The 72,089-nt window shown below is 38.1% G+C and overlaps 2 protein-coding genes across 3 annotated transcripts in view; one reads left to right on the forward strand and one right to left on the reverse strand.

Moving 5' to 3' along the window:
- The first annotated feature begins 15,404 nt into the window (after nt 1-15,404).
- Nucleotides 15,405-49,738, forward strand: LOC107705411 (jagged canonical Notch ligand 1). Of its 2 annotated transcripts, XM_016508688.1 has the most exons (27): nt 15,405-15,741; nt 16,032-16,334; nt 23,725-23,782; nt 28,003-28,254; nt 30,323-30,383; nt 33,583-33,713; nt 33,784-33,903; nt 35,715-35,828; nt 35,906-36,019; nt 36,103-36,216; nt 36,324-36,370; nt 37,753-37,926; nt 38,859-39,009; nt 39,664-39,828; nt 40,312-40,425; nt 40,520-40,633; nt 40,735-40,848; nt 41,939-41,980; nt 42,321-42,395; nt 42,971-42,998; nt 44,148-44,233; nt 44,947-45,060; nt 45,398-45,507; nt 45,609-45,842; nt 46,577-46,708; nt 48,303-48,450; nt 49,027-49,738. In XM_016508688.1, the coding sequence occupies exons 1-27, from the start codon at nt 15,670-15,672 to the stop codon at nt 49,479-49,481; spliced, it is 3,642 nt and encodes a 1,213-aa protein (XP_016364174.1). In that variant the 5' UTR covers nt 15,405-15,669; the 3' UTR covers nt 49,482-49,738. The 2 variants fall into 2 exon arrangements, with proteins under 2 accessions (XP_016364174.1, XP_016364173.1); XM_016508687.1 differs by lacking the exon at nt 42,321-42,395 and having other exon boundaries at nt 41,939-42,055.
- Nucleotides 49,739-52,359: 2,621 nt separating this feature from the next.
- The window catches only part of LOC107705359 (protein SLX4IP-like), a 33,864-nt gene continuing 14,134 nt past the window's right edge, over nt 52,360-72,089 (reverse strand). The window contains exons 3-6 of the mRNA XM_016508617.1: nt 64,700-64,777; nt 63,517-63,605; nt 53,941-54,038; nt 52,360-53,869 (exon numbers count right to left, since the gene is read on the reverse strand). Coding sequence (XP_016364103.1) covers nt 53,341-53,869; nt 53,941-54,038; nt 63,517-63,605; nt 64,700-64,777 — 794 coding nt within the window. The 3' untranslated portion in view covers nt 52,360-53,340. The remainder of the gene's footprint in view (nt 53,870-53,940; nt 54,039-63,516; nt 63,606-64,699; nt 64,778-72,089) is intronic.

Genomic DNA, 72,089 nt, shown 5'->3' on the forward strand with positions numbered 1-72,089 from the left:
TGAGCTAAAGAGCATAATTTGTAACTATTAAATTTCAATCCTGATATAAATTATTTAAACCAAACACTGAGAAACAGTTTTAGAAATGTCACTCTTTCCCTTTTCAAGTAGATAAGAGCTGTCAAAAAGATTAGTAGATGACTAGGGGCAGTGTTGGGCAAGTTACTTCCAAAATGTAATACATTGTATATTACTAGTTACTGTCTTTTGAAAGTAATTAGTTACATTACAATATTACTGTCTCTGAATTGTAATGCGTTACACTACTTTTGAGTTACTTTCACCAAAATATCCACATTAGTATTATAAAATGGCTACGTTTGGTTGATTATTTTATTCTGATAATGAACAGGCTGTAACGTTTGCAATGCTCTATGTGTGCGCGTGAGGCGCCGTTTTGTTAATCTGTTAATTAAGCTAAGCTATTTAAGTCAAATAGCTATTTCGCATATTCATTCATTTTATATATACACTATGATTTAATAAAAACAGATTTTATTTTTAAACTGAATTTTTGTTGCTTGTCTGCGCTCGTCCGCCGCCTTTTTCACTTCTCCGACCCCGCAGCTCTCTCCGATAGCTTTAGTGTTAGTGGCACCAGTCCAGGTGTTTCCAGGTTTTACTCGTGCTATTTCTCCATGTTGGGAGTTTGGTTTCGCACATATTGCACCATGCATTCTTATCCTTTTCTCCGATGAACTGAAAATAACAGGAGTGTGTCCATCTCACAAATGTAGAATCCGTCTCTGCAGTCATCTCAACCATCTAATTCCAGCAACAGGAAATAGACGAACTATTTTACCCGCGGAATTTTTTCTCTGGTGCTGTTTTGCTGTGTTGGTAAATTCACCACTTAATTTTGAGTTAAAATATGTTGTTGTAACTTGGTTACTGTGATTGTAACGAGTAATAATATTACTCAAATTTGATTAGTAATGCGTTATATTACTGCGTTACAGCAAAAAGTAATATACTACTGTAATATTATTACTTTTGTAATGCGTTACTCCCAACACTGACTAGGGGGCAGTACAAAGATTGCCACTGAGTGAACTGACTTGGCTTAATGTCTTAAAAATAAAACAAAGAAAGAAGACTGAGAACTTTCCCATGTCACTACGTTAACTACGATCTGCCAACTTTTATGCATAATTAACAATGTTTATCGCTTGACAAAGTGTGTAGTGTTTTATGTTGAAATTAAATCATGGATGGAGAGTTGACAAAGCTTTTTTTTTAACAAAATGTATTCTAGCTTTTTATCTGTTGCCGTACATTACAGCATAATTAAGACCTCATGTCTCTTGTCATCTCATCTTTGACAAACATCACAGAGCTATTTAAGATCTGGGCTGTTTGGAATTTTTATCTGCATGCCACACTTTTCTACTTCAGTCTAGCACTTTACTCCTAATTTAGTCTGAGAACAAGCTTTTTAGATGACGTAGATCTCAAAACAGATGTTTTCACATCAACATTCCAACGGCTTCATTTGCACACATTTCACCTTCTGTCCTTTTCACATCATTCTGTTGTTTCTTTTTGCTCTTATCTCTCCCACTAACGCACACACAGCACTTTAATAGAGTCTACTACACGGCATCAAGTTTCAGCTGTTCTTTGACTGCAAAGCTATTGTTTTTTTTAACCAGCATCCCAGTTCAGCTTTGTTTTAAGCCAAATCGTAGGAAGAAAACAAAATGGCCAAAATTCATCAAAAAGTTTTGATCACAATCTCAAATATCCAACACACCTTCAAAGCATATTTCACCAGGACAGGTCTCTGCTTTCTCTTTGGAGAGTAATAGGCATTACTAATACCTGTATTTGGGAAGTGTATCATTTTTTGTTAAATAAAACAGCTGAGAGTCAACTGCATAAGCCATAAACTACTATGTCCCAGAAAAAAGAACCGACAAAGTATTAAGAGTATATATATCAATACATTTAAAATAATAATAATATGGTCATTCCGTGATTTTGATCATTTTTTTCTAGTGAAAGAAATATATAAATAAAGAAGAAAGCCAAAATATAAAATGTCATGGATGAACATATACAGAGTAATCCAATATTTTGTAGATTTTTTTTTAACCTGAAATTTTAAGCCAAATTGATGATGGCAGAAAGATGGCAGCATCATTATTTTATTTTTACACAGAGATTGGTAGATCTAGTCAGTTAACTTTAGAAATACTTATTGCATTAATGATGTCTGTTAAAAAATGGGGAAAATGCATTTTTCACATTTTTCCACCAAGTTTGCATCCCATAGATATGGGAATCTCAATGCAGCCCCATTTGCAAATAGTTTAATTTCGTTCCCTTTCAATGATTGAAAACCAAATGTGGTCACTTTGCATGCACCAAATACTTATTGTATGTAGAGAAATGTCAGAATAAATATAAGATTTCATTACTTTTTATGTTTGTCTTTCTTGAGAAAACATATTAACAAAGTCAAACATTTTAGCTTGGGAATTTTCTCAGATTTGGTTGATTTGATACAGAATTAATTATTAACATTAATAATAATATATAAAATGCAGAAAAAAGCCACCAAATGAAGATTTGAGCATTACAAGTTTTTTTCACTGGACATGTGCAGAGGTGCATATCCAGTGATAGGCTCGTGTAATTTACACCTAACAAAACACCTTTTTAACCATCAATCCATCATGAAGGCAGGAAGAACAGGCTCATCGGTTCAGCATTAAACATTCATTGATACACTTCATTGAAGTGTGCACTTCCTGAAACCCAGAGAGATACCACCAAGATTCAGTAGTCATTCTCTACTGGATTTTCTATTGGTGGGGTTAACAATAAAAATATGAACTCTAAATTCTCCATCTTTGGGGACAATAAGATAAACACCTGGCTGTAAGTTGTAAATCGTTATTATTTTAGTATTAGGCCAGGCTGCTAGATGTTTCTACAGCTGACTTTACTGGTACACTTGGTTACAGTGGGATTTTGCAATTTGTAAAGTTAAGAAAACAGTATCAATCTGATTTTGCCCTCCTCCAGTGCTTCATACATTCCACAAAAGGGAGAACGCATGAAAAAAAGAAAAGGAGGAAAGAACCCTTCACACATAAAAACATACATCATCTTACAATGCTGCCTGAACCACTTGAAGTTATTGCTTTATGTGTTCATATGAGCCGTGTGGATTGTAAAGGATTTTGTTTACTTTGAAACTAAATGGAATGTCTATGTTAGATTTATTAATACTGACAGGACCATTTGGCAACAATCATCACGTGTCATGGAAAAACCGCTACGTCATGAGCTGCTAGAGGCTCCTTCACTCCGCCAGCATCAATATTTTCACCCAGCTTCAACATGTCTGTCGACTGACAATGTTACAGTTTCAGAGTGAGATACAAGCTGTAAAATAAAAAAATTAAAAATCCAAGTTGTTAGATAAACTCTATTATAATGGTTGATTAAGCTATCTAATGCAGAAAGGTTAAGATGACAAAAAAATGTCAACCTATTCATGAGCAATTTAACTTTTCTAACAGAGTAAACAAGGAGAAATTCATAATTTAACCACATGTGGTGCACCTAAACCCACACAGTAAAATATTTCAGGTTGACTCAATGCAGTATTTTAGTAACTAGGGTGTTGATGTAAAGTAAGACCAGATTGTGGGTTTTTCTTTTCCGTAATATTCCGCAATAAAACAAAATGTACTTTTTTGGTCACAGGCGAGAAATTCTTTTAACTAAGCAGGATCCAAATTCACCAAAAGAAGCACTAATCACCTTAACAATGACTCAGAATAAACCACAACTTTTTACAACAAAACTCTCTCCAAAATTCAAAAGCAGTAAACACAGCTACAACATCTGTTAATTCTAAATAGCAATTATTTGCACACTCTAAAATTATTCACTCACAAGGGCTTATTGGTATTTCCCCAGCCACAAAGCTTACTAGCAGATGCAGCAAAATGAAGTTCATAGCACTTAAGCCTTAATAGCTTCACAACAGCGAACTTAGAGTTTCCAGATCACAGACGTTTCCACAGAAAATAAAGAGACAATCCTGTGTCATTTGCAAAAATACTCGGTCAACAATTAAAGAACAAAAGTAAATGTTAATTTTCATCAATATTTTCCATTTTAATTAGAAAATCTTACTTTAAGTAGCAAACCATAATGATTTGTATGATTTGAGGAGTCGGCCACAGGTGTTATTTAGGGAAGAAAATTTGGATATGCCTGTGAAGCTAAGATTAGTCATCAATATTCTCATTACCGATAAAGAGTGCAGAAACAGATGATGTTTGCAAGAAAATATAAAATAAATACATTTATGCACTTTTTGGAGTATACTGGTGTAAAGATGACCTCAAAACTAATAATTATATTGCCTAGTGATAGTGATGTTTGGATTTTGGGGTTGGTGGTAATAAATTAATTGTTTGTGTGTTTTTATTTTATTATATAACTTTTTATATAAAAGAATATATCTTAATTTATATATTTATTATATAAATTATATATTTATATATTTATTATAATAAGTACATGGTTGAACTAAAGTCGATCTAACAAGAAACTATAGTGAAGTACAGGGGAAAAAATATTTAATAAATAACTAAATAAACAAATAAAACCATTTTCAAAATGCATAGTGTGCATTAGAACTATAAAAAAACAAAAATATATAAAGTACAAATATTTTTTTTTTTATTATATTTACAATAAAATAATTTATGTATTTAAAATTAAATAATTCTAATAAGTATATGGTTGAGTAACTATAAAGTCAATCTGACAAGCAGCAATAGTGAAGTACAGGGAAACAAACAAATAAATAAATAAGTGAATGAATGAATGAATGAATGAATGAATGATGTGTGTATAGTGTGCGCTACAACAATATTTGTGTGGTTGAGTAACCAAAGTCCATCAGACAGGCAATAATGGTAAATTACAGGAAAATGTTAAAAAGTACAAAAATAAATAAATAAATGCCATTTTTAAATGCATTCTGTGCACTAGAACAATCTTTGTATGAACAAGTAACCAAAGTCAATCCCCTTTTCATTCTTGTTATACACAAACACAATATAAACTACATTACTAATAAGAACCACAGGCATTGCTAGACGCCTAAACAATGTAATCTTTATGAAATTAAAGGTTTTGGAAGGGGATGAAAGGATTAGGACAACCAAAAGGGAAATAGCAGCGGAAGTGCTTGATAAAGTCAATCAAAACCCCCTTTTCCTGTGGATGGGAAATGTGAATAATTAGCCTCACGAGGCCCAGCAAGTAATTTCCTGTCCAAGGAGGACACAGTTCCACCTCATTGAGAATCTGTCACATGGCACCCTGAGCTAGTGAAGTGGAACCCTCCCAAAGTCCCGCAGAATTCTGGTCTCGGGGGCCGGTGTGGGAGAGCTCATGTTGTTTCAGTGCGTGCAGAGAGATACAAGCGAGCGCTCCTCACTTCCTCCGATCCGTTCCCTCGTCACATCAATCATCCCCATTCCTAACATTGCGATCACGATGCCAGCAGTTCCTTCCTCTTTCCCTCTCACTTTTTTTTCATCTGTGGATGGTCTCTCTCTCACGCTAATGTTAGCCCGGACACAGAGGACGCTGGGCACGAGGGGTTTTAGCGGCGACATGGGTTTCCCACACAGCTGTGCTAATGCGACCCTTCACGCACAGCTCAAGCATGTACAGAGGAGGCACTTATGTGCATAAAGTGAGAGCATTCATCAGGACTTGAGATGGCCCACTTGTCGCTGAGGAAACAATGTGTCATTTGACTTGTTCATCTCCCCCTGCCAACATCCACTAATCAGTTTAACATTTTTGTTTCTCCGTCCTCTGCTGACTAACGCTAAGAGGGGAATTTATGGTCTGTGCGGACACTCTGGCTAGATTCACACACATGCAGAATACAGTTGTCAGTCTGTTTTAAAGTGCTAAATACTGTTACGTTTACACACAATCCAGTTTAGATAACTGAAGTGACTCTGGACTAACAATCTTGAAATTTTGAAAGCAAGAACTGTTGTTATGTAATAGGAGTAACAACTGCATTCTATAACCAAAGTGACTCCAGATTAACAACCACGTTTTGAGAGTGGGTTTGAATAACCTATGCTGTGTGAACAGAATTATTGTTACATTGTGTTCATATATTACTTGAACGTAAGTGACAACTGCAACTAGCTATGAACGTAAGTGACAACTGCATTCTATAACTGAAGTGACTCCAGATTAACAACCAAATTTTGAGAGTGAGTTTAACCTGTGTTTTGTGAACAATACTGTTGTTATGCTATGTTCATACATAATTTAGTTATGAATATAAGTGAAAACTGCATTCTTTAGCCAAAGTGTCTCCAGTCCAGATTAACAAATTCATAACATAAATTGTGTGTGAACATAACATAACAATGGTTCTGTTCTCACAGCCCAGGTCAACCAAACTATACTCTCAAAATTTGTTTGGAACCACGCAGTTGTCAGTTTTATTCATAACTAAATTATGTGTGAATACAACGTAACAACGCTTCTGTTCACATTGCACAAGTTAACCAAACTCCCTCCCAAAATTTGTTTGTTAATCTAAAGTAACTACAGTTATAGAACGCAGCTGACACTCTTATTCATAACCAAAGCGACTCTGGATTTACAACCAAATTTTGAAAGAGTTTGGTTAATTCTTGCTGTGTAAACAAAACAACAGTGAACAACCCGTTGTCATCATACAATGCCATTATCATTCTCTTCTGTACATGTGACCATCCATTTGGATAAAAATACAATTTTATAACAAAAAATAATAAAAAAATTTGTAGCTTGGTAGGTTTACACCGGTAATTGTGACATTTCAGATGAGAGATGGAAAATGCATGTGACATTATGACTGCCATCATATGCTGCCACTGACTAAGAGGATATTAGGATAATATTTATTATAACAAACCTTAAATTTTTTTTATCAGAATTCAGCAATAACCTTTTTTTAGCTCACTGCAGCTACTGTTTTCAGCAAATGTGTAACAATCACAGATTTGTTAGGCTGCTTATAAGACAGGGATGAAGAAGACCACCTACGGTTACAGCTACTGTCATTTGGTTACATTTCCTCATTTTTCATTCTTCTTCATCTGTATGTGACAGAGTTCATGCTAATCACTGAGAGGGAAAGTGACGACAGCATCTCGTATTAGCATTAGCCAGGGATGATCGGCTCAGACTCACTGAGTGCACAGGCAACACAAGTCATCTCTGCCCCCACCTATGACCGGATCAAAACGCTGGATTAATGAGCATGTTCTCAACTGACACACGAAATTTTGACTGACACACACAGGCCTACTGTCATCATGACACACAGACCAACAAACACACTCACTCTCATCCTTAATCCACTTGGATCCCTATGCGTTACAAAACTGACGTACTGTACAGCTAAGAAAGAAGGCTTTAGCAACGTCACAGTTTCTTTATGGCGTCACTGAGAGTGAAGTTATACACTTGTGAAAGACAAGAAGCAACAAAGTAGACTGTGATACAACATAACACCTTCTAAGCAGATTTAGGCTCAATCTGCCTGTCTATTTCTTCCCTCTTGGCTGCTTCTCTGGAGGGATGGAGAAAGAACAAAATACAGATAACCTGATGAAAATATAAGTAGTCCCTACATGCTTACATGCTACGTGAACACCTGTTGTCCCAGACGTTTCAATCTTCTTTAAATATATTAAATATATTATAAAACAGTTAAGTATGTGCTGATAACAATGATATCAGCGTCATTCAAACAAGTTATGAACATGTTTGCTATTTAAGTATTTTGATTACTTACTTGTTGCTCCGTCAGTCAAATACCCCAGTCATGTCATCTCTGATGATAATATTTATGCAAGTTCTTGACTAATTTCGAGTCGGATTTGATGAAAAAAGTTAACGCCATAAACCCGCACAAGCCGTATTTGTTTACTTGAAAATCAGCCCGAATCGTTCAGTTCGTTTTACGAACCGATTCCAGTGATTCATTAAAAATAATCACTTCAAAAGAACGATTAATTTAGATCACTATTTATTTCTTAACTTCGAACTAACAAGGAACAGCATGGTTTTGTGAAATATAGTGCAAGTTAATGTAGGCTATTATGCGTTAGAAGTAGAACGGTACAAAATAAGCCTTTTAAACACTAGAGTTGATTCCGTGTTCTTATCGGGCGTTTCCGATTGCAAGATAGATAGATAGATAGATAGATAGATTCTAATTTCTGAAAATCTCACAATGAGAATGAGGCTGAGTAAAGAGTCCAATGTTTTATCATACCCTTATGATAATCCAATAATCAAAGCTGTATTTGTTTTACTTTATTGTATCAAAGTAGAGCATTATTTTACTACTGCCTGAAGCTTATAATTTCAATTTACATCAAGATCTATGATATTGTGTCATCCAGGTAAAAGTTTATACTTGGCAAGCCTAGTTCATATACTTCACCCTATGCAGTAATAAAAGCATAAAAAATGAAATGCCAAACTTGTAACTTGACCTAGAGCTTGATTTCTTTCCATCTGCCACCCGATGCAGTCACCAATGGAATCTCCATTATTTAATTTACAAGGGCCAGTTTAAGATAAATGTTGAAAATAACAATGGAGGTCCCACATATCAGGGGAGAATAATATTTATATCAGGACCCACCGTCTCTGCCGTCCTGGTCCTGGTAAGTAAAAGCTGGTCACGTAAACAGAAAGTGTAAATATTCTAAAAGTGTGAGTGAGAAGTTCTAAGCAGAAAGATGTTCCAAAGCACTCTATCTCTCACTTCCTCAAATACCACTGCCTTTACAGTGTCATCTTTACAGTGTCATCTGGCCAGGATCAGTTCTCTCCATCCTCACACTCAGACTGTCAATGTCAATGAACAGCTTAAGAGAGCACATAGATGAAGACCTACATAAACACACACGAAAGTACATATACACAAACACTGGAATGAAAATGTCCATTATTTATAAAGTTTGCCTGACTTGTAAATCAGAATATGGGTGTTCTTTCAATTAGGGCAATTCTTTGAAATCCAGAAAAAAAATGAAACTTTTCTAAACTATAGGGCTGTTCAAAAGGGGTCTGTATGATTTTTTTTTTAAAGAAATCAAAATTATTATTCAGTAATGGTGCATTAAATTGATCATAGGAAAAAGTTGACATTGAAAATGTCACTAAAGATTTCTATTACAAATAAATGCTGTTATTTAGAATTAAATTAGAATTAATCTTATAAAACTATAAGGATTGTAGTTTAAAACAAAAAAAAATCCAATACATTCTATGACCCCCATATATGCAAAAATATCTCCTTGCACCTTTACTATCTTTCTTTCATGTTCTACACTCCCTCTCTCTACACAGACGGTTCCTACATCTATTATTCATTTTCTCTCTTTTTCCCTGTCCAGTCACATGTTGACAACATGTTGCACAACAGTATTATTTTTGGATCAACATTAGTACATCATTATTTCCGGGAGACATTTGATTTCTGTAAAAATCATCTGCCAGCAACGTTCTGTTTCCCCATCGTCCAGCTGTGCGCACTTTGAAGATTCACAGCATTGATCTTTCATAAATCCCTAGACAGACCTCTGGTCACTCCAATACACTACAACCACCATATTAAACATTCTGATATTAATTATCGTTCGATAATACATACAGATAAATATATATATAATATATGGCCCAATGGCAAACAGACAAAAATCGAATTCATATGAATTAAACAGCTTTTCAAAAGTCAGAGGTTGTCACGATCCAAGAACCTGCAGTGAAAGCACATGGGCTTTCTTATTAAGGACATAATCTGTTCCACCACATTCTTGTCAGGCTGGACTTGCATTGGTGAACTGTAATATGAGAGGTGGCAACAAGCTTAAAGTAATTGGATTGGTATATAGCACTGAGTGTCAGACAATAGATAGTCATCTCTGCAACAGCCATCTGACTCTTTGTTCCTGGTTTCAGGCGTGATTTAGAAGCCCATAACTGCTTGGTTTGATCCCAGTCAAGGATGAAAAGGGGGGCGAGCAGAGCAGAGTGGGACCGGAAAAGTCTAGTTCAATCTGATGACCCGTACACATCTCGGGTCCCCAGTCGAATTTGGGCTCCCCAAAGGTTTGCGGCTTACTTGTGCGGTCATTACTCAAATCACATTAGCCCTGGGGCAGCTTTACAAACACAGATTCTGGCCTGTGGATAAGCTGACATGGAAAAAAATAATAAAAACACACACACAAATTGGTGTACAATTTGCTGTAAAACAATGTTCACTCAGAAATTGCAAAGGAAATGTCAAAAATTAAGAAGAAACAGCCAGTTAAATGTGAAATTTTGAAGTAGAAAGACTACAATAGTATTTTCTTTTAGCAATAATCTTTTTTATTCACAACTTTGACAATCGTTTTATGATGAATAGGTATATTTATGCAAAATATCTAACATTTAAATATAGTCACTAATATATATTTATATAATTATCAGCAACAATCATGACCATTTCTTAAGACTGCGAAACTAAATCTTCAAATTACATTGTCAGAGTAGATCTCCAGCTTCAACAACTTTTGATGTTACAATAGCATACCGAACATGATATACTCTATAATTTATGACTGATAGTTGCTTTTAAACCAGCACCATCCTAAAGTGGCAGGCCAGGAGTCTCTAACAAAAGCAGTGGTTTAAATCCCACAAGCCTGTCTGACTTTCAAAAGAAGGGCTTTGGCATCCCGGATGAAATGTGAATGCGGATATCAAAATGGGCGAAACCCTTTGAGGGGAAAGCGCTCAAGTTTTGAGGTCTAAATAGTCTAATTAATCCTTATTACACAGAGTGGCTATTTAAATGCAGTGAGTAACCTGAGACCTCTCTTGGGGTCAGAATCTTTTAAAGGCACAGTGGACGGTACAAAAGGTCCAGCACACCTTTAATCTTGAACCTCACCGACAGGAAATATCAGCCTGGCATCTTGCCCTCAACTTGCTATGGATCTCCTTTATGTGGTCACACACATTATTGAGGGCTGTGATTCTGCTGTCAGTACAATATAAAGGTGAACGGTTAAACGGTAAAAAAAAAAAGTGAATCTACAGTTTATTTTAAGATAGATAGATAGATAGATAGATAGATTCTAATTTCTGAAAATCTCACAATGAGAATGAGGCTGAGTAAAGAGTCCAATGTTTTATCATACCCTTATGATAATCCAATAATCAAAGCTGTATTTGTTTTACTTTATTGTATCAAAGTAGAGCATTATTTTACTACTGCCTGAAGCTTATAATTTCAATTTACATCAAGATCTATGATATTGTGTCATCCAGGTAAAAGTTTATACTTGGCAAGCCTAGTTCATATACTTCACCCTATGCAGTAATAAAAGCATAAAAAATGAAATGCCAAACTTGTAACTTGACCTAGAGCTTGATTTCTTTCCATCTGCCACCCGATGCAGTCACCAATGGAATCTCCATTATTTAATTTACAAGGGCCAGTTTAAGATAAATGTTGAAAATAACAATGGAGGTCCCACATATCAGGGGAGAATAATATTTATATCAGGACCCACCGTCTCTGCCGTCCTGGTCCTGGTAAGTAAAAGCTGGTCACGTAAACAGAAAGTGTAAATATTCTAAAAGTGTGAGTGAGAAGTTCTAAGCAGAAAGATGTTCCAAAGCACTCTATCTCTCACTTCCTCAAATACCACTGCCTTTACAGTGTCATCTTTACAGTGTCATCTGGCCAGGATCAGTTCTCTCCATCCTCACACTCAGACTGTCAATGTCAATGAACAGCTTAAGAGAGCACATAGATGAAGACCTACATAAACACACACGAAAGTACATATACACAAACACTGGAATGAAAATGTCCATTATTTATAAAGTTTGCCTGACTTGTAAATCAGAATATGGGTGTTCTTTCAATTAGGGCAATTCTTTGAAATCCAGAAAAAAAATGAAACTTTTCTAAACTATAGGGCTGTTCAAAAGGGGTCTGTATGATTTTTTTTTTAAAGAAATCAAAATTATTATTCAGTAATGGTGCATTAAATTGATCATAGGAAAAAGTTGACATTGAAAATGTCACTAAAGATTTCTATTACAAATAAATGCTGTTATTTAGAATTAAATTAGAATTAATCTTATAAAACTATAAGGATTGTAGTTTAAAACAAAAAAAAATCCAATACATTCTATGACCCCCATATATGCAAAAATATCTCCTTGCACCTTTACTATCTTTCTTTCATGTTCTACACTCCCTCTCTCTACACAGACGGTTCCTACATCTATTATTCATTTTCTCTCTTTTTCCCTGTCCAGTCACATGTTGACAACATGTTGCACAACAGTATTATTTTTGGATCAACATTAGTACATCATTATTTCCGGGAGACATTTGATTTCTGTAAAAATCATCTGCCAGCAACGTTCTGTTTCCCCATCGTCCAGCTGTGCGCACTTTGAAGATTCACAGCATTGATCTTTCATAAATCCCTAGACAGACCTCTGGTCACTCCAATACACTACAACCACCATATTAAACATTCTGATATTAATTATCGTTCGATAATACATACAGATAAATATATATATAATATATGGCCCAATGGCAAACAGACAAAAATCGAATTCATATGAATTAAACAGCTTTTCAAAAGTCAGAGGTTGTCACGATCCAAGAACCTGCAGTGAAAGCACATGGGCTTTCTTATTAAGGACATAATCTGTTCCACCACATTCTTGTCAGGCTGGACTTGCATTGGTGAACTGTAATATGAGAGGTGGCAACAAGCTTAAAGTAATTGGATTGGTATATAGCACTGAGTGTCAGACAATAGATAGTCATCTCTGCAACAGCCATCTGACTCTTTGTTCCTGGTTTCAGGCGTGATTTAGAAGCCCATAACTGCTTGGTTTGATCCCAGTCAAGGATGAAAAGGGGGGCGAGCAGAGCAGAGTGGGACCGGAAAAGTCTAGTTCAATCTGATGACCCGTACACATCTCGGGTCCCCAGTCGAATTTGGGCTCCCCAAAGGTTTGCGGCTTACTTGTGCGGTCATTACTCAAATCACATTAGCCCTGGGGCAGCTTTACAAACACAGATTCTGGCCTGTGGATAAGCTGACATGGAAAAAAATAATAAAAACACACACACAAATTGGTGTACAATTTGCTGTAAAACAATGTTCACTCAGAAATTGCAAAGGAAATGTCAAAAATTAAGAAGAAACAGCCAGTTAAATGTGAAATTTTGAAGTAGAAAGACTACAATAGTATTTTCTTTTAGCAATAATCTTTTTTATTCACAACTTTGACAATCGTTTTATGATGAATAGGTATATTTATGCAAAATATCTAACATTTAAATATAGTCACTAATATATATTTATATAATTATCAGCAACAATCATGACCATTTCTTAAGACTGCGAAACTAAATCTTCAAATTACATTGTCAGAGTAGATCTCCAGCTTCAACAACTTTTGATGTTACAATAGCATACCGAACATGATATACTCTATAATTTATGACTGATAGTTGCTTTTAAACCAGCACCATCCTAAAGTGGCAGGCCAGGAGTCTCTAACAAAAGCAGTGGTTTAAATCCCACAAGCCTGTCTGACTTTCAAAAGAAGGGCTTTGGCATCCCGGATGAAATGTGAATGCGGATATCAAAATGGGCGAAACCCTTTGAGGGGAAAGCGCTCAAGTTTTGAGGTCTAAATAGTCTAATTAATCCTTATTACACAGAGTGGCTATTTAAATGCAGTGAGTAACCTGAGACCTCTCTTGGGGTCAGAATCTTTTAAAGGCACAGTGGACGGTACAAAAGGTCCAGCACACCTTTAATCTTGAACCTCACCGACAGGAAATATCAGCCTGGCATCTTGCCCTCAACTTGCTATGGATCTCCTTTATGTGGTCACACACATTATTGAGGGCTGTGATTCTGCTGTCAGTACAATATAAAGGTGAACGGTTAAACGGTAAAAAAAAAAAGTGAATCTACAGTTTATTTTAAATTGTATTGCATATAGTATGTGCATGTCATGTAAATATTCTTTCTATAAAACAACTTTAAGTGAACCAAATGAAGGTCAAAATAAATGTAAATACTGAACTTTTAAAACAGCATTATTGGCTGAGCCAATGGTGTGAGTTTAGGGCAGGGCTATGTGTTTGACTGACCAATGGCAGACAGAGAGTCTGTTTGCACTGTTAGTGATACTAAATTCTATACATTTCAAATTTAAGAATTCTAATAAAGAGTAATATACTAACATGACATAAAAATGCTTGTAATTCCTTTTTTATTGTTTTCTTTCTGTGGTATCGCTTCCTTACTCAGATCCAACACAGAGATAAACAGAGACCCTCACTCATCTTTCAACATCAAGATTAATAGACTCCCAACACCGTGACTAAAAAGCTATTTGATTGACATGTAGAAATGCACTTTTCCTTATAGGGTTTGCTTATCAGAAGATTTCATACCACAATCCAGCAGTTGTAAAATGATGTGGCGAAATAACCCACAAGTTACTGATTAGCCACTGTCTCATGCTGTGGGACTGTTTGCACTAAGGTCTGTGGTATGACCTGTAGCGTGACCTGTATGCATGACGTCAGAGAAAGAGTAAAAGATATCTGGCAGGTACTCGAGTCATAATTTGCTTTACATAACCTGTCTGTGGGATTCTGTATTCGGATAGCTTTTCAGATTTGCCCCGTGCCCACAAGAGGGCAGCAAGAGCTATGGGGGCAATTAACTCAAGATTACTGTATGTGGATCTGTGCACACAGAATGCCTGAGGGATTTTATCACACATGGGTATCAAAATACAAGGCCAATCACTGAATGTTGACATCATAAAGTGAATGTCCCTTTTTGTGTCAATATTTCTACACTGAAAAATCGTATGACTTTGAAGGTTTCTAAATGTGCATTCCACAATTCTAAATAACAGTGTCTGTGACCTCTCATATCTGTCTGGCTGCAAGCCATCCGTTTTAAATGCTGATGCGTTTATTGTTATAGACAGACAAATTGTATTTTATTTAAAATATTTAACATACAGTGAACTAATTAGCCTAATATAGTAGGCTATGTTGCATTCCTTTTCCTTTAAAACTATATATCTATAAAAAATTTTGCAGTGAGACGAGACGAGAGAGTGGAAGAACATGCGGTTAAGTCTCCCAGATAAACCCGTCATCTTGTGGGACTGGGGGACACGGGCGGGGCTTCTCTACACACCACACCCTTTAACTTTTGAATATTAAAATTACGCATGCGTGTCCCACCCCCATTAACTGAACTTGGTGTGTTGAATGCGCAGTCAGTCAGTCGCGGACAAACGCTCACATGGCTTCTGTGTAATGTATACCCGCCGCTGAGAGAGAGAAGCAGAATACGAAAGATAAGAATTTCAGATAGGCTACGCTGGGATAATAGGAGGCAGTTTCCTACACATTGGAAAATAGTCTTCTGAAAGAAATAAAGTTGTTCTCCACCCGTGCATGTTAAATCGGGGAGTACATTAGAGCCGTGAGGCGGCTAGAACTTCTGAGTCTCAAAGCAACACCAACAAGAAGGCATGACTGTGCGACGGAGTTCAGTATTTTCTGCTTTCTACCTTCATGCCTTTTTGTTATTCTTGCCGACGAAGGTGAGTCTGTTTTAAATAGCTGACATGTTTTTTCTGTCTTTGTGTTATTTATTTTCAAAATATAATGTAACACAAAACTGTGTATTATAAAATAGCATTGACAAATGCAACCAAAAACAACCTTGTTTGGACCTCTCAAAAGCAGCGCAAACGTTCTGCATGGTTCAATCTGACACTTGACAGACTGGCAGACAAAGTTTAGCAGCCTATTCCGTAAAACGAGACAAATGTGATTTTGCTGCACTTTTTATACACGGATTTAAAGGTTGTTTTCTGCTTCTGCTCAACAGGTGTCTGACGCATCGGGGCACTTCGAGCTGGAAATCGTATCGATGCAGAATGCGAAAGGCGAGCTGCAGATCGGCTCGTGCTGCGACGGCGAGAGGAACCCGGCGGATCGCAAATGCACGCGGGACGAATGTGATACATATTTTAAAGTTTGTCTGAAGGAATATCAATCGCGAGTTTCCGCGGCTGGGGCTTGCAGTTTCGGAACTGGATCTACGCCCGTTCTCGGTGGGAATAAATTTTCGACCAAGGGTACGCGGAGTGAAAAGTCAAGGATTGTTTTACCCTTCAGTTTTGCGTGGCCGGTGAGTAGATGTCATATTTCTTGTTTTAGAGCATAATTAATGAGGTCATAGCGGGTTATGATGACGCAACGTTGGTGATACATCGTAGCAATGTTTCGATCCACGTTTGTCCTGGAGTTTATGCCTGCTCACTTTAGTTGTGTGTGCATGACACCGTAAACAAAAACAACAACTCAGAGTTCTTCATTACACTACTCAACCAACACTACTCAAAATGTTGTTTACTGACGAATAAAGTCGAGTTGAAAGTGATAACATTTAAATGTTAAACGGATGTAAGCAAAGATGTTTCCTTGGCAAAACATTTATAAATGTCTTGATTAGAATGTCGTGCCATGTTGACAGTGGCCTGCAGTAAATTCACTCCTCGTGAAGCTCCTTTCAGTGTCTCCTTTTTGGCAGTCAGCTAACTCTGTAAATAAATACATCAAATAAACCTCTTAATTTGTGTCACTGCAGTAGAATGCAAATAAAAGAAGATTTGTTTGGTGTGAAGCACATGAGCCGAAGCTCCACAGAAGAGAGATTTACCAATGTTTGTCTCGCAGCACTAAATAATTTATTAGTTGACCATGATCTCTTGAAATGGTAGTCATCTGTCTAAGGGGCTTTTATAACCTGTGTGATCAAGTCAGTCTAAACTGCAGGTGATTTGCAGTAAACCTGTGTGTTACGATATGCAGCCGTGTAATAGAATTCCTACTGTAGTATATAGTGTGATGTCTGCCAACATTTAAGCTGTATTAACTAAATAAATTGTGGGCCTGTGGACCCCTGAAGGTCCCTGAAGGTACTCCAGAGGGTCAATGGAGAATGTAAGCTAGATAGAACATACTTTTTTAGGAGATTTCTGACTATGTTTAATGATATGTTATGTAGTGACGTTAGTTAATATTCTTAATGAAAGTGTTACTCTGAGAAAATCTAGCTTTATTTATACTCGGAGTCACGGGGTTGGCTGACAGTCTGGTTGGGGGTCGTAAACCTTGGTGTAGTGTAACCTAAAATTGGTAGCAATACCTTTGTTGGAGCTATTTTAGTAGTATTGATCTACTTGATACAGTTTTCTGGGATTCCCTATTCAGAAATAGATATTCACAGGATTCCCACAGTCCTGGAAAACATGAAAATGTCAGGGAACGTGATTTTGAGACCTGTAAAAGTATAATCAATTAATCAAATTTTAAAAGTCGTGTAACAGTTGTAAAAATTAATTGGTCAGAAAGTGTGGGAACCCTGTGTTCGTGTTAATTTCTCAGGAGCTCTTGACTGTGGGGACATTGAACTGTCCTTTCGTACGATCTGTTGGCGTGAGCGCTTGTGCACCTGCTCGCTTGATGATGTCATTGTGGATACATTCTCAGCAGGGTCAAAATGAAAAAAACAAAGGACGAACTGTCGGTCTGACAAAGAAAACGTGTCCCTGTTTGAACTGTTTGCCCCAGTGAGCTGCCCACTTGTCCAGTATGTGAACTAGATGGCCAGTGGGCATGTGTTGATCATGTAACACTTCAGCTATTTTTGTGATGTGCACTTCCAAAGCATACTGCAAATGGTTTCTTTTAATCATCAAAATTATGATAAAATCTAAAATTACGATATAGCACACTTCAGTCAGTCGCTAATCATTTTTTCAGTTGGCAGCTGGGGAGAGTTGAAGTTTAGGCTTTGTGTCAGTCACGGCTGACTGGAGACTAGGTATGGCACCTTTTAACTTTGCAACCCTCGGTAATTACTCTCAGCAAGTTCCCAGACACAACAGCCAAATCTCGTCGCCAAACTATAACCGTTTCATTTACAGGAATACCACCCATTTATTTTGCACCTTTTACTGCATTTGATTGCCCCGTGCTTTTAGTTTTAGAGAGTGGTGTAGAGAGTAAAAGAGAGAGAGAGAGAGAGAGAGAGGGTTTTAGTCATAGCCCACCCAGACAGAGCCAGCTTCAGTGAACATGAAACAGGGGGTGACAATAGCCGGGCCAAACTGGCTACAGGGAGGATTACTGTGCATAATGGAGCCAGTCCAGGAATAATGCCGGCCCAGTGCAAGCAACAGGAAGCTGCGTTCGACTCAGCAGTGATGAGATCGGCTCCTAGACAAACCCGCCCCAGCCCTGACCTTACTTCTCATACTGGCCGTTTCAGCAAATTACAGCGCTGCTCTCTGGCCCCGTGGCCCTGAATGCACCTGGGGCCTGTCTGCTCAGCATGAGCCAAAAAGCTGGTTCACCAGCAAATTGGATAATTCCTTTTTTCCTGTCCCGTCTTCCATTCTGTTTAATAGTCTGTGAACCCGTTCCCTTTCCTAAAAGCTAAAATAGTATTTATGTGTGTATTTAATTCATGTCCCTTTCAAAGTAAACGGAAGTAATCCAAACCATATTTTAAAGTCTTTCTTTTGCTTTTCTGAGCACATTCTATCAATTTATTTTATGCTGTTGGGAAAGACAGCAGGTTGAGGGTTGAGGTCGGTGTGGGAATAAAATGCAGGTAAACCGTCCACAAGCCCGAGGGAAAGAGCTACGGGCAGCTAAGGGGATAATGACATGTTTGCTTTATACGGTCTCCTCTGATGTGGCACTTAAGTGCCAATTACTCAAGTCGTAGAACGGGGAAATGCATCGTTTGTCTTTTTTCTCGCCCTTGTTAAGGTCTTGAATGAGGTATTGTTAGGCCATTGTAAAGTAGTGTAGTACTGATGTTTTGTTTAGCTAACTTTTCTTAATCACCTCACACATGACTCAATTCCGATTTATGATGTTACCAGGAAACATTTTGTTGTATTGAGATGTTTAATCTTGAATACCCTCCCTTTGACTGGATACCTGACAGCTGATGTACTGTTTGATCCGATTCTCTCCTCAGTCCCTGCCCGCGATCACCTTCCTGAGTGACAGGAGATTAGATGGCTGCCAGTAACTCTTGTGTGCGCACAGGTGACTGACAGGCATGTTATCAGGGAAGCCCGTCTCATTTTCCACGCCAGAGAGAGCAGTGAAAGACTGTCAAAAGCTTTCCCTGCGAGACCCCCTTATCTGCGGCCACCACTCCTGATAGGAATCTCTCACAAAAAAGCCTTCCTTCTGTGATTGCACCTCCTGAAAGGCAAAAAAGGGAGGTTACCTTCTTGGTAATAGTCAGGTTTTCCAAGCTGCTAATGTAAACCCTGTTGACTTTGATTGATTGGAATCTGGCGGAGTATATCCGGAGCCAATGTTGAACGTTTGTCACTCTACATGTCAGTCTCTCCTTATTAGCAATCACACTTTTACCAGTGGAGACATCACTCGGCAGATTCCCACAGCAAGTAAGTGTGATAAAAGCAAAAAAACAAGGAGCCTCAGCCATTTGTAGAAGCTGAATACGTCCCATATCAGAGCTCAGGGGGTTTGGGAGCAAGTGTAGACCTTTATCAGATGTCTGTGAAGGCCTAGAGCGATAAGGCAAATGCAGTATAAAGTTTGGGAGTCTGCTGATGGGGATAGTGAGAGTTCAATGATGACACTGAGGTCAGTGTCAAGCATGGGAAAAATGAACCTGGCAGCAGCAGGCATTTAGAGCTGATAACCAGATTGTGAGTTATGGAGTGAGATCCAAAGCGGACCTTGTCTTTAAAACCTCCCCTGCTTCTCACCGAAAAACCATGATTGTTTCTCATTCATTTAGCCTGTTTAAACCCTTTTAAGGCACAAAACGTTCCTGTAGCTCAAAGAGTAGAGTGTGTCGCTAGCAACGCCAAGGTCATGGGATTGGTTCCCAGAGAATGCATGAACTGATAAAAAAAATATGCCTTCAATGCAATGCAAGTCACTTTGGATCAAAGCATCTACCAAATGCATAAATGTAAATATAAAACTATAATGTCAGGTAAAACAATTGCTTAGGTTACTAAGTCCATCACCTTTTTTAGTCACTGTCCTGATCTGATGGGAGGTTGTGCTAGCTCATATCCGGACATGTCCGTAATATACGGCAGCAGGCACTTTCAAACACTGTGTGGAAGTGCAGGGCAGCTGAAATTAATGAGCTGTGTGCTTGATATACATAAACTGGCAAGATTTGTTAATTCAATGGGGGCTGTGAATCAACAGCATGTTTGTGTTAACAATGCGTTCAAGTGTGGACAAGGAGAGAAAGGACAAGGTGTATCCCAGTGGAGGTGACACAGCTTGCATCAAATAAACTGATATTTGATAACCATAAACACGGTGACTGTGAAATGGCTGAGTAGCTGGTTAGTGAGTTTGAGTAGTGTCATTTTTTTAAGTTATATTAATGGGATTTTTATGCCTTTATTGGGACAGGACAGTAGCGTTGAGTGGAGAGAAGTGAGCGGGATCGGCAAAGGACCTCGAGACGGAAATCAAGCTCGGGTCGCCGCAAGCACAGTTGCGCTGTATGTATGCACTAACCACAAGGATATTCAGCGCCGACTTTATTTTTTATTTATTTTAGGTATTTTAGCACCTGTGCTTTAATTAGCACTTGGAGATTTTGCACAGTAAAACTTTGTCCTTAAAACTTGTATCTTTAAATGAATGCACCTGAAGCACCTCCTCTACATGCAGATGGATGTCTTTAGCTGTTGTATCTTGGCCATACATGATGTTTTTTTGGGAAATTAGTTTAAAATACTTTCAAAAATGTCTTGAATGTCTAATCAGAACCCAAAACTTGGATATTAAAAATATACAGTTTAGCACATCCTATTTGTGTACCTTTTAGGAATGCACAATATATCAGCACCTTAACAGGTATCTTCCTATTTATTTTTTTTAATTATTATTTATCCGATTGATACTGGATATATACATATATACCAAAATTCAATTGTGCATGCTAACTTCAGACTTTTTATAGTTTTACATTTAGATGCCTAAATTCATTTGTAGCATTTAAAATGGCAGGTTTTAGCTTTCAGTGTTTAATTTTTCATTTATTTAGACAAAATAATATAGAATCTTAAAGAGAAAGTTGTATTGTATTGACTAGAATCTTTAGTACCACTTGATTGACATTTCCCACTTGAGGTGATGCTTTGTTTTGGCGACTTTATTATCTTGATATTCTTCAGGTCATCGAGATCCGAATGACCCAGACTAATTTGAGCTCTTTGTACAGTGAGAGGTGTTGCACATTGGTTTGTTTGAATGGTCTGGCATAGGGGATTCAGGATCCATTGTTGCTGCAAACGGACAGTGAGAACCTTGGAGATGTTGGAAATTCCGTGGTCCCTCGTCAAGAGTGCGAGTGTGTGAATCTGACAAGTAGGTGCCGAAAAGAGACGCTTCAATTCTGGCACAGGCGCATTCACACGCACGCTCGTTTTCTCTCATATGCTTTTGCTTTTTTCGATCAACTTCTAACACTAAATCCTAGATATGGACGCTCATTTTATTCTCTCAGGCGGAGTATTCTCTCTCTCTCTCTCTCTCTCCGTGACTCTTGTTACCTGATACCGGTGAGAGCCATGATGACCTTAAGTCAGACAAAGCGTTTCAGAAGTGCTGAAATGTAGCCAACCCCTCCAGAGATCTCGGCCTGCATTGGAGTCAAGCAGCCCACCCCCCGCAACTCCCTCAGATCCTCACTCCACATTCCTCTCCGTGGAGAAAAAGAGGAACAAAACACAGCACACAAAAGACCTGAAAGCGAGAAGTGAAAGGGGATTTTTGTGGGTTTTTCAAAGAAACAAGTTCACTTTCAACCTGCAATTTTCTTCTCCTTCTCGTAACTCTTTCTGTCATGTGAGGTAATTATGCAGAATGGGCATTAGTGGGAATTTATTAGTATGTATGTACTGTAAGGCATTCTGTGGAAGAAATGACAAAAATATATTTTTTTTAAATATGAACCTTGGTAGAACCAAGGAGGTCTATAATACTTGGACAGCACTGGACTGTTAGCATTCCCATTGCTCAACTGGTACAGAAAAGAAGTCCACAATTTGATTTCCACCAACATTGCTTAAGAGCACTCAGATCTGCATACATTAGCCAATAACCACAAATATCATTTGACTAATCACATGATGACATCAGCCAACCAGCAACTGACATCATCAAGACATTTACAATCCCAAACTTTTCAAAGGGGAAAAGTTGTTTTTTGCCCTCTAATGGCGTAGTTATGGCATCTACCAGTGTGTTTCACCTGCCAGCCAAACCTTTATCTCTTGAGTCAAACTGTGGTGTTTTCTCAGAGTACCATGTAAATAATGTGGTACATGGATATGAATCATTCAGCATTATTGTATATATTAAAGAACCATGATGCAGCCATCCAATTCCATCACTGTGTTTCTCATCTATTATATAGTCAAAATAGGATAGCTATTTCCTTCCAATTTGTCAAAACTGCAAATTAAATGGCTGCTTTGCATAATAAAGTTAGTACTTAAGATAGAAGGACTTCTTTGAATGTACAAAATGTTGGACCGTTATATCCTTACAATGACCGCTGAACTGATGCCACATAATTGTCAGTGAGAATAACATGACCCAGTGATTCAACTCTACTAGACACTCACACATAATAAACACACGCATGTAAAAGAAGTCTGAGGTCTGTCATTTCTGGAAATTTCATTATTTTCCGGGGAAAAAATTCAGAATGGAGAGGAACAGCATGATGCTGCAATGCTCAAGCACAGTGAAAAGCCTGTTTAATTTGTTTTGTTTCCTTATTACTTGGTTTGAATTTCCATTTTATGTATGTAATAATTGTATCTTTTATAATCTTTACAAAAGGGATTTTATCTTTAATCTCATTTTTTTAACTTGTTTCCATGTGAAGTAATTGTGCTTATTGTAATTATTTTTTATTATAAAGCACTGTGAGCTGCATTCCTTGTATGAACGGTGCTATACAAATAAAGCTTATTGTTACTAATATTATTACATTTTTATTAATTATTAACATTTTTTGTAAAGAAACATCTCAAATGGCACCAAATGTAATAGTTGAATTTCATGTGCACAAGCAAATAAGTTTGAATGAACAAATTTGTTGATTAAATAATGTCACTCTGTGAAGGTTAGAGAGCTGCTTGGTTCTTTCGATTGGATCAACAACAGTCTCCTACAGTTATATTACCACAACAAGGATGCTTGTTGATCTATTCTGCCAGTAATTGTTTAAATTGTAAAGATGGTGATACTGTATCTGCCCAAAGTTTCAGAAGAGCACTACCAGATAAGGTGAAGGTTGTATTATTCTTCTGATCTTTCACGCCACATTTCTCAGCATGTCCCCATGGTCACATTTTGTCATTGGTGTTTATTGGTTACGACTCAAGGTCCCTGACTAAAGCTCTGTTGATGTAAAATGATCTTTGATGTTTCTTTGTTTTGGTTTCATTGCTGACTGCATGTGTGTTGTTCTCTTTCAGAGGTCCTATACGTTGATAGTGGAGGCCTTGGACTTCAATAACGATACTGCCAGCGAAAGTGAGTAGCATCTTTGGCTGTTTGTTTTGCTTCTTTTTGTTTTTATTTGCTTTTTGGTTGATATATTTTTTCTGTTTTTTGTTTCCCTCTTTGATGTCCTTTCTGTGTTTCTTGCTTTGTTTGATTTGTTTCTGTTTTTGTTTTGTCTTATAACTTTTTTCTTTTGTTTAAACTGGGAAATGTAAGAAATTAAAGTTTGTTTTGTTTCGTCTGCATAAATGTTTTTCTTTCGTTTAAACTGGGAAATGTAAGAAATTAAAGTTTGTTTTGTTTTGTTTCTTCTTTTTTCTTTTGTTTAAACTTTGAGAAATGTAAGAAATTTAAGTTTGTTTTTGTACCATTTCCGCTCATAGCATGCTAGTCTTTAAACCAAATGTGCTGACAGGTGTGTGTGACAGGACAGGGAAGGGAAGAAGAGGAAGACTGTGTGTCTGTCTGTGAGAAACATTGTTGAGGGGGCCTCATGCTTATGAAAATGTTTCCGAATACCTGATGACTAATGGCAGGTGTTGGCAGTCAAGGTCTCATGGCCTCTCTGTCACGGTGCATAGCTCAAGCACAAGGTTATGTTTGCTATAACCTTTCTCTTCTTACACCTCAACAGGGCTTAACACTCCAGAAACAGTCCCATTTAGACACTAAACTGAGTCTGGTGGAGTTCATTTGAATAGCTCTTCTAGGTTGTGTTACCATTAACTGGTATAGCGACTTCCAGCTATATCCAGATATTCTGAATTCAAAGTTTTTGTTGCAGAAAAGCTTATGTTGAAGTTGTACTCTTGTCTTGTACTCTACAGTATGTATCAGCTTATAGACTGCATATGCTAATGGTTTATCTGGTGCTAGAACCTGTAATTTTACTATTTGGATTGGTGGTCTTTTCAAATACTTCCTAATATGTGTTGTGCTACATTTTAGAGGTATTTGTTTCTGTTTATTGGACTTTGAATATTCAAATGAAATATTAGAATCTGGAAATCCCCAAATCTGCAGCCAATTCAGACTTTCTTACATTTGTGACTTTGCTGCATTTTGAGAAGATTTAGTAACAACTTTAGTTTTATAAATATTGTAAAACAACATTGTCCACTAAAGGTAGATTTAGGCCAAAACTTTTTTTTTTTTTTTTTTAAAGCTGTACCAGCTCAAACAGTGAAACATGGTGCTGGCAACACTAAAGTCATGGATCTGATTCCCAGAAAATGTAGAAACTGATAAAAATGTGTGCAGTACCTTAAATGCATTGCAGGTTGCTTTGGTTAAAAATGTCAAGCAAATGCATTTGACAAACATTTTTATCCATATATGCCACAATTCAAAAATCTGGGGTTGGCAAGATTTTGATAAATGTTTTTCAAAGTCTCTTAATCTCACTTGGGCTGCATTTTATCTTTTATAAAAAATACATTAAAAACAATATTGTGAAACATTTTTACTATTTAAACCAACTTTTTTTCTATATTTTTATATTTTATGATGTAATTTATTCCTGTGATGGCAAAACTGAATTTTTAGCATCATTACTCCAGACTTCAGTGTCACATAATCCTTCGGAAATCATTCTAATATGCTGATTTTGTGCTCAAGAATCATGTTTTATTAATAGTAATGTTGAAAACGATTGTGCTGCTTAATATTTTTGTGGAAACCATGGTACATTTTTTTCAGGATTCTTGAGATGAATGAAGAGGATTCATGAGATTAGTCAATAAAGTTCAAAGAACAACATGAAATAGAAATCTTTTAGCATTATAAATGTCTTTACTTTCACTTTTGGTAAACTTAATGTGTCCTTGCTGAAAACAAGTTTTAATTTCTTAAAATCTTACTGACCCCAGACTTTTGAATTGGTTATTTATCAAATATATAAGAAATATATGTACACATATCATTAGTAGAATTTGTTTTTAATTTTTGCTAGCAACTCTCCTTATTCCTTGTCCTGAGGGTGTGGAGTTTTTTTCTGTCAGTTTAATGTGACTTCCTCACCCCACAGTGAAGTGGATCAGGCTGCAGGTAGTAAAGACGTGACACTTGGCTCTGTCCGCAGGGTTCAGGGTGCAAGTGAAATGCCACAACGACCCTCTGCATTCCAGAGTCCTATGAACTATAGGCCCACCTGGCCTCCATAATATCATCTATTTTTACTCTTTCTACCTCCTCTAGGAATAACAGTTAATATAGCTACCCATGTTGCATCAGTTTGCAGAGAACTTTAAAGATAAGTGTTTATGTGAAAGGGAGGAATAGATATTTCACGGTTCCCTGTTCTAGTCATATTCGGGAAAATGGTGAAAGATGTGAGCTGTCAGCTTACTTCATCTTCTGTGGCTGCAAAAAGTGTATACTTTGCTTGACATTATTCCTAACAAACACCCCTTGATAACAAGGTTTTCCACATCCTGACTTGTTTTGGACATGTTTCGTTCTGTATCTTCAGTCCTGCCCACCGATAGCCACACGGATGAACCACGACTGCATTTCAGACAGCATTGTAAACCTAAGTATATCATGGAGACCAATGGTGTCTACAGTGCTTTTGAGAAACGCAACCCAGCCCTAGTTGGGAGTATAATAAGAATTTAAGGATGAAATCTGTGGGTGAGTGGGCGGGTGTTTGATTGTGGTCAAAGTGTTTGAAGGGAATACATGTCAGATTACTTAGTTTACTAGTGCTTACATACATTTATTTCCAGTAAGTGTCTCTCAGATTCTACATTTATCTGTTCTAATCAAGGGGTTTTCAAACTTGATGCCAAGGATGATTCCCTTCCATAAATATAAAGGCTGGTATTTATTTTAAGACTCATTTAGGGTTTGTTCACACAGAATGCATTTTTGAATTCGACTTTGTTGCTTTTCCATTGTTTTTCTACAGTATATAAAAATGCGATAGACAGATGTGTTTGACCATTGAACTTGTGCAGCATCTCTAGATCTTGCTTTTTTTATTTTTGTTGTTTTTAAATGCAAAATGTCCCCTTACATTGAAAAATATTACGGGTGATATTATAAAAACAAATAAAATTTTATATAAAAATAGAAATTTTGTCATTTTACCAAATCCAAAATAAACAATTCAAATATTAGCTGGAAAAATTCTAAATAATTGAAATGAGTATTAGTGCTGATTTAAAGGGGTCCTATTATACCGTTTTTTTTACTTTTTCAACTTTAGTTAGTCTGTAATGTTGCTGTTTGAGCATAAAAAAGATCTGCAAAGTTACAAAGCTCAGAGTCCACTTCAAAAGGAGATATTTTATTTAACAGAAATCACTTTTCAAAAACTACAACGAACGACTCGTTTGGACTACAACGCATATTTTCCGGGATTTGTGATATCACAAATACCGACGAATGGGACGAGACCTGGTTGAGCTGCACTAGAGAAGGCAACTAGTGTCAGAGACACGCTAGCTTTCCCAAGGCGAACTTTGGTTACAATCATCTGGGTTTAAATCGCGCTCAAATTGATTTGATTTTGACGCAATATTTACACTGAAGCTCGCAGCAGGCGGCTATGGTAAGGGGCATGACATTTCCCGACCAGGCGCCGAGTGGAGCCAATCACAACACACATTGGCCCAGCTAACCAATCACAGCACATTTCGTATTTCAGAAGGCGGGCCTTCATTTGATACAGGAACTGTTCGAGCCGTTCATGCCAGACTGGGGAGAGAGGTGTTGTAATAATGTAAAATATGTGAAAAATAATGTGTTTTTCGAACAACCTAGTATGAGAGCCTGTTCTAGTACACCCCCAAAACAAAATCAAAACTTTGTAAAAGAGCATAATAGGACCCCTTTAATACCAACACTTTTTCTCTGTAATTTTCCATGGACCCCCTTGTGGCCACCTGGGGGTCTCCAGAAACCCAGTTTAAAACCCCTGCTCTAATTCACTACTCTGCATGGGATCTGAATCTACGGGGGTGAATATGTCAGACAGAGAGAGAGAAAAAGTGAGCAAGACAGTGTTTATTCACTGATGTCATGAGTCCTTGCTGCTAGTAGCATATTGTTTGCACAATGTTATTAATAGTGATTGTGGCTTTTCTTTCAGCTATAAACATGAGGGGTCATTTTAGGCCAGTGATATCTTTAATCTGTGAGCAACTAGATAGAGACATTGAAGTTTCTCGGTTAACCTTTAACTCTTTGAATTGTGTGTGGTGTTATTGTGTCAAGGCCTTTCTAACAGTTACACATTGACTGTTCAGGTGGAAAGCTAATCGAGAAAGCGTACCACTCTGGCATGATCAACCCAAATCGACAATGGCAGAAACTGACCCACAACGGCCCCATCGCTCAGTTTGAGTACCAGATCCGGGTCACCTGCGCTGAACACTACTACGGCTTTGGCTGCAACAAGTTCTGCCGGCCACGTGACGAGTTCTTTGGACATTACACTTGTGACCAGAATGGCAACAAGACCTGCCTGGAAGGATGGACGGGTCCTGACTGCAATACAGGTGAGCAAGTAGACTGTGTTAAGGCCCCCCTTTTTTTTGTGTATTTATTTAGTCAAAAATACAGTAAAAACAGTAATATTGTGAAAATATTATTGCAGTGTAAAATAATTGTTTCTTAATTTGATATATTTGAAAATGTATTTTTTTTCCTGTGATGCAAAGCTGAGTTTTCATTAGAGACTACTCTAGTCTTTAGTGTCACTTCAGGATACATTCTAATATACTGATTTAATAGATTTACTATAGGTCTGACAATCGTTTAAAGTTTTTAATCGAATTAATTAAATGATGTGTCGATTCATTAATCTAATTAATCGCAATTTTGCAAAGTACATTTGGCTGTGAAAATACCCCCAAAAGATTATTTTTAAAGCTTTTTTGTGTTAAATGAGAAAGTATTAAGTAGACATTACAACTAGTAGCTTTAGAAATAAATATTTGATTTGATTTAACATAAAATTCATTACACATAAATGTTTAGGTTACAATGGCCTAACATAAACTATGGAACATAAAAGAAGGTAATTTGAGAAAAAAAAATTTTTTTTTCATTCTATTTTTTTCATTCACGCAATGGAAGTCATTGGTAACCAGAACAGCTTACCAACAGCCTTCAAAATACCTTGTTTTATGTTCCACAAAAGAAAGTAAGTCATTCAGGTTTGAGTAAATGATTTTTTTTTAAATCCCTTTTTTTAATGAAATAATACTCTAAATAAGAAACAAAACCTGGCAGCAGGTGGCGGTAAATGTTTTTGAGTCAAAAATTCATTCGATTCGTTCAAACGGCTGATTCATTCAGGAATTCAGTAAACGGCTCACTTTATGAATGGGGCTTTGAATCATTGGTTCACACGATTCGTTCAAAACGTGGATTCATTCAGAAACGAACCACCGCTGTGTTGCTCACAGACGCACAACAGTTCTGCTGTGGCTTTAGGTAATATTTTTGTTGGCAAAACAGAGCAAAAACAGACAATATTGTGTTTAAAATATAACGCAATATCAATTTCTAACTGAACTGTTGTATAAAATCACATTTGCACTCGTGCTATTCCTGTAATACTGCTCTCGCTGCTCGTATGATATAGCTTATCGTATGATATAAATATGAGACAAAAATTCATACATGGGCATTTTTTGCACTAATATCTTGAATTTTAGGGCATAACTGCATTTATGGAGTTGTTGCCTTGCATTAGATTTGTCAAGTCAACTGTATGAAATGTAAGATGATGTACAGGTCTGGGAGCGGGGCCAGTGCGTTAACTGCGTTAAAATATTTTATTAAGCGTTATTTTTTTATAACTAGTTAAGTAAGTTAACGCGTTAAAGTGACAGCCCTAATTTAATATAAGTTTATATATTATAATTTAATATTATAATATTTCTTATTATTATCAATGTTAAAAACATTGCTGCTTAATATTTTTGTGGAAACAGTCAGTTTTTATGATTTTGTAATTAGAAAGTTTTACAAATTTCTTTAAAATATCATGTTAAAGTCTTTTTTTTTTTAGTTTTTAAAAAAATCCTACTGACCCTAAACTTTTGTACATTATATTAAATTTTAAAATATAAAAATAAATTTATATTTATATTCTATAAATTACTCCTGAGTCTAATTTCTATACAAAGATTTATTTTTTTTTTTTTTTTTTTTTAACAATCTTGGTAATTTCACATTTGATGGAGGACAGAAAATTTCATTGATTTGGGCATCCCTGAATGCATCTGATAATGAAGTAAAATGCTTTGCAAACTGTTAACTCAAATGCTTTTTGCCAAAAAAAAACAGTTGCCATTTTAAGAGGCTGGTGGATTTAGTATGGAATAGTTTGAAATAAGTCGTGAATGGAGAGCGCAGCACCCGAAGCCCGACAACAGGACTCAAATTAGAGTAGGATTCAGTTAGGCTGATCAGGGGTTTGAAAGATTCCCACCCCATACATTGCCTAAATGTTTTCATGGGTGAACAGGGGACATTGAGGCCCGTGTTATATCTTACAGCAAAGATGGGGAACAAACTTACTTTTATTCATCCTTTCCCACTCTTTCGGTTTTCCAGCGATCTGCAGACAAGGTTGCAGCACCGAACATGGATCTTGTAAGGAACCAGGTGGCTGCAAGTGAGTAATCTGCAATATTATTCTATATTTTTTGTGGCATTTCCTGCAAAAATGTACTTTACACTGTCACCAGGTTTATTTTGTCCTCAACCTTGCTCTTTAACATTTTGAGCCAAGCCTTGTTAAAGTGTGAAAGATGCAACAGTACAAGCTTTCACTGCAACTAGAGGCTCATGGTTAAATCTTGTTAGAATCCATGTGTCCTGCTTGACCTATCAAGGTCTGATAGCTCAAGCTCCGTTTCTGGTCCACAGACAATGAAAGCACAGATTACTGACATCCACCTCCAAGTATTCCAACATGGCTGGCGTTTAGCAGTGAAACGGTGTCAATAAGGCCATGTTGTAAAGACAACTGAAGCACAAAGCTATTTTTAGCCATTTTGCTTTTGTCTGGCAAGATGTTGAAGCCTTATCTACAAACCATCATCTGCCAAGTTCAATCTTTAATTGGGTTTTAAAGGGGTCATATGATGCGATTTCATTTTTTTCTTTCTCTTTAGAGTGTTACAAGCTCTTGGTGCATAAAGAAGATCTGTAAAGTTGCAAAGACTAAAGTCTCAAATCCAAAGAGATATTCTTTATAAAAGTTAAGAGTTAGCCACACCTACCTAAAACGGCTCGTTCGAACACGCCCCCACATATCTACCACACTATGTGGGAAGATTTGCATAACACCGCGAAACAATAATGTACAGTATGTGGAAAATAATGTGTTTTTTTTTACTTTAAACCGCATAAACACATTTCATTACACCAAATACACAAAATAATGTTCTTTTTAGCAGCATCATATGACCCCTTTAAAATGCACTGCTTATTTTACTAATGATGTATGAATTTGGCCACGGGAAGAGAAAGCGATGTGTATCTGTGTGTGTTCGTATACAGCTATAGCTCAGTGATTTATGAGTGCATAATAAATACTCTTTGTAACACTGATGCACATAAAAAATTTGTCAAACTAAGTGGCTTGTTTAATGTGTAATAAAAAAGCATGGTGGTTTATTCTATTGTGTTGTTTTCCAAGAGAACAGAATTTGAAGCAATTTTTAAATCCTTCCATAGCAGCAAGTTTTCCTTGACATTTTCTTGAGTTAGGTTTTGCTTCGTAATATGTACGATTGTAGCATGCATGGGAAAAATGCATAAACAAAGCTTTCTGAAGTTACTTGCTTCATCATAAAGGAATGTGCCATGTGTAACTTATTTGTGTTGAGTAGGGCATCGAGTTAATGAAAATTGAATTTCTTGCGCAACAAACTGATCTTCTGTTGGTTGGGGCAAGTCACGGCAGGTTTTGCATTGGGCTTTTTCTGGTTTTTCATCGGTTCGTTATAGGTGTTTGCATGTTTTCTGGTCAACAGATAGACGTTAGTGATGTTTTGTTACAAAGATCTTTTTTGTTTGAGTAATTCTCATCATTGTACCAGCTCTGAAAGCGTTCAAGATCAAGGCTGGATGTCTACGGAATGCAATGTATACTAAAACCTCAGCTCTTTGTTACATTTGGCATGATTATATCCCATTACCTATTCATCTCTCACTGAAAGCTTGCCAGAACACACAACCATGCAACTGTGCAACTGTTGTAACAAGAGCTCTTACTGTGCTAAATTGGAACCGCCGAGGCCTACGGTCGAGGTGAAAATGTTACTCAGCCATGCCGCTTTAATGCCATATTTTTGCTTTAATATCATTCAAAGTCACTTCCAAGACACTGCTGATGTGAAATAGGGTTTTGTGAATGTTTCTCATAGTCAAAATCTTCTTGCACGTTTAAGAATAGTTGTTTTTTATCACAGAGAGAGGTTTCCTCAACCACCGTGTTTATTTTTACAGCTGAACTGCCGCCTCAGGCTAATTGTTTTCTTTTTTCCCCAGAGGGCAGTCTGTTTTCCTGTGGCGCTCAAGTGACTTACTATCTCATCTGAATCCTTCTTTAAGGAGCAGGTTATCGCTCAGGCTGTTTAATTACTGCCATTTTAAGGGGGAAGTGTAGGGGAGAGCTATTGCTGAGCTGTTTTGGAGATGGCTTTTAATTACAGGCTTAGAGATATTCTGTGGCTGTAGATCTGACTCTGTTTTTTCGTTCCCTGGGCGGAGAAAGGCTACATGGGAACAGGAGTGAGAATGCAAAAGAACCCGCCATAAATACATTGGCCAATGGAGCGGTTTACAAACACAACCCCCCCCACCCAGATGGTCCGAGCAGTTCTGGGGCCAAGCCGCTCCGCTTTTATTGAGACAGAGTGTCCTGCCACAAGCTAATGTTAGTCTCTCTAAAAGACCCACTGGAGTTTTAAAGCTGCTGTTTGTTGTTTGCATGGCTTGGCATTAAGTAATCAGACAAGAAGTTGTCGGCTGTTCCCTTTTCCCAGTGGACTGGAGTGAACTTTTTAAACAGGGTTTATGAAAGGGTAACCTTTTAGCATTGGACGCCCTGAAAAACAACACTTTTCTCAAAGTTTTGATAAGTACTTTGAGAAAATGATGGCAAATTATGCTTTAGAAAATCACTACCCATTGTTTTCGTGTGGTGTTGTCGTTGTAACAGAACATACTTCTTCAGCCCTGACGCCTCTTGAGAAAATGAGAGAATTGGAAAAGCAAACTCATTCTAAAAGAGGTGTGGGTGAATACTAATAGTTTGTTTACTAATAGTAAACAAGAACATTTTCTTCTCTTTTTATCAAAGTAACGTCATTAAAGTAATATTATGTTGAAAATTATTTTGCACTGTTAATCTCGTCATGAAACTACTGACTTTGTTATTCATTCTGTCCATGATAACTCAACTCAGATGATAACTTCATCTCACTCAAATACATTCAGATGCAAAAGCCAAAAGTGCTGTCTGAAATTTTCTTCTAAAATGAGCATTTTTATGTTCAGTTATTTCACTTTAATTGCACATTATCATAACTAAAATGTTATTTGTGTTAACTCAAATTGTATGCCATTTTATTCAGAAAATAATGGGTAAAATGGAAAATCAAACTGAACTACATGTAGTGGGCATTTTGGTCTAAAAGGTCAAAATCAATATGATTAAAAAAAACTGTCAAAATTAATACTGTCACTATGCAGGAAATTCCTCTGGTATATATATACTGCCATTTAGTGACACTTGCAGTTTTTAGTGGTCGTTTAATTTGCATTTATAAAACCTTGCCTTAGTGTCTGTTTGTCTTTTTCAGGTGTCTGTACGGCTGGCAGGGTCCATACTGTGATAAGTGCATCCCTCACCCAGGCTGTGTACACGGAACCTGCGTTGAACCCTGGCAGTGCCTCTGTGACACTAACTGGGGTGGACAACTCTGTGACAAAGGTACTTTTTCTGTCTTTTATTCTATTTTTGTTTCCGAACATTCAATACTAATCCTGTTCTTACCTCTCAGATCTAAACTACTGTGGAACTCACCAGCCGTGTCTGAATGGAGGAACGTGCAGCAATACAGGGCCTGACAAATACCAGTGCTCTTGTGAAGATGGCTACTCTGGGGTCAACTGTGAACGAGGTGAGTCCGCCATGCTAGCCACACTTTCAAACATCACACTAGAGTCTGGTTCAGTTTGCAGATTGTGGCCAGAAACGTCTAAGTAGTCAGGAAAAGGTCTGTCTGACTGACATGAAAAGTGGCCATTCACACATTGTTTTGTTTTATGTGCTCTTTAGGTGTTGGTTAATCTGAAATAGTGATATTACAATAGTAAACCAATCACATATGGTGATTTTTGACCATTTTGTATTCAATATGCATCACAGTTTTTGAGGCTGAGGCTAGTTGTTTTGTGTTGCAAATGTCAGTATTGTGCTTTCTCAAGTGTTCTTTTTCCTGTTTCTTTGTTTTTATTGATCTCCTTATTCCATTTTAAGGTTTCCTTTTTGTATTTTGCATTTAAATATGGTGTGTTTCAAGTTTGCCAAGTTTACAAGAATTTTGATTTGAAGTTAATATTTGTTCTGGCCATCAGATTTCAGTTCCACAGAAGGAATTTCATCAAGTGTGCACTTACTGTAGCAATGAGTGTAAAAAAAATGTCATTCTACTGCAATGAAATATCTAAAGCATAAAACAGTGATGTATCGGTTAATGCACATTTTGAATATAATGAGAGAAAAAATTGTAAATTTTAGGGGTAGTCCCTGTAAAGGGTTGGGTTTGTAGCTTATCTACCCTTAAAAGGTGCAAATTACTAACTTAGAGTTGTATATGTACCCTTAGGGTACTACAATGAACATTTTAGGGGTAAATAAAGCAAAAATTTGTACCTTAGAGATTTGTACCTTTTTTCAGTGCGTGTGTGTGGTTTATTGTAGCAGTACTGCCCAAAAGTTTTATCATCTCTCCCTGTTTACGACTCTGAAACATAATGACACTGTAGCTGCTTGAAACTTGATACAAGGAGCAGTTTAGATGCAGTCATTTGAATTTGATCGCCTTGTTTAATGAATCTTAACAGTCATTATGCGCTGCTTTCTGTGTTTCTGTTGGCACAAGTCCATTTTATATACAATGCCATTTTGTTATTGACACCAAGTCAAAGTCTGCAGCAGTGTCATTGCATTCTGGTATAGCAAGATGGAAAAGGGTGTAGAGAGCCTATGGGGGATCAGATGATGTCAGACCACGGGCCTTAACTGTCTACAGTGTCAGGAAGGGCGCCCAGGTCTGCTAATCCTCTGTTATGATATGTCCTGCCAGTGAATCTCATCTGTTTTGACAGTCAGTGGTTGGATGGGTATAGTGATGAAATCTGCCAGATGGACCGTCATGGCTTTTTTCCTCCCCATCCTCCTCTCGGATTCATATGATCCAGATTCAAGCCCTCAGGGTGGTGACAATCTCCTGGGGCAGTGAAATCTTCCCCTATCCAAACCATTGGAGGAATCGTTCAGTCTTAAGCAGGAAGATAAAAGCTTAACTAGCTGTTAAGTTAAAGGGTTAGTTCACCCAAAAATGAAAATTAGCCCATAAATTAGTCACCCTCAAGTCATCCTAGGTGTATATGACTTTCTTCTTTCAGACGAATCCAGTCGGAGTTATATTAAAAATTGTCTTTGATGGGTCAGTCATGTAACTACAGTGCAAAGGTTAGATCAACATACTCTGGTCAGGCTCGAGAGCATATCAGACCTAATAGTTCACCCAGAAATGAATCCTCATGTAGTTTATTTCTTCTGTTTAACTAATTTGTATTTCAATATAATGATAATAAGGCTTTACAGGAGAGTTGTACGAGTTTGAGGGTAAATAATGGCAGATTTTCAGGTAAAAAAAATCAATAAAAACGGCAAACAAGTGATACTATATGCTTGCGTTCACAGCTGAACACGCCTGTCTGTCCAACCCTTGTGCGAATGGAGGGATGTGCAAGGAGACCAGTCAGGGTTACGAGTGTCACTGTGCAGTCGGCTGGAGCGGCCCATCGTGCGAAATCAGTAAGAAGGCGCACAAACACACTATGAAGAATATATCCAGCAACACTTGATTTGTCTAACCTGCTCTGATCTCACAGATGTGGATGATTGTACACCCAACCCATGCAAACATGGAGGCACCTGTCAGGATTTGGTTAATGGCTTCAAATGTACCTGCCCTCCTCACTGGACTGGCAAAATGTGTCTGATTGGTGAGAGATTAGTGAAGCAATTTGAAGTTTGACTTTCATCATGCTTTTAAATAGGAGTTAATTACACTTTTTTTTTTCCAAAGATGCCAATGAATGTGAGGACAAGCCATGTGTGAATGCCAAGTCATGCCACAATCTGATTGGTGGATATTTCTGCGAGTGTCTCCCTGGCTGGACGGGTCAGAATTGTGATATAAGTGAGTATAACAATCTCTATTTTTCTTTTTATCTCTGCATGTGCTTTTGTAGATTTCAATCTGCTGTTTTTGGCTTAAAAATTCAGACATATTTCTCTCAATTTCAGACATAAATGACTGTCAGGGTCAATGTCTGAATGGAGGAACTTGCAAGGTAGGAGATCTTCTGATGTTTTATCAATATACACTACTGCTCAAAAGTTTGGGGTCAGAAAGAAATTAAAACATTTATTCAGCAAAAGTGACAGTTAACTTTTATAATGTTACAAAAAAAAATCTATTTCAAATAAATACTGTTCTTTTTAACTTTCTATTCATCAAAGAGTTCCACAAAAATATCAACATTGATAAAAATATGAAATGCACCAAATCAGAATATTAGAATAAAGCAATAAGCCCCAAGAAGCCGTGGTTTACAGTGAATTTATAACAGCTAAGGGGTTGTGTTAGGCACAATGCAAAGCGGAGCAGCTTCACGGGGCTTATTGCTTTTATAAAATGGTTATTCCATATACGTAGTAAGGTTTCACAAAATAAAACAGAGCAAATAAAGTGTAATGATATTAATAAAAACATTATTCTTCCACCAAACAATGTAGTTCCTCAGAATCAGTTGTGGTTGCAACAAAGTGGTTGCCGAGCAACACACAAACGTAAACAAAGGTGTATGTTTGTAGAGTAATTTACAACAGCTTCGAACGTGGCTCAGCCAATCAGAATCAAGGATCGGAACTATCCATTTTATAATGATTTCTGAAGGATCATGTGACAGTAAAGTAATGCCTGAAAATTCAGCTTTGACATCACAAGAATAAATTACATTTTATTATATATTCATTTAGAAAACAATTATTAGGAATAGCAATAAAATTTCACAATATTTCTGTTTTTACTGTATTTTTGAGCAAACAACTGCAACCTTGGTGAAGATAAGAGACTTCTTTCAAAAACATCTTACTGACCCTAAACTTATGAATGGTAGTGTAATATTCAATATTAAATTTAATATTCTGTTGTTTCATTTAAGCAGGAAGGGGCTGGCATGTAAAGAGGCCAAGTACAGCTAGTTATTTTGTATGTGATGTTTAGTGATGGGTTTATCTGAAATCGGATATAACTGAGATCAAAGTGGAATGTACAGGTCTGCTCAAGGATATCCCTTTTAATTGCTTGTGACTGCTTCAGACAAAACTCTCGAGTCATTTTCTAAGGCTTAATGCCATGAACCTCTCAAACTTTGACAAATCCAGTGACTAGTTCATCTCCAGAAGGGCTTATTGTTGAAGACTAGAAACTGTAAACATCCAGAACAGAAACATGGCTGTGCCGTCTGAGGCTGACATATTGATACCATTCATTCTCAGGAGTGCTGCACAAAAAAATGTAAGCCTTCTAAGCTGAACATTTATTTTTGGGGGTTAGTGCCAGGAAAGTATGCCCATGATTATGGCACAGAGATGATTTTACCTTGGTCACTACACTGAGTTATTGTAGCTTTTTTTTTTTAAATAACGTTCTAGCTCTCATCTTTGACAGGATTTGGTGAATGGTTACCGCTGTCTTTGCCCCCCTGGCTATTCGGGTGAACACTGTGACAAGGACGTGGATGAGTGTGCTAGCAGTCCCTGCCTAAACGGTGGCCGGTGTCAGGATGAAGCCAATGGATTTCAGTGTCTGTGTCCTGCCGGCTTCTCGGGTCAGCTGTGTCAGGTGAGAGAATGTCCTGTTTTCTTTCCTGCCTATTTATTGATATAACTATCAGTCCAGTTGCTAAACTGGACACTTGATGCACCAAAAAAATTAATAAATAAATAAATCACTCCCATAAAGATGAACTGTATTGATATACATTTAAACGGTATAGCAGAATTTTGACATTTCTATTAGTACACACTATTGTTCAAACGTTTGGGGTTGGTAAGCTTTTTAATGTATTTGAAAGAAGTCTCTTATGCACTTGGATCAAAAATACATTAAAAACAGTAATATTGTGAAATAGTATTAGAATAACGGTTTTATATTTTGATATATTTTAAAATTTTATTTATTTCTGTAAATTTTCAGCAGCCATTACTCCAGTTTTCAGTGTCACATGATTCTTCAGAAATCATTCTAATATGTTAATGTGCTTTCAAGAAACATTTCTTCTTATTATTAATGTTAAAAACTGTGTTGCTTAATATTTTTGTGGAAGCCATAACTTTTTTCAGGATTCTTTGATGAATGGAAAGTTCAAACAGCATTTATTTGAAATATAAATATTTTATAACATTATAAATGTCTTTACTGTCACTTTTGATCAATTTAATGTATCTTAGCTGAATAAAAGTATTCATTTCTTTAAAAACGTTTAAATAGTGTATACCTTCATCCACCCAGCTGTAGTTGTAACCTGAAGAAAAAGAGAGAGACAAAGAAAGACGGGCTAGGTTTGAGACAGGTAGGGTTTGGCTAGCTCTATAAAATATTCTTCTATTTGTTTTTATTCTCCTGAGCGTTTTGGTGCGCTTTTTCCTGGCAGACGCTGTGTCGAGGTTGTTGAGGGTTGCTCTGTGTTTTCTAAGAATCCAAAAATGCCTGGATATCATTTTCCCCTCATCATTGAGCTCTTTTCTCCTCTTGTAAATCTTTCTCTGGTGTAGCTGGATATCGATTACTGCAAGCCCAACCCATGTCAGAACGGCGCGCAGTGTTTCAACCTGGCCTCGGACTACTTCTGCAAATGTCCCGATGACTACGAGGGTAAAAACTGCTCTCACCTGAAGGACCATTGTCGAACCACATCATGCCAAGGTGAGAAATCTCAGTCTCTGGGACGGATCCCGTCTCGGTATCTCTTTGTAAACCGCCCCTAAAACCCAGAGTAAGCTGATCTGCCAGTTGCATGCCATTGTTCAGCTGCTGAGTAAAACTAGATTACAGGCCCTTGGACTCTCCCACCACCTTCAGGGGGAAAGATGAGGAAAAATAACTCATATTTTGTTACATGAGGCTTTTTCAGGCTATGGTGAGCTGTTTGACAGTAACCTCCCTGGACACACAGCTCACATACACACACAGTCTCCTAAACACTTTCTCCATTCCCAAATCCTCCTGAACATTTGCCAGTTTCTTAACAGCTCTGTGTGTGTTCTTCGTGGTAATGACTTGGTGGGATTCTCTGCCTTGGATGTTTAAAAGTGTGTGTGTGTGTGTGTGTGTGTTTGAGGAGGGGCAAACCCCACAGCTAGATAAGCCCATCAAGTTTCTTTCAACTTTCAGGGCTTATGTGCATTAAATGGCCTCCTCATACACTCTTTCTGCAAAAGTAGATGTAAAAACTTAGAAACCCATAACTATTGAAATAAACTGGAAGAATGGCTAATGTGGGTTTAGTGTAGCTTTTATTTCACAATGAACCCAGAGTTTTAACAGCTGGGTTTCGTTCTTTCTCTGAAACTTTCACAGTGATTGACAGCTGCACTGTTGCTGTGGCATCCAACAGTACGCCGGAAGGGGTGCGATACATCTCCTCAAACGTCTGTGGTCCTCACGGACGCTGCAGGAGTCAGGCCGGAGGCCAGTTTACATGCGAGTGTCAGGAAGGATTCAGAGGCACCTACTGCCATGAGAGTAAGACTAAACATTATTATCGGATTATAGGCACGCACCGATATTACGGTTATTTTCATTTTACGGCCTGGTTTTAAAATTCCAGACTATTTTGTCCAAATACATTTTTATTTTTATGTTTAAAACACTAAAAACTAAAATCAGTTGTTTTAAATGCTCCGTGTGAATTTATGCATCATAATGTTACAAGTCTGATAAATGATTAATCAATCTGATATTTGCTAAAGGTTGCATTTAACAGTGTTATTAAGTTATTAGTGTTTTTGAAAATTAACTTTAAGTGCACTTTAGATGACAGCAAAGGTAATCTTAGTGTAAAAGTACAGAAAATGAGCTTGCACAATTAAAATTGCAATAACCAATCAATATCAACCACAATGAACAAAATCATTCATATCGGCTGATAATCAACTGATATATTGTGCATCCTTATCATCTATGTAGATGATCCTAAATTTTGTGGTGTCTATGGTCTTTTTTCAGATATAAACGACTGTGAGAGTAACCCATGTCGCAATGGCGGTACTTGCATCGATAAGGTGAACGTTTATCAGTGCATTTGTGCTGACGGCTGGGAAGGAGTTCACTGCGAAATCAGTATGTTCACTTGAATAGATTTTTCTCTGCTTTTGTTAAATGTTTGTGCTTCCTTAAGCTCATTTTCTTATTCTTTTCTCCCCATTTTTTCCAGACATCGATGACTGCAGCTTGAACCCCTGCCTGAACAAGGGAGCATGTCAAGACCTGGTGAACGATTTCTACTGCGAATGTAGAAATGGCTGGAAGGGAAAAACCTGCCACTCCCGTAAGAAAGACTATTTTTATGACCCACCCAGTTTGCCGAGTTTTTGTGTGAGCGTGTACATATGGAGTTATAAAATACTATTGGATCAACTGTAATTTCAGGTGATAGTCAATGTGACGAAGCCACATGCAATAATGGAGGTACATGCCATGATGAAGGGGACATCTTCAAATGCAGGTGCTCACCTAGCTGGGAAGGAGCCACATGTAACATAGGTCAGTTTGGGTGACGCCTATTCACTTGCTCTATCTTAGAATGTGATACAGCTCGTGTGAATCAAGCCCTTGCAAAAATATCATATTCCCACAAACCCCTTTAGCACACTTCTTGCTGTAAAGTCATACTTAACATGAAAATGCACTGTGCAATGTCGGAGCAAGCAGTTGCAAGCTACAGTACAACTGTGCAGCAAATAATCTGGCTACAAGTATTTTTGTGAGTGCTTCAGAACCTTTTAAACTGATTCTTTCTAGAATATGACCACTAAATTTCAAGCTCAGGGGTTTTAAAACTTTATAATACCAAGGACCCCCAAATTTGATCACTTTGCAAAGTACCCCCCTTCTAAAATGTGGGGGAATTTAAACAATTGACTTTTATGTTGTTGTTGTTGTACTAAAGCCAAAAATATATTACAATTTCATCTGGAAACTATTATCTGCATTATAAGAAGAAATTTTCATTTAAATGTATTGCTATAGCACTGTATTTCCAACCAATCATTAAATGAAATAGTAGTAATGGTTATGTAAATTGTGAAATAATGTGAAATATAAATTATGTAATATAAATTATATAAAATATAGTCATATACAAACATTTTATAACAATTTATCTTTTTAACACTTTTTTTTTAATCACTGAAATTTTCCATGGCCCCTTGAATATTCAGAAACTGTTTTATGGTTTAAAATGTAAACTAAGAAGAAGTTGCTCTGCAAAATAGGGGGAAAACACTGTTCACATTCAATCATTCTAGCTCACAGACTGAAATCTCTCTCTCTTTCTGTCAATGTATTGGCTGCAATTCGCCTCAAATAGCACGATCTGTAAAATAAACCCATCAGATTTTGGGACAAGCATTTTTGCAGATTTCTTTGATGCAGAAAATATCATATCTGGCGTACGGTCGGCTCCAATTCTTTGATGGGAAATTTAGTTGGATGGAGTCTTGAGAAATGTTGTACTTGGTAATACTTCAAGACGTAGCCGGTCCATTTTAAGTGTGGCAGTCTTGTTGTGGTTGCACTCGTGTTGCTCTGTTCAGTTCAAAGCATTCTGACCTCTCTTGTGGCTCCTCTGCAGCCAAGAACAGCAGCTGTCTGCCCAACCCATGTGAGAACGGAGGCACCTGTGTGGTCAACGGCGACTCCTTCACCTGTGTCTGCAAGGAAGGCTGGGAAGGATCCACCTGCACCGAGAGTGAGTACCGCAGTACTAACTTCCTAGGTAGATTTAAAGTGGAAGAGGGAATAGTTTTACTCATAAAAGTTAATTTTTCAACCCTCATTTAGTCTGAGAATAAAGCAGGGATCCATTTTCTTGGCTTTGTCTTGCTCGTTCTTTTCCATTCTTTCTCTAAATCCACCTCACCCTGGCTGGACATTGTCAGCTGCTGCCAGCTATGAAGGAAAAAACTTAAATGAGGGAAAGTGGAGACAGACGTCCCCCCCATGTGAGAACGGAGGCACCTGTGTGGTCAACGGCGACTCCTTCACCTGTGTCTGCAAGGAAGGCTGGGAAGGATCCACCTGCACCGAGAGTGAGTACCGCAGTACTAACTTCCTAGGTAGATTTAAAGTGGAAGAGGGAATAGTTTTACTCATAAAAGTTAATTTTTCAACCCTCATTTAGTCTGAGAATAAAGCAGGGATCCATTTTCTTGGCTTTGTCTTGCTCGTTCTTTTCCATTCTTTCTCTAAATCCACCTCACCCTGGCTGGACATTGTCAGCTGCTGCCAGCTATGAAGGAAAAAACTTAAATGAGGGAAAGTGGAGACAGACGTCCCCCCCTTTCCTCAAGCCCACCGCTTCTCTTTCTTTTTTTTCCTCGATGTGCCTTTCTTATGTATTGTTGTGCACCTCTCACTCTGTGAGAACGGAGAAACCTGGAGTCCTAAAAATGAAGAGAGAAGAAAAGCTGGAGACAGCGAGTCAGTTAGTAACCGAGCAATCAGCGACTCTGCCAAACTGGACGCCCACACGAGCACACAGACGCACACGCACTCCGACACAAGCTCTGACATGTTGACTGTTGTGTTTGTTCTTATGTGCTCACATGGGTGTGAAGTGAATCAAACCCTCTTCTCTCTCCCTCTCTCTCTCTTTCTCTTTCAGATACCAACGACTGCAACCCACACCCATGGTAAGTCCTGGCAAAACATTTACGCACACAGCCTGCCGCTGTAAACAGGCCAGTACAGCTGTGCCGCACTTTCTCACACTCTCTCAGTGCTGGGAAACAGGCACTCCCATTGCTTCTGTCATTCCAAGGGTGCGTTAAGCTCGCTGCCTATTGTGCTTTTGACATCGGGTTCATCTGCTCGAGAAGTTGTCTAAGCAAGATTCTGAATTCACAGTAACATATCCCAGCAAAACAGATTAGCATGAGTTCATTTGATAAGGATTTTGTCATTTGGAATTAGGGGCCACTGATAACAGTGAACTGATAAAATGCACTTATAATAATTGGATTTACCAGTTTTTGCATAGTTGTAAAAGTTGTTGTTACATGCAAGCTGTAACAGATGTTTCTTATTAGTAGACAGTTTGTACGTCTTTGATTTGAATCATTTTGTCACTTTATCAGTGAGAGTCTGACATTACAGTTGGAGATATTTGGGATATTTTGATATATAAAATAATTTTGTAGCAAATTTATAAAGTTATACCTTAACCAATTTTATTCATTTATGTATCATTTATCTATTTATTTTAATTAATATTATGTTGATTCCATTTGTTTTTTTCTTTTATTTACTGTATATAAAATTAAATGTTTATTTAATTTTTTTGTATTTTACTTTATATTGCTTTTTATTCATTTTATATAATATTGTTTATTCATGTTATTTTATTCATTTGTCATTTTATATTATTTTTTAAATATTTTATATTATGTTTGTTATTATATTTATTTTATTTTTGTTATTTGCTTTTATGCTTATTTTTATTTTCCTTTATTCATTTTATTTTATGATTTTTATATTCATTTTTATTTGACTTTTTATTGTTATTTTATTTTATTCGATTAGATTTAAATTTTTATTTAATTCATTTTATATCAAACAATTTTTATTTAAATTTTTAATATTTATTTATTACTTTTTCCACTTTAGTTGACCAAACTCAAAGTTTGCTCACTGTCAGCCAACAGCTCTTATACAGTATGTCAACATGCCAGTTTTGACTCTCCTTTGGTGCTTGACTAATGCTGTTTTTGGACCCTGTTTGTAATGCTGCAATGATGCCTGAACCGAACGGTGTCTGAACTTCTGTCTTTCTCTCTCCATAGCTACAATAGCGGGACGTGTGTGGATGGTGAAAACTGGTACCGTTGCGAGTGCGCTCCGGGTTTCGCCGGGCCAGACTGCCGCATAAGTGAGTGTTAGATGACGCCTGATCCTCTTGGCTGTGAGCCCTGTAAATGTGCAACACAACTCTCCAAAAACAAACAGAGCTGGAGCAAAATGCACGGTCTAGCCACCCAATTAGCCAGCCCTCTGGGCAGAATGCCAACAGCCCAGCGAGCAGCGTCCTCACATTCTGCAGCACTGATGTTCACGGCCCCTCGGGAGAAATTGACTCGCAGTGACCGAAAGCCAATCAGCCTGGTTATTCAGCACTGATTACAGAGCTCGATTTGCTCTTTGAAAAGCTTTCATCTGGCTACATGAGACATAACTCAGGCTTTACTGTTTGATGCACCCAAACCTGCAAACGAGCTTATGACGTTAATGTCAGCTGAGCCTAAGATGATATAGTCCATCAGGACAGGGTCTTTGGTCATACTTTCTGATCTCGCCTCAATCAAAATGATCTCTTTGGGTACATTTATCTCAATAAGCAAGACGGCATGAGTTTTGTCTTGTCTCAAGCAAAAAACAAACCTTAATTCAAGATATTCTTGGAAAACAAGCCTTAAACATCTTAAGCAGTCTTGATTATTAGGTAAATTTATTTCATTTGTAACAATATTTCAATGTTTTTACTGGGAAACAAGACCATACCTGTTGCTATTCATGCGATAGGAATGTTTTAGGACTTGAAAAGTTCAAAGCATGATTCCTAACAGATTCTCTTCATTCCTTCAGATATAAACGAGTGTCAGTCTTCTCCCTGCGCAATTGGCTCTACCTGCGTAGATGAAATCAATGGTTATCGCTGCCTTTGTCCGCCTGGAAGAACAGGACCAGAGTGTCAAGAAGGTAAGAGTCATATAAGCTTGTGCAAACAGGCTACACACCACTTATTTCTTATTGAAAAGAACATCAAGACCTGCATTAGCATCTCCCAAACCATTGCTTTCCTACAAAGCAGTGATATTGTTGACTTAACAGTTTCAAAGTTGCCAAAAAATTCTCCTTAGTTTGAGGGTTCACATCAATTTGATGTACTTGGGCTGCAATGAATGTGACAAAAGAAACAAATAGAAAATATACACACTAAATAAAAATGGAAATGCTTGAATTTTTACTCAAGAAGATCACACCATACCAACTCCTTTCTTGCCATGTCATAATGTTCTGTTGATGTCGTTCACAGTCATTGGGAGACCCTGTATTGCTAACGGACAAGTAACTGCTGATGGTGCCAAATGGGAGGAAGACTGCAACGTTTGCCAGTGTCAAAATGGAAAGATTCATTGCACCATGGTAACTTAGCTGCCACTGCATCGTATTCTTGAGGCATTTACTAATACTTCTCTTAATTATGCAATCAAAAATGCCTATTTTTTGGCTCTTTTGTTCTTCAGATGTGGTGTGGACCAAAATCATGTCGGGCAGGAAAGGCCAGAAGTGGGTGTCCTGCAGGCCAATCCTGTGTTCCCATCAAAGAAGAGCACTGCTTTGTCAAACCCTGTCCTAGTCTCGGAGAGTGTTGGCCCCCTGCACCCCCTCCACCCTCCAAATGCCACGCCAGCTTCTCTTACCAGGACGACAGCTGTGCCAACATCACGTTCACCTTTAACAAGGAGAACATGCCTCAAGTGAGTCATACTTTCAGAGGAGAGCGATTGAATTATGAGCTTTTGAGCCGTTTTCCCCCTTCTCCAAACGTCTCCTCCACCCTTCTCTAATTCGGTGGAGAACTGAGAGCGCAGTGGGGCGTGAAAGATCAGGTTCTCTTCATCTAGGAGACAACGTTCCTCATGGGTGAAGTTTTCCATGCTGGTTGGATTCTCACAAGCTTTGTTGTCATATCCAAACACTTTTTCTTCAGATGAATGAAAGCGCAAGAAATACATTTTGTACAATAAACTCTGGCTCGGTATCCCTTTCCGAACCAAGACATTCCTGAGCTAATATCCCGTAACGGTTTAATACTTAGGCAGTCATTGTTGAGAAACACCGCTGGCGGCTGCCCACCAGCCAGCCCAAATTGCTGAACGAGAGACAAGCGAGTGCAACAAAGGACAGTGACAAGCATAAAAAACATGTGGTTCTTCTACTAATGGGCTACAGAAACTAGGGAGAAGTGTATAGGATTAATATTTGACAGGGGGAGAACCTTGCAAACTGTTTCATTTTTTAACTTTCTCCCAACCGACTAAATCTTTCATTTTGGACTTTTCGCACTGCCCACACTGTCTGCTCCGTTATTGGAGACAAACCTAAAAACCGAGAAGAAGTTTTGGGGATTTAAATGCATATTGCGCTAATTATTTAGTTGGAAAACGCTTAAATTTGAACAAACTCGTAATAGATCTTTCTGTTGCGACAGGGCTTGAGTGTGGAGCATGTTTGTAATGAGCTGAGGCACTGGTACCTGCTGAAGAACCTGACGGAAGAGTATGCTGTGTCCATCACCTGTGAGCCATCTTCTTCAACCAGCAATGAGATTCACATCAGCATTGTAAGTACAGCTTTTCAACAAGTTTAAATGGGTCTAAAATAGCATTTAAAGATGTTTTTAGAGGGCCACCTTTAGTTCCAACCTGTTCCAACACACCTGACAGGAAGTTTCTAGTACTCTAGAAGATCAGCTGGTTCAGGTGTTTCTAATTAAGAGAAGGTGGACACCACTTATTTAAATAAAAAGTTTTTTGTCATTTACTCACGCTAATGTCATTACAAACCTGCATGACTGTGCCAACATCACGTTCACCTTTAACAAGGAGAACATGCCTCAAGTGAGTCATACTTTCAGAGGAGAGCGATTGAATTATGAGCTTTTGAGCCGTTTTCCCCCTTCTCCAAACGTCTCCTCCACCCTTCTCTAATTCGGTGGAGAACTGAGAGCGCAGTGGGGCGTGAAAGATCAGGTTCTCTTCATCTAGGAGACAATGTTCCTCATGGGTGAAGTTTTCCATGCTGGTTGGATTCTCACAAGCTTTGTTGTCATATCCAAACACTTTTTCTTCAGATGAATGAAAGCGCAAGAAATACATTTTGTACAATAAACTCTGGCTCGGTATCCCTTTCCGAACCAAGACATTCCTGAGCTAATATCCCGTAACGGTTTAATACTTAGGCAGTCATTGTTGAGAAACACCGCTGGCGGCTGCCCACCAGCCAGCCCAAATTGCTGAACGAGAGACAAGCGAGTGCAACAAAGGACAGTGACAAGCATAAAAAACATGTGGTTCTTCTACTAATGGGCTACAGAAACTAGGGAGAAGTGTATAGGATTAATATTTGACAGGGGGAGAACCTTGCAAACTGTTTCATTTTTTAACTTTCTCCCAACCGACTAAATCTTTCATTTTGGACTTTTCGCACTGCCCACACTGTCTGCTCCGTTATTGGAGACAAACCTAAAAACCGAGAAGAAGTTTTGGGGATTTAAATGCATATTGCGCTAATTATTTAGTTGGAAAACGCTTAAATTTGAACAAACTCGTAATAGATCTTTCTGTTGCGACAGGGCTTGAGTGTGGAGCATGTTTGTAATGAGCTGAGGCACTGGTACCTGCTGAAGAACCTGACGGAAGAGTATGCTGTGTCCATCACCTGTGAGCCATCTTCTTCAACCAGCAATGAGATTCACATCAGCATTGTAAGTACAGCTTTTCAACAAGTTTAAATGGGTCTAAAATAGCATTTAAAGATGTTTTTAGAGGGCCACCTTTAGTTCCAACCTGTTCCAACACACCTGACAGGAAGTTTCTAGTACTCTAGAAGATCAGCTGGTTCAGGTGTTTCTAATTAAGAGAAGGTGGACACCACTTATTTAAATAAAAAGTTTTTTGTCATTTACTCACGCTAATGTCATTACAAACCTGCATGACTTCCATTCTTCTGTGGAACACAAAAAAGATAAGATAATGGTTTTTGTTTTTTTTCGTACGTTGAAAGTAAATGGAGTCCTCCAGAGTTGTTTTGGACCCAAATGACTTCCATTTTATGGACAAAACAGTTGACACATTCTTCAAAATATCTCAAGAAAGGCAGAATTTGTAGAAAAGTAAATTTTTTGTGATATTTATGAGTCTACGTTTCCTGTGCAGTCCACAGAAGAGCCCAGGTCGGACAGGAATCCTATTAAAGATATTACGGGTCAAATATTCGACTTGGTGAGCAAGCACAATGGTAACAGCACCATCATCAAAGCCATCACCGGCGTACGAGCTCACCAGACACCAAGTCCCAAAACTGGTAAGCAGCTCTCCATCACACCGGACATTGGGTCCATCTTTGCTGAAAAGTAGTCAAAAATTAAAGTATTAAGGTTTCCACAGTCTGGGCCAGTCGTGTTGAACTGTCTGTTCTTGGTCTGTCTTGCTTGAGCAATGTTTAACTGTCAAAAGAAGCTTTAAGTCATTGAAGCCATGGAATGTTACATCAGCTCTGCCAGTTGGATTGAACTTCAATTAGACATCAGGGCCCTCTTGCATGCTGTTCATCAAAAATGGCGTCCTATGTTTCTGCCAAGCTGCTAAGTCTCTTCCTAACTTAAGAGACCTTTAAACCGTGTGAGCCAGCCTCTGTAGATTGGGCCAGGGGACCGGGTATAAACAGTGTATGTCTTGTCCAAAATAGGAAAATGTTGCTGTTGAATTAAAGTGTGGATTATTTTTTCCTACACCACTTCTGTTTTCAAACTCCAAGGTTTTCCCATTTCCAATGCACAAATGTTCACCAGTAAATAGACATTTTAATAGTTTCCCTTGCAGTCTTCTCGTTGTCCCAAATACTGACTAACTGTCCCTCTGGTTCTTCTTCTGTCCCCAGACTACCTGGTTCCTCTGCTCAGCTCCATCTTCATCGTGCTCTGGATCCTCGCCCTGGCCTCAGCCTTCCTGTGGTGCATTCACCGCAGGCGGAAACAGAACACCCACAGCAATGCAACTACCTCAGCTACAGAGGACAATACCACCAATAACGTGCGTGAGCAGCTCAACCAAATCAAGAACCCCATCGAGAAACACGCGGCCCACGGCGTGACCATAAAAGACTACGAGGGGAAGAACTCCATCATTGCCAAAATTAGGACGCATAACTCCGAGGTGGAGGAAGAGGAGATGGACAAACACCTGCAGAAAGCGCGCTTCACCAAGCAGCCGGCCTACACGCTGGTGGAGCGGGAGGAGCGCGCGCCCAACAAAAACCCAAACTGGACTAACAAACAGGACAACAGAGACTTGGAGACGGCACAGAGTTTAAACAGGATGGAGTATATCGTATAGCAGGCAGCTGTGTTGCCGTGCGACCGAACCCCTGTTGCACTTACCGGTCATTTGGCAGGGTCTCGGGGGGGGTTGTGCTTCTTAAAACTGTTGCGTCGTGTTCTGGACTCCAAGGCTGTTATTTGCCTAGAATCCTGTGTTAATTTAAGTTTTGACAAGCTGGCTTCACACTGGCAATTGTAATAGTTGCTGTGGACGGCTGGAAAACCCAAATGCTGCATTTCGCATCCAGTGTTTTCCTTCGTAAAAGAAAAAAATTGTAAAAAAAAATAATAATAATACACATTTCAAATGTCTATATTTTTGTGGATACGTTTGAGTATCTTAGTGAGTCTGAAAAGTTTGCATAGTGTTTGCAAATAGTTTTAAGTGTTATTTTCGTTCATAATGACAATGCTCTCACAGCTAAAGTAGTTGTTTCTTCCTTATCCAGTGGCTGTGTGGAAACTGTCTCTAGTTGGTTTTATTTCTAGTTCTGAACTGAAAGTGCCTTCACAGCTAAGCACCACAGCAATTGTCGGAAATGAGTATGAAAAATGGGGGGAAAAAAGCAAAAAAATTATTTATTTTTCTTTTCTTGGGGCGGGATAGGTCGGTCAGCTTTCTGCTGCCAATATGAAGAATTGTGTCAATTTAGTGTAGATATGTATATTTTTTTTTTAATTAATCACTGTGTATATTTGATTTATTAACTTAATAATCAAGAGCCTTAAAATATCATTCCTTTTTATTTATATGTCCTGTCTAGTTTTGAAGGTTTTGATAGCTTTGTAAGCCTATAGCTTTGTTCGGACGACATTTGCTTGATGTTTCACATACCAAAATTTCAGAGAGAAAAAGCAGTCTTATTTTGTTTTTGTTTTTCAAAAAACAAGATTGGCATTTGTGTGCCTGAGATTTTTTTTTTTTTTATATACATTGTCAGATATTTCAATATTTGAAACTTCTATTGTATGTATTTTGGCAATTCTTACTTGCTCAATGCAGGTAATGTCAACATCATGACTGCTTTTTGTTTGGATACCTGGTGGCAGACACATTGCTTGCCACGGATGAAAAAGAAAAAAATAAATCATTAAAAATATCTAAAATAAAAGGGAACACGAGTCTTTTAGTTGCTTGTTGGTAAACCTGATTCACACAAATCATTTCTCTTCCGCTTCGGTTTGCAGTATGTCATAAGCTAGGCTGTGAATACTTGAACAGTAGGGGGCCAATGGAAACACTGTAGATGACTGCCTTGCTTTCAGGAGTCCATTTCTATTGCTGTGCACATGTAGTGTTCTTTTCGTTATTCTTTTATATCGAGGCTCTCTAAAACACCAAACTGACAAGCTTATCACATTTGTAGATCATGGCAATATTCAATGTTCATATTTGACCTTATTGTAAATTTGTTTTTTAGTTTGTTCCTGGCAATATTTTTTGAATGTTATATTTATTAAACATTTTGTATAAAAGAAAAATTAAATGTTTGTTTTCGATTTGTGCTGCTTTGGGAGGAGCTGAATCCTCTCTTACGCTGACGTAATGATATGTGAGGCACAAGGTCTGTCTAAATGTCTTTTCGTGGTACAGCCGTGCGGGTCTGATTGTACTCTGTACATGTGAAGACTGACGCTGCGACTGAACTTCCCTCCCTAAATGATGAATGAGGTATTCAGTAAAATAACTGCAGGGCAAAAGGCAAAGCTTATGGTGATGAGAAGAAAAAAGGGGTTTCCCAATGTTTTCCAGTTATGTATCATGTAAATTCTGTCATCATTTACTCACCCTCAAGGTGTTTTGTTCATATATGATTTTCTTTCTTCTGTGGTACACAAAAAAGGCATTTCGATAAGTAAGGTAGCTGTTTCCCATGCATATTGAATGAGGACTGGAGGTTTCACAGTGCAAAAAAAACACAAAGACATCATCAAAGTGGTTCATACAACTCATGCCCTATATTCAAAGTCTTCTAAATCATGTGATAGATTTGTGAGAAATTTAAGTGAACATTCACTGAAGATTTTCTTATAATTGGTGAAATAAGTCCAATTTGTGAACGAATCATTCTTGTAAGTCACATCTTTTCAATCACTCAGTTGATCCAGTTCATAAAACCTGTCTGAATGATTTATGAATCAGACTCGAGATAAACTCGCTGACTCAATTTGGTCGCAGCAGAGGAACATTGGTGAAAAACAACTTAAACTTCAGTCTGTTTCTCACACAAAGGCTTTTTATAACTTCTGAACACTTTGGATATAATGCACAAGTAACTTTTATGATTATTTTATTGCGCTCTGTGTCATTTCTGAAGCTTGAAAGAATCCATCTCCATTCATTGCAATTACCTCAAAATGAATGCTCAGCACAGCCTCCAGAATTTCCTCTTGATGTTCCACAGAAGAAAGGAAGTTGAACGGGTTTGGAATGGGTTGATGACATTTTCTTTTATGGTTAAAATTGTTCTTTTTAAATTGACAAACTGAAAATTCTAATTTGTAAATGCATGTTATTATCCTGGCCTTAATCAAAATGTCATAACTCAATTTTATCCTTGGTGATATATGCTGGATTTCTCCAAGCATTTAGTCGACTTAAAACCCAACCCATCTCAAAATCTAATTAACAACCAATAAACAGACCTAAATTTTTCCCAACCTACGTTAAATTTTTCTTTTTCAGTAATCTGTTACACTTGAATGTAAGTCACAATATGGAAAAGATCTGTTGCTACTTCAGTTAACCTCGCAACTTTTAAGCTTCAATTTGCTAAAGGTTGATCTCTAACGTTACAGTATCTGAGCACTAGATAATTAAAAGTCAAGAAATCAGAATTCCTTTATTATTAATGGTTAAGTAATAGTAAAACATGAGTTATATTGTAAGGCAGTACAATAGATTGCATTCAGTTTTTAAGGTATTCCTTGGACATTTAGTTCACAAGTATCTCAATGCAAACGTTTGATTAAGAACAAATGGTTTGCTATCTTTAACGATTCTAATTTCATGACATAACATCAGAATATACAGTGAAATATGTTGTAACCAGAAGCATTCCGACTGCCACGTTATGGGATTATTGCTGCACAATGTTTGTATATTCTGATAACGTTTTTATACTAAATACATAAACATTGAGTGATTTGTAAGCACGGCTGGAAAATAAAGCATGTGACTCAACGAATTTATGTCCATACATATAATCATCCTGCCATCACACACTAAATCAATGTCGACTGCACCCGTGATTAGCCAAATATCGGACGCGAGCGCCACTACAGCGTTCTATAGCGTTGTCAGTCATCCCGCAGCAGACTTTTAGCTGTTACGAAAAGCAATAACACATTTACAAATAATAACCGCAGGGAGACGACAGTCGGCTCCAACGGTGAAAACCCCTGATCGCTTAAGGAGCGCGGTGTATGTGAGAACACAGCAAAATCAATCATGTGCTCAGCTGAAGCTGGAAGAGTGGAGATTTCAGACGGATGGAGCCAGAGATTTGGGCTTGAAGCCACAGTGTGCTCAACGGCTCCCGCTAGTCTGAAATACAAATCTTACGCCGAAAACGCAAACTGCATTTGTGTTTTTGTTTAGAGTGAAGTTACTGTTTGCTTGAGTTCCTTTTAAGTTGTTGCTAGTGGAGTCGATTCAAATATTTGAGAGCTTCTTGGTAATCTAATTCAAGCGTTTGAGCAGTTTTGTGTTTTTTACTTTAAAGGGAGAAAGGAAGTACTGTATGTGCAGAGACTGTGTGTGGTGAACTCTTGTGCAACCGCCGCTGACAGACAGTATTACAGTAGAAGTGTGTACTGTAACATCCATCGTGGTGGCGTCAGACATCCTCTCTCGTTCTATGCCGCTGCGCCCCTCAGGACTTCTTGAGCCGGCGTAATCGGGATGTTCTGGGCTCACCCCCCTTCCTTCCCTCTCTGGCGACAGATCTGGAACTAATAGAGAAGCCAGAGGATACGGGTTTGACGGATAGGCCTCTCAAACTTGCAGCCAGCCCGCTTTGGTTAGTCTGTGAAATCTCAGGCTGGGGACTGCAAACGGAGTCTGCAGCGGCAACGTCAGAAGAGGGATTGTTGGAATCGCTTGACGCTGCAGGCTCTCCAAGACGAGATCTTTTTGTCTTTTGGCGGTCAGCGTCTTCTCCTGAGCTACTTGGGGTCCGTGGTCGTCTCTTCGGACCGGTAGTGTCAAGATGTGGTTCGGTGATCTTTTTACTGTTACTTAATTTAGATGACAACACGGCTTTCCCTTCCTCCAATGACTCACCCGTGAGAAAGCTGCTAGACGATATGGTGACAGGATGACATGCTTCAGAAGACCCCTTCTCAGCTTTGTCCGCTTGATCATCTTGGCGTTGTTGGGGTTGGACTTTAGCCTGCCTGGCACTGGAGGAATAAGGAAAGGTTACATGAAGATGTAGATGGATCACCGCAAGGTATATCAGAACAGTACTTACATCTTCTGAAGAATGGCTCTTTTTGTTGCTGTGGAGATGGGTAATGGATCTATCATCTCGCCAGAGCCAGAAAAATACTTTGAATGGCTTGGTTCACTCTGTTGAGACAAAAAAATTTCAATTTAAATCTTTAAATTCGAGATGGTGGAAATAAATCTTCAATATAAATCAATTTATCATTCATTAGATGTTGTCTATGTAGGCATCTCATTAGGTCTTGGAACAGAGCTACTCTCTCAATACCTGACAGAAACTATGAAGTCAATTATTTGTTTTTGTTGTTTTAAAGGACTCTAAGAGAAGTCCATTGTACTGACATGAATTAACTATATTTGGTGTAGCCATGGGAACAAATCCATGGGATGTTTTGTTTTGACGGCCATACCCAAGAGACCAAGCAAAAACACAAGCTTGTGTTGAACTGCCAGTATTCAGAGGAAGCTCTCTTTTTTCCCTTTTCTCTGTCTTGGTCATCAAATTTCTGATCATGCTTATCAAAATATAAATATTTGCTTTATTGCGGCTTTGCTTTTTTTTTTGCTTGTGCATATTGTATATTTTATGTGTTTGTGTGTTAATATAAATAATGTCAAAAGTACCAATTTGGTTGAATGTGTTACATCTTTATGTTTGTTGTGGTATTAAAATTGATACTAAGAATCACATAAAAACATGCCTTTTAAATGCTGATGTGTGGCAGATTTGAGACTCAAGCTAAGAGATCAGTAAATACACTCTCATTGAGCAAAACATTTTTTGTAGTTATTTAAAACTCTGTGTGTGTGTGTGTGTGTTCATTACGACCTGGCTTGACCACCTGAATAGTTTGACAAACACTTTGAAGTCCTTGTTTTAGTACTAGCCATGCTTAACCGGGCAGCTCTGAGAAGAATAAAGAGACGAAGCAGCTTATTGAATCCCACCAACATACACCTTCAACAGTCCTAATGAAGCTCTATCAACAGAACAATCCTTCACTGAGCAAGAACAGAGCAGGTGCTTGTGTCCGCAGTCTTTAGGGGCACAGGATCATTGAACTGCGATTAACTGACACAAAACAATCATTCCAGTCCAAACTGATTGGATTTCATAAAAGTGTAGGTTTACCAACCGGCCTCTGAACAGGTTCAAGATATATAGGCTATTAGTTCTATTTTAGGAGCAAGCAGCCAGATAAGCACAAGGTCCGTCAAGTCATTAGAGCGAAATGAGGAAATTGCAGAGGGATGTGTTTCATATGAAGTGCACAGACGCTGGCCTGAAGAAGAGGCCTCTATATACCCATACTTAATGCCTTGTTTTATAGAGAAAAGTGTTGTGGCCTAGTGGATAAATATATGGGATGATAACCAAAAGGTTGTAGGTTACCCTACAGTGCATGTGACTGTGATGTCAACAACAATACAACAAATATAAATGGAAACAAGGAAGACAGACTGACCCGCTATCCATTTTGTTAATCTTTGCGCTGAGGCGTTGTGAGCAAGTCATGCTGAATGAGTTCATCAATAAGTGGATGAATCAAGGAAGGTGCACCTACTGCAAGCAGGAAGGTTACTTTGGAAATGTAATAGGTTACAGATTACAAGTTACCATACTTAAAATGTAATAAGTAGTGTAACTTTTCAATTACTTTATTAAAGTAATGTAACTGATTACATTTGATTACTTTTTGATTACTTTTCTAAATATCCTGCAGCATGTGACTGTGGCACAACCTGTCAGATGACTAGTATTGCTATGCTCTTTTGTTTAATATTAAATGAAGACAAAAGTATTATAAAATCTCACAAGATAAGATCTTTGTTGCAAGCCAAGTCTTTATTTATTTGTACTCCTGTAGCTCAAACAGTATAGTATGGCATTAGCAATGCCAAGGTCATGGGTTCAATTCTCAGGAAATGCATGAACAGAAAAAAGTAACCTTAAACTTAAACCTTGAGAGATGCTTTGGATAAAAGTATCTGCCAAATGCATAAATGTACTTTTATTTGCAAACAATGCAGCGTTTCCCATGTCAAGACAACAAAATAATTTCTTATGGGAAAATTGGTGCTAAATAGAAATGGAAGCCACGGTGGGTCTTTTAGTAAATGCAATAAACTATTTGCGGTTTAGAGCAAAACACTCTAAAAAAAAGTGCAGATGAACTTTTACTAGCAATCAACAGCAGATGCCTTGTGTCTGGGAGTTTGTCAAACAGCTCTGGGAAGTTAACAGCAGCAAATCATTTTGACATTTCAGAATGCCCAAGCAAAATTTGAGATGCTTTGTGCTAATTTTATTTGAATCACATGAATTTTTGATCTAATTTTCTAATTTTTTTTTTTTGCAAGTGTATGTTTTTATGTGCATTTTATGTCCAAAATTCACACTAGTTGGCAATATGGCCAAAGTCTTTCATCACAATATAAGTCTCTTTTCACAATTACGTTATTTTTGCTAGAAATAAGGTTATAATGGCAAAATTGCCAAAAACAATAATGCGTGAGTATCGAATTGAATTCTTTTGCATCTCATTGCGCTTGAATGGATTAAAATCACTTGAAACATTAAACTGGCAAAAATGCATGAACAGTATAAACTTTTGTGATAACACAACACCTCACAAGAACATAACCGCAACAGAAACAATAATAAAACATTTATACAGTTTGTCAAGTTTCTACCAGTTTATCATGTCTACCGGTATATGACCCATAAGTCACACAAAAAAAACATGGAAGGAAACCACAGCCACAGACAGAAAGAGCCAATCCCGTCAAAGCTCTTTTCCCACAAGCTGTTTGAAACCAGCAGGTTTAGCAGGACTACACATAAATCAGTGCTGCTTCACTCTAAATGGGCTGATCAATAACTAGTGGGAAGGTTCACTTTAAGGTGCAGGGAAGGGTAATGCATGGGAAGATATGAGAAAACAGAGTCTACAAGAACCCAAGAGACTCTCTGCGGTGTGTGTCCACCCACAGAGACAAGTATTCATAGGAAATCATGTTGCAACGTGGGCCGCTAATGTTTAAAAACAATCCATTTCCAAAGCCAGAGCAAGCAAGCTGCTGTCTCATCTGTAGATTGTGTTCCATCCATGACCACCGTCTGTCAAACTCTCTCCTACACACACACACAAACTCCCCCCAACTTACCACGTCCCTCCGCCCACTGCAACCAAGACTGGACGGTTTTTAGGGGGATATCCAGACACACTAGTGCACAGAAACACACCCATACTCACTAACGATATGTCCACTGAAAATAAACATACCCAGTGAGCGTGAACGGTACAGCACACATACACACGCTCGACAAAAACATGGAGGATAGGGGAGGAAGAACATTTGAATTTTAATACCTTCATATGCATTTTACAAACCTTTGGAAAACAGATGAAAGAGACAGCAACAATGGAGCAGTGTTTCTTTCCCAGAGAAACTCTCCCATGAAGCAATTCTCTTATGCACTTTGCTGGGCTTCAAAGAAGAACAAGGGAAAGAGAAAGATGCTAAGAAAAAAAAATGATGTCAGAAAGTTAATAGAGTGAAAGAAGGCACAATTCAATGTGTCTATGGGAACAGGGAATATCTATGAAAATTAGGGCTGGGTATCGAGTTCGATACTTTTTAGGCACCGACCGAATTGCCTCGATACCATCGAGTATCGAAAAACGTCTCGTCGTTCGGTACCAAATTTCGATACCTAAGGGGTTAATCTCATCAGCGTCAGTGAGCCAATAAGCCTGCAGCACTTGCCGGTGTGTTCGACTAGAAGAGGTGCGGCGCAGATCGATCATCCGCGAGAGCGATTCGAAAGCGCACTGAGCAGTCTGCTCTCTTTAGCTCTCGTGGTACTGTAATACACCTGAAATCATGCTTTCTTTCTCCAGTCTCTCTCACAGACGCACACACGTGACGTGAACAGAAACTTCTTGTCAGCGCTGCACCGCGAATTTATCAGTAAAATAGTTTCGCCCAGCCCTAATGAAAATATAATTAAGGATGTCAATTTACATGTGAATTTAGTGAAGTTATACTACCGCTCAAAAGTTTGGTGTCATTAACACTTTTTTTTCTTTTTGAAGATATTCATACATTTATTCAACAAAGATGCATTAAAGTCATCAAAGTTACAGTAAAGACACTGTTACAAAATAATTCAATTTCAAATAAATGTTGTTCTTTTGAACTTTCTATTAATCAAAGAATTCTGAAAAAAATGTATTATGTATAACAGTTTCCACAAAAATATTAAGAAATGTTTGTTTTCAATATTGATAATAAGTTTTCTTGAGCACCAAATCAGCATATTAGAACGATTTTAGAATTGACACTGAAGTCTGGAGTAATGGCTGATGAAAATTTAGTTCTGCCATCACTTATATATTTTAAAATAGAAAATGATTTTAAATTGTAGTAATATTTCACAATGTTATCGTTTTTACTGTATTTTCTGATTTAAAAAATGAGACTTTCAAATACATCTGAAAAAAATCCTGTAACCATGCAAATGAATAAAAATGTAAATTAAATTTTAAATAAAATAAACATTTCTGGCACAATAAAATGATCTTCATTTGGGAATTTACTTAAAATATATTGAGTACACGTGATTACTTATCATTCACTTAATAAATGACGTATCATGCAATTAATCTGATCAACATTTATAATCAGTAGAGCCCTAATAATACAGACTCAACATACATTATTATCTGGCACAATGTCAGAGCTCTAATGACCTCTACAGTTACAAAAGGTGTGTTCATTGCATATAACCTCTAAGTTAAAAGTGAAAGAAATTCATGCAGAATCCAGTAAGGAGGAATGCAGGCCATATACCCTTGACATAAACACTTAAATAGCATCTATTTATGTCTTTACACTAAATGATTGTTGTAAATAAGCTAGAAAGTTACTTCTATCAACTACAAGTCATTTATAAAAGGAAATGAGTCAGTTTTGACTCAAGATTCATTCACCCTTTACATTTCCATAAGCTCAATCCTACATAATGAGCTGTAAGCGCTGGCACGCTTCGTGGACACCCTTACAACGGCTCATCTGTACTAGTAAACAAACAAATATGTACCGTTAGTCATGTGACCTGGACTCATTAGCCATTAGGCAGATCACTGTTACACAAGCACCTGGAGGCCCACAGTGTGGGTAGTGGAGGTGCAGTTACGGATCAGGACAAAGATCAGTCAGGGAGAGATCTGTGTACTGGAATTTGTGTGACCATAATGCCCTTGAGCAAAAGCACTTAACTCTACTGTAGATTTCCCTAAGAGGACTGTCCCGGCAACAAGTGTACTGTACAGTAGTTATGATGAGTAAAGATGCGGTCACACTAGACTGTCTCATTCACTTCTATTCATTCTATCTGAATGCAGCAGAGTGGGAATTTAAGCATAAGAAGCTTGGATAATATTAAAGTACATAAAAAAAACATTATATAAAACAGATCTTGGCTTCTGATTGGTCAATAACTTTAGCTTGTACCTTGTTCATTCACTAGCCATGAGATCCATCTACTATGAATAATGTGAACATTAATGTTTGGAGACGCTAAAGTATACCACAGCAGCACCCACACATTTTTATTTAATTTTTTTACAATCATGGAAAGTTTGAATATTGACAACATTGCGTAACATTGCTGTCATCACAGAGATGATGCCTTTGGGGAGTCTTGAGTCTAACATGACACAGGCTTGCTTAATCGGGAACTTTGTTTCAGTTGGTCATCTGAACAAAATTTCTGTAAACCACAGCAAGACCAAGGCCAAAAAACTAATTAGAGAGAAACTACAGCTTGGACTGTAGTTGCATAATGCATGTCACCTACACAAAGAACATGAGGAAGAACATTTGCCTATTCTATGAATGCCAGAAGAAACTTTTAGTTTACTCTTCTTTTAGTCATAAAAGACATAAATGGTGTATGTCTTCTGTAAGTACCTGTCAGAACAACGCTCCAGCCATCTAAACCAGAGCACTGACATGAAGAGTATTCATAAAACATAACCACTCTAGAAATCCATCTCTTTGTTTCTGTGGAGAAAAACCAGATTAGGTGACAATGAGTTTGTGAGGGCCAAGAAGCTCTTGAAATGACAGTGTTCTGTGGCTTGCTGTTGGAAACAGTGAGAGACTGAGATAGGAGATGAACAAAGAAAGGATAAAGTTATGTCCATAAACACTGTAGCTCTCCCCAAAGAAGAGGAGGCTGTAAAAACACATCTGCCTGGCTGAGCTTTGATCCGCCGCGTCATTACAAGGCTGCTATCTTTCCCATTCTTCCAGCACACATCCAGATGTACAGATGCGGCAACATCAAAATACAAAACTCTCTTATCTTTTTTGAAAGTCAGTGGAGTTTAAACAACATTTGACACTATGGATATTATTGTACAGACAAATTTTTCAAAATATCTTCTTTTATGGTCCACAGAAACAGGTTTGGAGTGACATTAGGGTGAGTAAACAAAAGGTACTTTTTTAATTAAAGGTTAAGAAGAATCAATAAAATCCATGATTCCAATCCCTAACTTAGACTGTAGTGTAAATTCCAACTCAAATGTTCAAAACTCTCAAACACTAGTGTACAGTATGATTTGTGACCAAACACAGACCCAATTTACAGTAAGGACAATCTGCTAGAAACCTTCTCAAGGAGTTTCAGGAAGTGCATTAAAAGGAAAAGGAAGAGACGCCTGCCGTCTCAGTTGTGATGACGTGATTCTGTGCTGACTGTGCACTGCACCCCCATCGCTTCTTAGCTACGCAACAGTGAAGGATCCTTCCCGTTCTACCCACTTTAGACCACACCACAGGATGTGAATCACTCAAGGAACCGTTAATCTTGTTCTGACAGTGATACAAGTCACCTTCCAGTTCATGAAACAGCCCTTCCAGAGTTTGAACTGGTGACTTTGCACATAGTACCTACCACATATCATTTTCACACGCTCTCTTGCTGCAAGAAACCACACGTTATATCGGAGTGTAACCTTGTGACCTTTGGATAGGTGTTATGGCAGCCCTGTGCGGTTGATATAAACTATGTTTTGCAAACTGAGCTCTAAATCAAATGGAAGGACCACAGACAAATTCCCAAACTGCCTCAAAACATGTGGCGTCATTCAGACTCTGACTGTCAAGCTCTGCGGTGAGAGAAACTCGCCATAAACATATGACAACACTGGAAGAACAAATTCACCGAGCCATTATCATTTTCAAATTGAAATTCTGCATCGTATGTGACTCATACAGCTGAGCCGCATTTCTTATTAAAATTCATAACTTTCCTGGCTAACTTTAAGCAAAAAAGAGAAAGAAAGAAACTGTAGGATAAGGATCCCAGTGACAAATTAGAGCGGAGCAACTGAAATAATTGTTTTGTCATGATGAGAGAAACTCTAGCTCATTCTCCTGATGCACTCTCTCCTCCAAACTGCCAAATAGCGAGAGCACCACCGCAAGCTCCTGCTAACCCTTCCTCGCAGCATATACAAGCACAGAGAACCACATCCTGACGAGGGGAATGCAAAAACAAGGGCCCTGCTTCCCTGAACTGGAAAAGCGGTTACACAATGTGAACTTTTCACTGTCAAACTGGATAACTTCACTCAAATTATTACAATTCTTGCTTTCATTGAAAGCCAAAGCAACGCAGGAAAAAAGGGCTGAAAGAAAACGTCTCAAAGAAAAACAATGGCAAATGATTCAACTCGAAAAAGTACCGACATTAATGGCAGGACAGATGGAAGACTGTCTTCGTCCTTGATGTCCACCCAAGGTGGGCGGCTCTGTGCGCATTTCCCAGCATTCTATTGGAAGATAGAGTAGGATCAACCGAGAGAGACTCACAGGGAAGAAGTGGACATGAAAAGATTTGAAGAAGATCTGACTGGGGCGGAGACACAACAGATAAGTACTCTGGACACACAGCAGGAAGTCTGATCAAGGATGCTTTCACTTGGACATTCATGGCTCCAGAGATCCTACCACTGAGTATCCTGTTGAACCAAATCAGTCTTCAGCCCCACACACAACTGTTGCCATAAAAGTGGGTGAGTAAGAGGGCATGTGTGTGAGCCAAGTAAAACTGTGGTCTTGTTTCCAAAGCAAAATACATAGTGTACCAGTGATGCGACTCATGATTTCAGAATAAGTATCCTGCATTCAATTTCCTACTGTAGCATCAAGATGAATAACTCTAACAAAACTACTTTTTTAAACATCGAATCATCAGGGCACTACCTGAATGAAAGAAAGAAAGTAAGAAAGTAAGTCATATAGGTTTAAAGATAATCAGATGCATTTCTTAGGGGGCACATACAAAAGACAAATTCTTGATTTCAAGACTAGTTAGATCAGTGATGGGCAAACTTGGCCCTTCCAGGCCACTTTCCTGCAGAGATTTGATCCAACCCTGATAAAACTCACCTGCCTGTAGCTTTCTAGTAGTCTTGAAGACAATGATTAGCTGGTTCAGGTGTGTTTGATTAGAGTTGGAGCTAAACTCTGAAGGAAAGTGACCTGGAAGGGCCACCCCTGAGCTAGATCGAGAATTTTACAGAACTTAGGGGTCTTTAAACACATTGTTCAAATTGGAGTTATCTTCACTTGACAGCATTTTAAAAACATGTAAAAACACTGAAACAAAACAAGTAGCAAATCGTCCACATGAATGTGATATTTGCAGCACTCATGCTTTAAAATCTATTTAATATATTTACAGAATTTCACATCATTAGCTTTTCCTATAGATGGTTCGGAAATCGTATATTATCTAGATAATATGCACACTCTTGGACCAGTTTCTGTACAACATGTGTGTAGTAATATTATTTTAAAGAAATCATTAATATAACAACTAATTTCAGTGATGTAATTCTTAAAAAAACAGTTAAAATGCTATTCCTTTGTGCATAATAATGTGTGTTGTTACTGCCTGCAGTATTTATCTTTACATTTTCATAAACAATGTTGAATTAATTGCTATGGTATTTAGGATCAAATCCAATCGTATGAGCAATTTATAAATAAGGCCCCAGAGATCAACATCTTAGGCCAAAGGCATTTAGTGGTCCACCTCAGAGAGCAGTATAGAGTAAAAAGAGTCTTACCAATAAGCCCCATCCAACTACTCTTTTGCTGCCCCATAATAAGCGAGAGGGGAGAACCAAACGCATAGGAATTAACTACATGAGTCCAGAACCCACTTCATGGTGTTCGCAGAGAATGGGCTCAAGACTGAGAAACAGCATACATTAAAGACACATGTACTACATTTTCTTACATTCTTTATACATTATATAAAGAGCTGGAGAATAACTGGAAAACTTATATAATAGCTGGAGAATACAGACTGTCCACAGAATAAAATCAGTTTGCCCCTTTAAAGAGCTTCTATACAGATAGACACTTTTGTTGTAGCCAACTCTTTTTAAAGAAGGTCATCTGACAGTAGTTTAACTAAATCTATTTAAGTAGAGTATAGCTTGGCAAGCTAGTTTCAAAGTAGCTTCTCCAACACTGATTATAAACATTATTTTATAACATAAGCAGCTCTTACCACATCCAGGTTCAGATTTCCACTGGGAAGTGCAGAATTCTCTGGAGGACTGGCACACACTACAACACGCTCAGGAAACACACGCAACTCTGTAAAGGTCAAACAAAAATAAAGATGGAGTTGTAGCTAAAGTGATGTGGAAGCCATTTAGCACAATATTATATACAGTAAATTTTCCCTTTGAAACAAAGGGTGAAATGGGAGGGGAGACGAAAATATGCATGATATTCATATAAAATTCTCACACACATCTGAAGTATAAAATGGGAGTGAAACCACTAAGACGAGAAGAGCATCAACAGCTTAAAATGACCTCAATGCCCTCTTCATGGGAAATGTTGAAAAAGCTTTGTTGTTTTTAAGAAAATGGCTAAGCTGCCATAAAGTTGAATGTAAACTTCACGTCCCCACTGCCCCTCAGTCAATAAAGTTTCAAATATGTAACTTGATATAAGTAAAACAAACCACATTGTTTGATGTATTCCGGTTTAGTTCCTTCAAACTTGGCCAAATTTAGCTTGAAAAACGAAGGCCAAGCAAATTGTTGGTCAGTTACTTTTCCTTCTTTTTGTTTTTCCTAGATCACTTAAAATAATCTATACCGGACAGCCTTATTAGTCTGTATGCTTCTAATTAGTTTCTATTTTTTTGAGGCATGTTAAACACAAATCATGTAGAATGATGACTGTAATTCCCTTCAGAGTCTGACATGCTATATCTCTAAAGATACAGTGAAGCTTTAGTCTGAACTTGTTTACTATGATAAGCAAACCACATTTTCCCTGTGAGCTGCTGTCAAGCCAGGCTCGGGTGGACTTGGCTGTAGTCTCAAATATTTGTTGAGCTCTGTCTCTATTAGGACGGAGTGCAATTGTCTAGCCAGATATAATGGGTGGTTTCTGCAAAGAACTTTCTCTCTATACATTTGACTTGAAACTACAAGTTCTGCATAAAACGCATTGGAATCATGTTCTGAGTTGCCAACTAAGTGAACATATTTCAGCTGACTTTTTCCAAAATAAAAACGATCCAGACAGTGACCTCCGACTGAGCCTGACAGCTGTACGAACTAATAACAACACAGGTGCTCCTGATACAATCATCTGTTTCATGAGTCAACTTAATGTGGAAAGAAATACTCAAACCAGTCTTCTTTAGTCAATGAGAAGAGGAAATAAACTACCTCTGTAGTGCTGCCTGATAATGCATCTCAGGTTGACGTGTCGTTTCATGAAGTGCACCGCCAGGCAAACATTCCCACCTGCAAAAGAAAACACATTTTATGGAGCAAATCTGCTAACACCCAGAAAACCTTCACTGGTAATATTCAAACAGTGAAAGCTTGTCACGGTAAGCTAATGATAAAACAGTCGCTTTTAGGATTGCCTGTTTGTTTAAACAAATCCTCATTTACGCATAAGGAAACACTTTTCTCCGGAAAATAATTTTAATGCAAATCAGCACTGTATTAAATGATAGTCTGCGACACATCTCCTAAACATGGACGTTATCAATTATACGTGGCCATGCAAAGGTCAGAACAAAGGCTGTTAATGTCTGCCAAATATGACACTGCACAAAGGCGGTTTAGTGTCTGAAAAAATACCAAAGCGTTTAAGCAAATGAGAAAGAAGCCTCATAGTTCAGGCATGAACGTAAGCTGTGCCAGGGGCTTCTTGGCCTTTGAAGTCCACTGTAACAAGACTGACTGAACGCTGAAACTATTTACAGCCTCTAATGGTGAGAGAGTTTTATGAATTCATGCTCCACTCTTTTGAGAAAAAACACATAATGTGCCACTTTGCCTGCATAACCTGTATTTTAGAAGGCAAAAATCTCTAAATACTGGGTGAGTGGCTGAAAATTTGCACCGAAGACTGTTATTTATTATTCCTACATGGCTCTCTGAAATACTCAATTGTGATTGGTCAATTTTAAGGTCAAATATTTTAGTGTGCAACTGCTAGACTGTATAGTGGATCACGCTGTGCTAGTTTCGTGCCTCTTGTGCATTCATCAATCTCGTTTTTCTCACAAAATAAATAATTTGTCAACATTTATTAAGTGGGATAATGTACAGTCATCAGGTAATTATCACAAAATAAACCCTTTCAATGTGATATAAGACCAGATCATTCTGTTAGCGTTTATTTTGCAACGATAAGATGACAGGAGAATAAATGAAGATTTATTGTAAAATTTTCTGTTTGCACAATTTTGTTCACACAATGGAAGAAGTGAATAAATAGGGTGTATACAAAGGCCAATCAAACCGCTGAAATGCATAAACCAAGATTAGTTTGTGACTCATTCAGGATCGACATCCTTCAACAAGAAGATTCAGAGCTGAAAAAAGCATACTGGATATTACCAACAAATATATTCAAGTTAAAGGGATAATTCACCCAAAAATGAAAATGTTGTCATCATTTACTCACCCTCATGTCGTTCCAAACCTGTGTGAGTTTTTTTTTTCTTATGTTGAACATAAAAGAAGATATTTTGAAGAATGCTGATAATCAAAGTTGATGGTCCCCATTAACTTCCATAGTATTTATTTTCCTACTATGGAAGTCAATGGGGACCAACAACTGTTTGGTTCTTCAAAATATCCTCTTTTCATTTTTGGGTGAACTATTCTTTTAAAAATGAAAAGATCTTTTTTTTTAAATGATATTTTCACACTAGAGATTCTGTTGTGGACTCAAGTCAGTTTGACAGTCTGAAATCAGTTTTCTGATCTGAAATTATTAAACACTATATTAGGCAATTTACAGTGCATATAGTATAATGAATATAATAAAAATATAATAAATTAATTTAATTTTAAAAAATTAAATCCATTTATTTTATTTAAAAAAGAAATATTTGATTTGCTCAGTCCAAGCCATAGGTAATGAAAAAAATGAGCATTAAATTATATATGTAATGAATTGATTTTTTAAAAAATGAAATTATTTCATTTAAATTATTTTTATGTTTATTATATTGTATACAGCAATTTTTTAATTGACTATGGTTCGGATCAAGCAAATCAAAATCAAATAAAGTGTGAAAACAGCCCAAGACACTGAAATCGCTTCTAATGTGTCATTTGTCTCATTATATGAAGCGTTCAGTGATGTCAAAATTATGCGTTCATTCACTTTTGCAGTTGCCAGAGCAACCATACCAATTCGCTGTTAACATGCCAAGAAAACAAGTTCATTCAACCCTATAGTGTTGGAGCAGTGACACGACCATTCAGTTTTAATTTAAGAGACAGCGGGCAAAGGAAGAATCCAGCCTAGATCTGTTTGTCATTGTCCAAGGAATGCAAGATCCACTAGACGCGAAGGCAGAGCACTGTTGCTTAATCTGGGAGGAATTTGTCGGCAAGAAAGGGGGCCTGGTGAACACGCTACATATCTGCCAGTGCAGCTGTAAACAAGAAAACAGGCATGGGAATCCATCAGCTCTCACTCTGTGCCCTGAATAGACCCCTCAACCTCTCTGACTGTCTGTGAGAGACTGCCCTAGGCTGCCACAGGACCGTAAAACACACCCGAAATGAATCGGACTACTATCTAATGACCCCAAGTGCTTGGGCATATCGGTTCAGATCATAGAAACCAGAGAGAAAAACAAACTCAGCTTGGGCACTCTAAAATAGCCTCACCCTCACTTCCAGAACATTTGTCTGTCTTTAGAGTGCATGTTAGATGTGTCAAATGAGCAGAAATGCATTAGAGAAGACAGGTTTACCAGTTGATGTCATCGCAGGCCCTGCAAACAGCTAGCTAGGTCCTCAAACTGGAGCTTCTGCAGTTAATGATATGCAATTACAGTGTCTGCCAGCCACAAAACTGTCATCAACACCCCCTGTATGTGATTGATGGATCTACCTCCTACTTTCTTTTACTTCACAGGTAGTGCTTAACAGCAGCTCCACTTTAGTTGTTTTATTTTCAATACCTTTGTCCTCGGCCATCGGCCATCAAAACTAACTGTGCTGTAGAAACAATGGTACAATCAGTCACAGTAAAGATAGAAGGTAGATTAGGACAGCATCAAACTTCCTGCACACACTTGCTTTGATACAGCTTCCATTTAAGGCTCAAACGTTGATAGAAACAACAAACAGAGCATTTAAATCCTAATAAACCCTAAACTCAAGTCACTGTATCCAAGATACAAAATAATTATCATAAATGTTATTTTATCCCACCTATGAGAATAATAGGCTATGGTAAGCATCTTGTGTGAAACCCCGGTGAGCCTGCCAAACAGGCTCCTAATGTTGATATTCATGTCAAGGTTCCAGGTGACTGGTGCTCATTTTTGCTCTAGGGAAGTGATACAAGACTAGTGGGAACTGAAACACCTAGCTTCACAGAACTGTTCATCTAAGCAATGCAAGTTAATATGAATCAGATACTCCCTCGGGTGTTCTTCCCCATCACAAAGAACCAACCGAGGAGGATTTCAATATCAGATTTATATGCTTTTGAGATGACTTGGACCTTAAAGCGCTCAAAGGAGAAAGGCAACACCGGCAGAGAGATCAAGATGGCACATGGAACCCTACCAACTTCAATGAGGGGGGGGAATAAAGCGTGCGTGGACAGTATCAGCGTCTTATCTTTTCTGCTCCTAATCTTTTGAGTATGCAACCAGCCTCCCCAAAAGCTTGGGAGAGTTATGGGAAAATACAGTCCCAAAATGAGTCCCTCTGCTATGCATCAAGAGCCTAGGGCATGTTCTTTCCCTTTTTAACTTTAGTGTGGATGGATTGAACAAACAACAAACTGATAATCTGCATATTTCAGGAGATAAAGAAATGGGCATCTTTCCTGTGTGCTTCAAAACCTTCAGTCTAGTCCGTTTCATTCATGTCCATCCCAACTTAGATTGACCCATCCTCCCACCTCCTTACTGAGAAAAAAAAAAGTTTAATAGCATTTGTGTTTCCTCTTTTCCTTCACTTCAAAGAAGCAATTCCCAAGAGGAGGCTGACAGAGGAGTCTGGCTCGAGAGTAGAACCACAGAAAGGCTTGTTTTGAGAAATCAGCTGTTGGTTGAAAAAAAAAAAAAAGCTCTTGCAGCTTCAATTCTTCTGGCCCAGGCCAGCAAGCTAAATGTAAATCTTAGTGTCTTTTAGCTGTTTAGGCACATCCAAAAACACCCCTTCTTAAGAGAAAGAAAATACTGGAGTTATCTAGATAAAGACTGATGTTTACAGAAGTGCTTCTCAAATGTTTTTGATTCAAGACCCAGATTTTACAAGCGGCGACTCAACACTGTATCAGAATTACTTATCATTTAACAGTAAACAAATGTGCCCATAAAATTAAACACTTAAATTTGTCATTTCAGCTTGAGAGAGTTTTAGGCCAGTAGACAGAACTGTATTGTACAGAAATATTTTAATGCCTTGCAAACTTAATATTTGGATTTCTGGTGTATTCTACATTGTTGCTGAAAATTCTGCTGATTTGTCACCAAGATAATCTTATCTAGCTAGCTGACATTAATGATGCTTTTTTGTTTTTGCAAAAAAAAAAAAACATGAGTTTTGGATGCATCAGTAAGACTGTTGAAAATGGCAAACCAATTGATAATGTTTTGCATTATTTTCCAGCAAAATCTGCTTATAGAGTTGCAAATGTTCTTTGAAAGAAAAAAGGAAGAAAACATTTAGTACAATTTCTTTTTGTAAATAAAATAATAGTTTTGTGAAGAAAAAAAATAAAGAAAACTTTAAAAAATATACATTCTTTAACAAATATTATTCTACCAGATCTGTATCACTAACAAAATCAGAACATGGCCACCAGACCCACCAGATGTTGCAAGTGGCATGTGATGTTCCAGAGAAGACGATTGAGATGCCCTCTGAGAAAAAGTGTTTCAACACTCAATCCACATGGCAACACAACATCACAACATACGTCTTTCCACAGGTTTCGCTGACACTAAGCCAAGGCAGAAATATATACAGTACATCAGTACACACACATGCAGTTGCCCCCCCTGGAGCTTTTACCACTTCCTGGGAAAACAATAGAGAGAACGAAAAGTCAACAAACCAGAAGAATGCAAAGAGGAATGTGAAATAAAATGGAAGAACGGGGTGAGTGATCCCTTGTCTCCAACTAGAGGCATTCTTTCCACTGATTCAGAGTTCAAAGAAGAACATGAGCTATAAAAACCTCATCAGCTCTAAACAAATGGAGAGCACAGACAGCTCAACATGTGAAAGAATAATAATCATCTCTCAGCACCACAGTCTAGATCTCGACAAGCCAAAGAGGTTGTACAATCTATAAACACGTCGAGCACAAATACAGACAACATCAGATACGATTTCTGGTGGTAAAACCGGGTACGATCCGTGATATCTGAGCATATAGCTACTGTGTACAATGAGAGATCCTGAAGTGATCACACAGACGTAAAAACCGGGGACTGCGGGTGGAGAGCAGGTGTCTAGGTGACCGAGTTGGAATTTGTAGAAATATTTTCTCTCTGCCCTCACTTTGATGTGAATGATCATCCTCTAAGATCTTGTCCTCCGCTCTTACTGGGTCAGGGTGGGGCTCCCGGGCGATTGTGTGTATGAGTGTGAGCGTTTCACGGGAGTCGCCACATGGAAGGGCCGAGCGGGGTTTTCCTGGAAGCACATCACACCCGTCTGCATAACTGTAGCCTGGGCCGAGCGGGCGGTGTGTCTTATCACTCTGTTCAACGTCCACCTGAAACAATATTTGCACATGAGTGTTCAATTTAACATTTGGGTGACCCCTTCAGCATGGTTATGAAATGCTGCAATGTGGCCCAACAGGAGGATGCAACACATGATCAAAAGGAGAACTGTAAAGAGAAGTAAATGGACTAAAGTGCCTTCAGAAACCTTCTTTTATAGTCTTACTAAACACAAAAAGATCACAACTGAGACCAAACTCTTAAACGGTCACATTTATCGACTGAAATCCCATGACACAGCAAAAAGATCAAGACTGTGATCAGTCGCACTGAAATTGAAGATCCCACCTCTTTTCCTCACAGATGTCTCCTTTAATTAGAGCTCCTAATGCAACACTTAGCTAATTGGCTACACCTGCACTATAAACGTTTATGACATCAGCATGGCTATGAAAATGGTTGAGGACATCTAATGAATTAACACCAACACAGAATTCTTGAATGAAACTTTAAAATGGCTGCATCCGAAATCACGTAATTCTATACTACATAAAAAAAACAGTACATGAACCGAGTAGTATGTCCGAAATCACAGTATTCATAAAACAGTAGCCAAAAAGTCCCCAGATGACCTACTATTTCTGGCGAGATTCTGAAGTACGCATTCAGTGGATACTTTACTATCCCATGAGGCCACAGGAGAGGATTTGTGAATGGCAGTGAAGGGATGGTAGGTCACATGACAATGACATGATGAATGTAGTACGTCTGGATTACATTCACACTATACGCTTTCATACTACATACTTTTTTAATGGTTTGTACCTACTCAGAGTATGCGATTTCGGATGCAGCCAATGCCTCTCTAAGATTTTCAGCATATTCCAGTCTTTGGTGTCACATGATCCTTCATAAATATTTCTAATATTCTGATTTGGTGCTCAAGAAACAGATCTTATCATTATCAATGTTGAAAACAGTTTTGCTGCTTAATATTTTTTGTGGAAATCATATATAATTTATTTGCATTTACTTAAAATTAAAATATTTTGTTACATTATAAATGTCTTTACTGTCACATTCTATCAATTTAATGCATCTTTGCTGAATAAAATATTATAAATATATACATTTTACTGACACAAAACTTTTGACCAGTAGTGTATACATGAAGCACTGTGTGCGTACCTAAAGGAAAAACTAAGGTAAGATTCAAAAGTTGCAACTGCCATTTCTGTTATGAGCAATCAGATGCCAGTAGTACTAGAAGCACCAACTATTATGTTACCCAGAAAAGTCGGCAAAAAGTCTAAATCAATAATGAAGGCACACCAGGCACTGCATCAGGAAATTTAGCTTTTGTAACTGAATTTGACAAAGGTCAAAATAAATGAGAAGCATTGTGAAAAAATAATGTACCCGTCACGTTGCTACTGTGAGGGAGCGCGGAGCGAAGGAACGAGGAGACGAGGAGTACATCAACGAGGAGATTTTAATTATAACCAGGGAACCGGGAAAACACACGTAGCAGATGAGGTAGACATAAACAGACATTCACAATACCGGACCATGGCGGAACAGGGAGCTCGGGGAGCCATGGCGGAACAGGCAGTCCAGGATGCCATGGCGGCACAGGGAGCTCAGGGCCCATGAGCAGGCAGACTAGGAAGCCATGGCGGAGCAGGCAGTTCAGGAGGCCATGGCGGAACAGGGAGCTCGGGCTCTGGGCTAAACTCGGGGACTGGAGCCCTCTGTGGGCTAGACTCTGGGACTGGAGCCCTCACTGGGCTAAACTTGGGGACAGGAGCCCTCACTGGGCTAGACTCGGGGATTGGAACCCTTTCTGGGCTAAAATCGGGGACTGGAACCCTCTCTGGGCTAAACTCGGG

Source organism: Sinocyclocheilus rhinocerous, unplaced genomic scaffold (genome assembly GCF_001515625.1).
Source record: "Sinocyclocheilus rhinocerous isolate Xijiao unplaced genomic scaffold, SAMN03320098_v1.1 scaffold564, whole genome shotgun sequence".
Taxonomy (NCBI): Eukaryota; Metazoa; Chordata; class Actinopteri; order Cypriniformes; family Cyprinidae; genus Sinocyclocheilus; species Sinocyclocheilus rhinocerous.

What these genes read in the sequence shown, in the direction of transcription:
- LOC107705411 (XM_016508687.1), top strand. Translation starts at nt 15,670, where the DNA reads ATGACTGTGCGACGGAGTTCAGTATTTTCTGCTTTCTACCTTCATGCC. An exon ending in TGGCAAAATGTGTCTGATTG is followed by an intron (nt 36,020 to 36,102) that starts GTGAGAGATTAG and finishes TTTTTTCCAAAG; the next exon opens with ATGCCAATGAATGTGAGGAC. An exon ending in ACAAGGAGAACATGCCTCAA is followed by an intron (nt 45,843 to 46,576) that starts GTGAGTCATACT and finishes CTGTTGCGACAG; the next exon opens with GGCTTGAGTGTGGAGCATGT.